This window comes from Natrix helvetica (assembly GCF_964273705.1).
Source record: "Natrix helvetica genome assembly, chromosome: 4".
In the NCBI taxonomy this organism is placed as follows: domain Eukaryota; kingdom Metazoa; phylum Chordata; class Lepidosauria; order Squamata; family Natricidae; genus Natrix; species Natrix helvetica.
Window position 1 is genome coordinate 26,419,059 of NC_138550.1, and position 72,089 is coordinate 26,491,147.

Genomic DNA, 72,089 nt, shown 5'->3' on the forward strand with positions numbered 1-72,089 from the left:
GAATGGGATTTTCCCATGTGTTTTGCCAGGAAATGTACATAAGGCAGGCTCAAAAGGCTTGACCTCTCCTAACCATTCTGAGGGGCTCTGAATCCAATGGCGATGTCCGTTTTGCTCTGAGAATTGATGGACAGCTAACCCTAACCCTAAGTGGAATTTTCCCGAATGGGATTTTCCCATATATTTTGCCAGGAAATGTACATAAGGTGGGCTCAAAAGGCGTGCCCCCTCCGAACCATTCCAAGGGGCTCTGAATCCAATGGCGATGTCCATTTTGCTCTGAGAATTGATGGACAGCTAACCCTAACCCTAAGTGGAATTTTCCCGAATGGGATTTTCCCATGTATTTTGCCAGGAAATATACATAAGGGTGGCTCAAAAGGCGTGGCCCCTCCTAACCGTTCCGAGGAGCTATGAATCCAATGGTGATGTCCATTTTGCTCTGAGAATTGATGGACAGCTAACCCTAACCCTAAGTGGAATTTTCCCGAATGGGATTTTCCCATATATTTTGCCAGGAAATGTACATAAGGCTGGCTCAAAAGGCGTGGTCCCTCCTAACCATTCTGAGGGGCTATGAATCCAATGGCGATGTCCGTTTTACTTTGACAATTCATGGAGAGGTAACACTAAACCAAAGTGGAATTTTCCCGAATGGGATTTTCCCATGTGTTTTGCCAGGAAATGTACATAAGTCAGGTTCAAAAGGCGTGACCTCTCCTAACCATTCTGAGGGGCTCTGAATCCAATGGCGATGTCCATTTTGCTCTGAGAATTGATGGACAGCTAACCCTAACCCTAAGTGGAATTTTCCCGAATGGGATTTTCCCATGTGTTTTGCCAGGAAATGTACATAAGGCAAGGTCAAAAGGTGTGGCCTCTCCTAACCATTCTGAGGGGGTCTGAATCCAATGGCGATGTCCGTTTTGCTCTGAGAATTGATGGACAGCTAACCCTAACCCTAAGTGGAATTTTCCCGAATGGGATTTTCCCATGTGTTTTGCCAGGAAATGTACATAAGGCAAGGTCAAAAGGCGTGGCCTCTCCTAACCATTCTGAGGGGGTCTGAATCCAATGGCGATGTCCGTTTTGCTCTGAGAATTGATGGACAGCTAACCCTAACCCTAAGTGGAATTTTCCCGAATGGGATTTTCCCTTATATTTTGCCAGGAAATGTACATAAGGCTGGCTCAAAAGGCATGGCCCCTCCTAACCATTCCGAGGGGCTCTGAATCCAATGGCGATGTCCGTTTTGCTCTGAGAATTGATGGACAGCTAACCCTAACCCTAAGTGGAATTTTCCCCAATGGGATTTTCCCATGTATTTTGCCAGGAAATGTACATAAGGCTGGCTAAATAGGCATGGCCCCTCCTAACCATTCCAAGGGGCTCTGAATCCAATGGCGATGTCCGTTTTGCTCTGAGAATTCATGGAGAGCTAACCCTAACCCTAAGTGGAATTTTCCCGAATGGGATTTTCCCATGTATTTTGCCAGGAAACGTACATAAGGTGGGCTCAAAAGGCGTGCCCCCTCCTAACCATTCCGAGGGGTTCTGAATCCAATGGCGATGTCCGTTTTGCTCTGAGAATTCATGGAGAGTTAACCCTAACACTAAGTGCAATTTTCCCCAATGGGATTTTCCCATGTATTTTGCCAGGAAATGTACATAAGGCTGGCTCAAAAGGCGTGGCCCCTCCTAACCGTTCCAAGGGGCTATGAATCCAATATCCATGTCCGTTTTGCTCTGAGAATTCATGGAGAGCTAACCCTAACCCTAAGTGGAATTTTCCCCAATGGGATTTTCCCATGTATTTTGCCAGGAAATGTACATAAGGCTGGCTCAATAGGCATGGCCCCTCCTAACCATTCCAAGGGGCTCTGAATCCAATGGCGATGTCCGTTTTGCTCTGAGAATTCATGGAGAGCTAACCCTAACCCTAAGTGGAATTTTCCCCAATGGGATTTTCCCATGTATTTTGCCAGGAAATGTACATAAGGCTGGCTCAATAGGCATGGCCCCTCCTAACCATTCCGAGGGGTTCTGAATCCAATGGCGATGTCCGTTTTGCTCTGAGAATTCATCGAGAGCTAACCCTAACCCTAAGTGGAATTTTCCCGAATGGGATTTTCCCATGTATTTTGCCAGGAAACGTACATAAGGTGGGCTGAAAAGGCGTGCCCCCTCCTAACCATTCTGAGGGGTTCTGAATCCAATGGCGATGTCCGTTTTGCTCTGAGAATTCATGGAGAGCTAACCCTAACACTAAGTGGAATTTTCCCCAATGGGATTTTCCCATGTATTTTGCCAGGAAATGTACATAAGGCTGGCTCAAAAGGCGTGGCCCCTCCTAACCATTCCGAGGGGCTCTGCATCCAATGGCGATGTCCATTTTGCTCAGAGAATTCATGGAGAGCTAACCCTAACCCTAAGTGGAATTTTCCCGAATGGGATTTTCCCATGTATTTTGCCAGGAAATGTACATAAGGCTGGCTCAATAGGCATGGCCCCTCCTAACCATTCGGAGGGGTTCTGAATCCAATGGCGATGTCCGTTTTGCTCTGAGAATTCATCGAGAGCTAACCCTAACCCTAAGTGGAATTTTCCCGAATGGGATTTTCCCATGTATTTTGCCAGGAAACGTACATAAGGTGGGCTCAAAAGGCGTGACCCCTCCTAACCATTCCGAGGGGTTCTGAATCCAATGGCGATGTCCGTTTTGCTCTGAGAATTCATGGAGAGCTAACCCTAACCCTAAGTGGAATTTTCCCCAATGGGATTTTCCCATGTATTTTGCCAGGAAATGTACATAAGGCTGGCTCAAAAGGCGTGGCCCCTCCTAACCGTTCCGAGGGGCTATGAATCCAATATCCATGTCCGTTTTACTCTGACAAGTCATGGAGAACTAATCCTAATCCTAAGTGGAATTTTCCGGAATGGGATTTTCCCATGTATTTTGCCAGGAAATGTACATAAGGTGGGCTCAAAAGGCGTGCCCCCTCCTAACCATTCCGAGGGGTTCTGAATCCAATGGCGATGTCCGTTTTGCTCTGAGAATTCATGGAGAATTAACCCTAACCCTAAGTGGAATTTTCCTGAATGGGATTTTCCCATATATTTTGCCAGGAAATGTACATAAGGCTGGCTCGAAGGGCGTGCCCCCTCCAAACGATTCCAAGGGGCTGTGAATCCAATGGCGATGTCCATTTTGCTCTGAGAATTCATGGAGAGCTAACCCTAACCCTAAGTGGAATTTTCCCGAATGGGATTTTCCCATGTATTTTATCAGGAAATGTACATAAGTCTGGCTCAAAAGGCGTGGCCCCTCCTAACCGTTCCGAGGGGCTGTGAATCCAATGGCGATGTCCGTTTTGCTCTCAGAATTCATGGAGACCTAACCCTAAGTGGAATTTTCCCGAATGGGATTTTCCCATGTATTTTGCCAGGAAACGTACATAAGGTGGGCTGAAAAGGCGTGCCCCCTCCTAACCATTCTGAGGGGTTCTGAATCCAATGGCGATGTCCGTTTTGCTCTGAGAATTCATGGAGAGCTAACCCTAACACTAAGTGGAATTTTCCCCAATGGGATTTTCCCATGTATTTTGCCAGGAAATGTACATAAGGCTGGCTCAAAAGGCGTGGCCCCTCCTAACCATTCCGAGGGGCTCTGCATCCAATGGCGATGTCCATTTTGCTCAGAGAATTCATGGAGAGCTAACCCTAACCCTAAGTGGAATTTTCCCGAATGGGATTTTCCCATGTATTTTGCCAGGAAATGTACATAAGGCTGGCTCAATAGGCATGGCCCCTCCTAACCATTCGGAGGGGTTCTGAATCCAATGGCGATGTCCGTTTTGCTCTGAGAATTCATCGAGAGCTAACCCTAACCCTAAGTGGAATTTTCCCGAATGGGATTTTCCCATGTATTTTGCCAGGAAACGTACATAAGGTGGGCTCAAAAGGCGTGACCCCTCCTAACCATTCCGAGGGGTTCTGAATCCAATGGCGATGTCCGTTTTGCTCTGAGAATTCATGGAGAGCTAACCCTAACCCTAAGTGGAATTTTCCCCAATGGGATTTTCCCATGTATTTTGCCAGGAAATGTACATAAGGCTGGCTCAAAAGGCGTGGCCCCTCCTAACCGTTCCGAGGGGCTATGAATCCAATATCCATGTCCGTTTTACTCTGACAAGTCATGGAGAACTAATCCTAATCCTAAGTGGAATTTTCCGGAATGGGATTTTCCCATGTATTTTGCCAGGAAATGTACATAAGGTGGGCTCAAAAGGCGTGCCCCCTCCTAACCATTCCGAGGGGTTCTGAATCCAATGGCGATGTCCGTTTTGCTCTGAGAATTCATGGAGAATTAACCCTAACCCTAAGTGGAATTTTCCTGAATGGGATTTTCCCATATATTTTGCCAGGAAATGTACATAAGGCTGGCTCGAACGGCGTGCCCCCTCCAAACGATTCCAAGGGGCTGTGAATCCAATGGCGATGTCCATTTTGCTCTGAGAATTCATGGAGAGCTAACCCTAACCCTAAGTGGAATTTTCCCGAATGGGATTTTCCCATGTATTTTATCAGGAAATGTACATAAGTCTGGCTCAAAAGGCGTGGCCTCTCCTAACCATTCCGAGGGGCTCTGAATCCAATGGCGATGTCCGTTTTGCTCTGAGAATTCATGGAGAGCTAACCCTAACACTAAGTGGAATTTTCCCGAATGGGATTTTCCCATGTATTTTGCCAGGAAATGTACATAAGGCTGGCTCAAAAGGCGTGGCCCCTCCTAACCATTCCGAGGGGCTCTGAATCCAATGGCGATGTCCGTTTTGCTCAGAGAATTCATGGAGAGCTAACCCTAACCCTAAGTGGAATTTTCCCGAATGGGATTTTCCCATGTATTTTGCCAGGAAATGTACATAAGGTGGGCTCAAAAGGCGTGCCCCCTCCTAACCATTCCGAGGGGTTCTGAATCCAATGGCGATGTCCGTTTTGCTCTGAGAGTTGATCGACAGCTAACCCTAACCCTAAGTGGAATTTTCCCCAATGGGATTTTCCCATGTATTTTGCCAGGAAATGTACCTAAGGCTGGCTCAAAAGGTGTGGCCCCTCCTAACCATTCCGAGGAGTTATGAATCCAATGGCGATGTCCATTTTGCTCTGAGAAGTGATGGACAGCTAACCCTAACCCTAAGTGGAATTTTCCCGAATGGGATTTTCCCATGTGTTTTGCCAGGAAATGTACATAAGGCAAGGTCAAAAGGCGTGGCCTCTCCTAACCATTCCGAGGGGCTCTGAATCCAATGGCGATGTCCGTTTTGCTCTGAGAATTGATGGACAGCTAACCCTAACCCTAAGTGGAATTTTCCCGAATGGGATTTTCCCATATATTTTGCCAGGAAATGTACATAAGGCTGGCTCAAAAGGCGTGGCCCCTCCTAACCATTCCGAGGGGCTCTGAATCCAATGGCGATGTCCGTTTTGCTCAGAGAATTCATGGAGAGCTAACCCTAACCCTAAGTGGAATTTTCCCGAATGGGATTTTCCCATGTATTTTGCCAGGAAATGTACATAAGGTAGGCTCAAAAGGCGTGCCCCCTCCTAACCATTCCGAGGGGCTCTGAATCCAATGGCGATGTCCGTTTTGCTCTGATAATGCATGGAGAGCTAACCCTAACCCTAAGTGGAATTTTCCCCAATGGGATTTTCCCATGTATTTTGCCAGGAAATGTACATAAGGCTGGCTAAATAGGCATGGCCCCTCCTAACCATTCCAAGGGGCTCTGAATCCAATGGCGATGTCCGTTTTGCTCTGAGAATTCATGGAGAGCTAACCCTAACCCTAAGTGGAATTTTCCCGAATGGGATTTTCCCATGTATTTTGCCAGGAAACGTACATAAGGTGGGCTCAAAAGGCGTGCCCCCTCCTAACCATTCCGAGGGGTTCTGAATCCAATGGCGATGTCCGTTTTGCTCTGAGAATTCATGGAGAGTTAACCCTAACACTAAGTGCAATTTTCCCCAATGGGATTTTCCCATGTATTTTGCCAGGAAATGTACATAAGGCTGGCTCAAAAGGCGTGGCCCCTCCTAACCGTTCCAAGGGGCTATGAATCCAATATCCATGTCCGTTTTGCTCTGAGAATTCATGGAGAGCTAACCCTAACCCTAAGTGGAATTTTCCCCAATGGGATTTTCCCATGTATTTTGCCAGGAAATGTACATAAGGCTGGCTCAATAGGCATGGCCCCTCCTAACCATTCCAAGGGGCTCTGAATCCAATGGCGATGTCCGTTTTGCTCTGAGAATTCATGGAGAGCTAACCCTAACCCTAAGTGGAATTTTCCCCAATGGGATTTTCCCATGTATTTTGCCAGGAAATGTACATAAGGCTGGCTCAATAGGCATGGCCCCTCCTAACCATTCCGAGGGGTTCTGAATCCAATGGCGATGTCCGTTTTGCTCTGAGAATTCATCGAGAGCTAACCCTAACCCTAAGTGGAATTTTCCCGAATGGGATTTTCCCATGTATTTTGCCAGGAAACGTACATAAGGTGGGCTGAAAAGGCGTGCCCCCTCCTAACCATTCTGAGGGGTTCTGAATCCAATGGCGATGTCCGTTTTGCTCTGAGAATTCATGGAGAGCTAACCCTAACACTAAGTGGAATTTTCCCCAATGGGATTTTCCCATGTATTTTGCCAGGAAATGTACATAAGGCTGGCTCAAAAGGCGTGGCCCCTCCTAACCATTCCGAGGGGCTCTGCATCCAATGGCGATGTCCATTTTGCTCAGAGAATTCATGGAGAGCTAACCCTAACCCTAAGTGGAATTTTCCCGAATGGGATTTTCCCATGTATTTTGCCAGGAAATGTACATAAGGCTGGCTCAATAGGCATGGCCCCTCCTAACCATTCGGAGGGGTTCTGAATCCAATGGCGATGTCCGTTTTGCTCTGAGAATTCATCGAGAGCTAACCCTAACCCTAAGTGGAATTTTCCCGAATGGGATTTTCCCATGTATTTTGCCAGGAAACGTACATAAGGTGGGCTCAAAAGGCGTGACCCCTCCTAACCATTCCGAGGGGTTCTGAATCCAATGGCGATGTCCGTTTTGCTCTGAGAATTCATGGAGAGCTAACCCTAACCCTAAGTGGAATTTTCCCCAATGGGATTTTCCCATGTATTTTGCCAGGAAATGTACATAAGGCTGGCTCAAAAGGCGTGGCCCCTCCTAACCGTTCCGAGGGGCTATGAATCCAATATCCATGTCCGTTTTACTCTGACAAGTCATGGAGAACTAATCCTAATCCTAAGTGGAATTTTCCGGAATGGGATTTTCCCATGTATTTTGCCAGGAAATGTACATAAGGTGGGCTCAAAAGGCGTGCCCCCTCCTAACCATTCCGAGGGGTTCTGAATCCAATGGCGATGTCCGTTTTGCTCTGAGAATTCATGGAGAATTAACCCTAACCCTAAGTGGAATTTTCCTGAATGGGATTTTCCCATATATTTTGCCAGGAAATGTACATAAGGCTGGCTCGAAGGGCGTGCCCCCTCCAAACGATTCCAAGGGGCTGTGAATCCAATGGCGATGTCCATTTTGCTCTGAGAATTCATGGAGAGCTAACCCTAACCCTAAGTGGAATTTTCCCGAATGGGATTTTCCCATGTATTTTATCAGGAAATGTACATAAGTCTGGCTCAAAAGGCGTGGCCCCTCCTAACCGTTCCGAGGGGCTGTGAATCCAATGGCGATGTCCGTTTTGCTCTCAGAATTCATGGAGACCTAACCCTAAGTGGAATTTTCCCGAATGGGATTTTCCCATGTATTTTGCCAGGAAACGTACATAAGGTGGGCTGAAAAGGCGTGCCCCCTCCTAACCATTCTGAGGGGTTCTGAATCCAATGGCGATGTCCGTTTTGCTCTGAGAATTCATGGAGAGCTAACCCTAACACTAAGTGGAATTTTCCCCAATGGGATTTTCCCATGTATTTTGCCAGGAAATGTACATAAGGCTGGCTCAAAAGGCGTGGCCCCTCCTAACCATTCCGAGGGGCTCTGCATCCAATGGCGATGTCCATTTTGCTCAGAGAATTCATGGAGAGCTAACCCTAACCCTAAGTGGAATTTTCCCGAATGGGATTTTCCCATGTATTTTGCCAGGAAATGTACATAAGGCTGGCTCAATAGGCATGGCCCCTCCTAACCATTCGGAGGGGTTCTGAATCCAATGGCGATGTCCGTTTTGCTCTGAGAATTCATCGAGAGCTAACCCTAACCCTAAGTGGAATTTTCCCGAATGGGATTTTCCCATGTATTTTGCCAGGAAACGTACATAAGGTGGGCTCAAAAGGCGTGACCCCTCCTAACCATTCCGAGGGGTTCTGAATCCAATGGCGATGTCCGTTTTGCTCTGAGAATTCATGGAGAGCTAACCCTAACCCTAAGTGGAATTTTCCCCAATGGGATTTTCCCATGTATTTTGCCAGGAAATGTACATAAGGCTGGCTCAAAAGGCGTGGCCCCTCCTAACCGTTCCGAGGGGCTATGAATCCAATATCCATGTCCGTTTTACTCTGACAAGTCATGGAGAACTAATCCTAATCCTAAGTGGAATTTTCCGGAATGGGATTTTCCCATGTATTTTGCCAGGAAATGTACATAAGGTGGGCTCAAAAGGCGTGCCCCCTCCTAACCATTCCGAGGGGTTCTGAATCCAATGGCGATGTCCGTTTTGCTCTGAGAATTCATGGAGAATTAACCCTAACCCTAAGTGGAATTTTCCTGAATGGGATTTTCCCATATATTTTGCCAGGAAATGTACATAAGGCTGGCTCGAACGGCGTGCCCCCTCCAAACGATTCCAAGGGGCTGTGAATCCAATGGTGATGTCCGTTTTGCTCTGAGAATTCATGGAGAGCTAACCCTAACACTAAGTGGAATTTTCCCCAATGGGATTTTCCCATGTATTTTGCCAGGAAATGTACATAAGGCTGGCTCAAAAGGCGTGGCCCCTCCTAACCATTCCGAGGGGCTCTGAATCCAATGGCGATGTCCGTTTTGCTCAGAGAATTCATGGAGAGCTAACCCTAACCCTAAGTGGAATTTTCCCGAATGGGATTTTCCCATGTATTTTGCCAGGAAATGTACATAAGGCTGGCTCAATAGGCATGGCCCCTCCTAACCATTCGGAGGGGTTCTGAATCCAATGGCGATGTCCGTTTTGCTCTGAGAATTCATCGAGAGCTAACCCTAACCCTAAGTGGAATTTTCCCGAATGGGATTTTCCCATCTATTTTGCCAGGAAACGTACATAAGGTGGGCTCAAAAGGCGTGACCCCTCCTAACCATTCCGAGGGGTTCTGAATCTAATGGCGATGTCCGTTTTGCTCTGAGAATTCATGGAGAGCTAACCCTAACCCTAAGTGGAATTTTCCCCAATGGGATTTTCCCATGTATTTTGCCAGGAAATGTACATAAGGCTGGCTCAATAGGCATGGCCCCTCCTAACCATTCCAAGGGGCTCTGAATCCAATGGCGATGTCCGTTTTGCTCTGAGAATTCATGGAGAGCTAACCCTAACCCTAAGTGGAATTTTCCCCAATGGGATTTTCCCATGTATTTTGCCAGGAAATGTACATAAGGCTGGCTCAATAGGCATGGCCCCTCCTAACCATTCCGAGGGGTTCTGAATCCAATGGCGATGTCCGTTTTGCTCTGAGAATTCATCGAGAGCTAACCCTAACCCTAAGTGGAATTTTCCCGAATGGGATTTTCCCATGTATTTTGCCAGGAAACGTACATAAGGTGGGCTGAAAAGGCGTGCCCCCTCCTAACCATTCTGAGGGGTTCTGAATCCAATGGCGATGTCCGTTTTGCTCTGAGAATTCATCGAGAGCTAACCCTAACCTTAAGTGGAATTTTCCCGAATGGGATTTTCCCATGTATTTTGCCAGGAAACGTACATAAGGTGGGCTCAAAAGGCGTGACCCCTCCTAACCATTCCGAGGGGTTCTGAATCCAATGGCGATGTCCGTTTTGCTCTGAGAATTCATGGAGAGCTAACCCTAACCCTAAGTGGAATTTTCCCCAATGGGATTTTCCCATGTATTTTGCCAGGAAATGTACATAAGGCTGGCTCAAAAGGCGTGGCCCCTCCTAACCGTTCCGAGGGGCTATGAATCCAATATCCATGTCCGTTTTACTCTGACAAGTCATGGAGAACTAATCCTAATCCTAAGTGGAATTTTCCGGAATGGGATTTTCCCATGTATTTTGCCAGGAAATGTACATAAGGTGGGCTCAAAAGGCGTGCCCCCTCCTAACCATTCCGAGGGGTTCTGAATCCAATGGCGATGTCCGTTTTGCTCTGAGAATTCATGGAGAATTAACCCTAACCCTAAGTGGAATTTTCCTGAATGGGATTTTCCCATATATTTTGCCAGGAAATGTACATAAGGCTGGCTCGAAGGGCGTGCCCCCTCCAAACGATTCCAAGGGGCTGTGAATCCAATGGCGATGTCCATTTTGCTCTGAGAATTCATGGAGAGCTAACCCTAACCCTAAGTGCAATTTTCCCCAATGGGATTTTCCCATGTATTTTGCCAGGAAATGTACATAAGGCTGGCTCAAAAGGCGTGGCCCCTCCTAACCGTTCCAAGGGGCTATGAATCCAATATCCATGTCCGTTTTGCTCTGAGAATTCATGGAGAGCTAACCCTAACCCTAAGTGGAATTTTCCCCAATGGGATTTTCCCTTGTATTTTGCCAGGAAATGTACATAAGGCTGGCTCAATAGGCATGGCCCCTCCTAACCATTCCAAGGGGCTCTGAATCCAATGGCGATGTCCGTTTTGCTCTGAGAATTCATGGAGAGCTAACCCTAACCCTAAGTGGAATTTTCCCCAATGGGATTTTCCCATGTATTTTGCCAGGAAATGTACATAAGGCTGGCTCAATAGGCATGGCCCCTCCTAACCATTCCGAGGGGTTCTGAATCCAATGGCGATGTCCGTTTTGCTCTGAGAATTCATCGAGAGCTAACCCTAACCCTAAGTGGAATTTTCCCGAATGGGATTTTCCCATGTATTTTGCCAGGAAACGTACATAAGGTGGGCTGAAAAGGCGTGCCCCCTCCTAACCATTCTGAGGGGTTCTGAATCCAATGGTGATGTCCGTTTTGCTCTGAGAATTCATGGAGAGCTAACCCTAACACTAAGTGGAATTTTCCCCAATGGGATTTTCCCATGTATTTTGCCAGGAAATGTACATAAGGCTGGCTCAAAAGGCGTGGCCCCTCCTAACCATTCCGAGGGGCTCTGAATCCAATGGCGATGTCCGTTTTGCTCAGAGAATTCATGGAGAGCTAACCCTAACCCTAAGTGGAATTTTCCCGAATGGGATTTTCCCATGTATTTTGCCAGGAAATGTACATAAGGCTGGCTCAATAGGCATGGCCCCTCCTAACCATTCGGAGGGGTTCTGAATCCAATGGCGATGTCCGTTTTGCTCTGAGAATTCATCGAGAGCTAACCCTAACCCTAAGTGGAATTTTCCCGAATGGGATTTTCCCATCTATTTTGCCAGGAAACGTACATAAGGTGGGCTCAAAAGGCGTGACCCCTCCTAACCATTCCGAGGGGTTCTGAATCTAATGGCGATGTCCGTTTTGCTCTGAGAATTCATGGAGAGCTAACCCTAACCCTAAGTGGAATTTTCCCCAATGGGATTTTCCCATGTATTTTGCCAGGAAATGTACATAAGGCTGGCTCAATAGGCATGGCCCCTCCTAACCATTCCAAGGGGCTCTGAATCCAATGGCGATGTCCGTTTTGCTCTGAGAATTCATGGAGAGCTAACCCTAACCCTAAGTGGAATTTTCCCCAATGGGATTTTCCCATGTATTTTGCCAGGAAATGTACATAAGGCTGGCTCAATAGGCATGGCCCCTCCTAACCATTCCGAGGGGTTCTGAATCCAATGGCGATGTCCGTTTTGCTCTGAGAATTCATCGAGAGCTAACCCTAACCCTAAGTGGAATTTTCCCGAATGGGATTTTCCCATGTATTTTGCCAGGAAACGTACATAAGGTGGGCTGAAAAGGCGTGCCCCCTCCTAACCATTCTGAGGGGTTCTGAATCCAATGGCGATGTCCGTTTTGCTCTGAGAATTCATGGAGAGCTAACCCTAACACTAAGTGGAATTTTCCCCAATGGGATTTTCCCATGTATTTTGCCAGGAAATGTACATAAGGCTGGCTCAAAAGGCGTGGCCCCTCCTAACCATTCCGAGGGGCTCTGCATCCAATGGCGATGTCCATTTTGCTCAGAGAATTCATGGAGAGCTAACCCTAACCCTAAGTGGAATTTTCCCGAATGGGATTTTCCCATGTATTTTGCCAGGAAATGTACATAAGGCTGGCTCAATAGGCATGGCCCCTCCTAACCATTCGGAGGGGTTCTGAATCCAATGGCGATGTCCGTTTTGCTCTGAGAATTCATCGAGAGCTAACCCTAACCCTAAGTGGAATTTTCCCGAATGGGATTTTCCCATGTATTTTGCCAGGAAACGTACATAAGGTGGGCTCAAAAGGCGTGACCCCTCCTAACCATTCCGAGGGGTTCTGAATCCAATGGCGATGTCCGTTTTGCTCTGAGAATTCATGGAGAATTAACCCTAACCCTAAGTGGAATTTTCCTGAATGGGATTTTCCCATATATTTTGCCAGGAAATGTACATAAGGCTGGCTCGAAGGACGTGCCCCCTCCAAACGATTCCAAGGGGCTGTGAATCCAATGGCGATGTCCATTTTGCTCTGAGAATTCATGGAGAGCTAACCCTAACCCTAAGTGGAATTTTCCCGAATGGGATTTTCCCATGTATTTTGCCAGGAAATGTACATAAGGCTGGCTCAAAAGGCGTGGCCCCTCCTAACCATTCCGAGGGGCTCTGAATCCAATGGCGATGTCCGTTTTGCTCAGTGAATTCATGGAGAGCTAACCCTAACCGTAAGTGGAATTTTCCCGAATGGGATTTTCCCATGTATTTTGCCAGGAAATGTACATAAGGTGGGCTCAAAAGGCGTGCCCCCTCCTAACCATTCCGATGGGCTCTGAATCCAATGGTGATGTCCGTTTTGCTCTGAGAGTTCATCGACAGCTAACCCTAACCCTAAGTGGAATTTTCCCCAATGGGATTTTCCCATGTATTTTGCCAGGAAATGTACATAAGGCTGGCTAAAAAAGCGTGGCCCCTCCGAACCGATCCGAGGGGCTATGAATCCAATATCCATGTCCGTTTTACTCTGACAAGTCATGGAGAACTAATCCTAATCCTAAGTGGAATTTTCCGGAATGGGATTTTCCCATGTATTTTGCCAGGAAATGTACATAAGGTGGGCTCAAAAGGCGTGCCCCCTCCTAACCATTCCGAGGGGTTCTGAATCCAATGGCGATGTCCGTTTTGCTCTGAGAATTCATGGAGAATTAACCCTAACCCTAAGTGGAATTTTCCTGAATGGGATTTTCCCATATATTTTGCCAGGAAATGTACATAAGGCTGGCTCGAAGGGCGTGCCCCCTCCAAACGATTCCAAGGGGCTGTGAATCCAATGGCGATGTCCATTTTGCTCTGAGAATTCATGGAGAGCTAACCCTAACCCTAAGTGCAATTTTCCCCAATGGGATTTTCCCATGTATTTTGCCAGGAAATGTACATAAGGCTGGCTCAAAAGGCGTGGCCCCTCCTAACCGTTCCAAGGGGCTATGAATCCAATATCCATGTCCGTTTTGCTCTGAGAATTCATGGAGAGCTAACCCTAACCCTAAGTGGAATTTTCCCCAATGGGATTTTCCCTTGTATTTTGCCAGGAAATGTACATAAGGCTGGCTCAATAGGCATGGCCCCTCCTAACCATTCCAAGGGGCTCTGAATCCAATGGCGATGTCCGTTTTGCTCTGAGAATTCATGGAGAGCTAACCCTAACCCTAAGTGGAATTTTCCCCAATGGGATTTTCCCATGTATTTTGCCAGGAAATGTACATAAGGCTGGCTCAATAGGCATGGCCCCTCCTAACCATTCCGAGGGGTTCTGAATCCAATGGCGATGTCCGTTTTGCTCTGAGAATTCATCGAGAGCTAACCCTAACCCTAAGTGGAATTTTCCCGAATGGGATTTTCCCATGTATTTTGCCAGGAAACGTACATAAGGTGGGCTGAAAAGGCGTGCCCCCTCCTAACCATTCTGAGGGGTTCTGAATCCAATGGTGATGTCCGTTTTGCTCTGAGAATTCATGGAGAGCTAACCCTAACACTAAGTGGAATTTTCCCCAATGGGATTTTCCCATGTATTTTGCCAGGAAATGTACATAAGGCTGGCTCAAAAGGCGTGGCCCCTCCTAACCATTCCGAGGGGCTCTGAATCCAATGGCGATGTCCGTTTTGCTCAGAGAATTCATGGAGAGCTAACCCTAACCCTAAGTGGAATTTTCCCGAATGGGATTTTCCCATGTATTTTGCCAGGAAATGTACATAAGGCTGGCTCAATAGGCATGGCCCCTCCTAACCATTCGGAGGGGTTCTGAATCCAATGGCGATGTCCGTTTTGCTCTGAGAATTCATCGAGAGCTAACCCTAACCCTAAGTGGAATTTTCCCGAATGGGATTTTCCCATCTATTTTGCCAGGAAACGTACATAAGGTGGGCTCAAAAGGCGTGACCCCTCCTAACCATTCCGAGGGGTTCTGAATCTAATGGCGATGTCCGTTTTGCTCTGAGAATTCATGGAGAGCTAACCCTAACCCTAAGTGGAATTTTCCCCAATGGGATTTTCCCTTGTATTTTGCCAGGAAATGTACATAAGGCTGGCTCAATAGGCATGGCCCCTCCTAACCATTCCAAGGGGCTCTGAATCCAATGGCGATGTCCGTTTTGCTCTGAGAATTCATGGAGAGCTAACCCTAACCCTAAGTGGAATTTTCCCCAATGGGATTTTCCCATGTATTTTGCCAGGAAATGTACATAAGGCTGGCTCAATAGGCATGGCCCCTCCTAACCATTCCGAGGGGTTCTGAATCCAATGGCGATGTCCGTTTTGCTCTGAGAATTCATCGAGAGCTAACCCTAACCCTAAGTGGAATTTTCCCGAATGGGATTTTCCCATGTATTTTGCCAGGAAACGTACATAAGGTGGGCTGAAAAGGCGTGCCCCCTCCTAACCATTCTGAGGGGTTCTGAATCCAATGGCGATGTCCGTTTTGCTCTGAGAATTCATGGAGAGCTAACCCTAACACTAAGTGGAATTTTCCCCAATGGGATTTTCCCATGTATTTTGCCAGGAAATGTACATAAGGCTGGCTCAAAAGGCGTGGCCCCTCCTAACCATTCCGAGGGGCTCTGCATCCAATGGCGATGTCCATTTTGCTCAGAGAATTCATGGAGAGCTAACCCTAACCCTAAGTGGAATTTTCCCGAATGGGATTTTCCCATGTATTTTGCCAGGAAATGTACATAAGGCTGGCTCAATAGGCATGGCCCCTCCTAACCATTCGGAGGGGTTCTGAATCCAATGGCGATGTCCGTTTTGCTCTGAGAATTCATCGAGAGCTAACCCTAACCCTAAGTGGAATTTTCCCGAATGGGATTTTCCCATGTATTTTGCCAGGAAACGTACATAAGGTGGGCTCAAAAGGCGTGACCCCTCCTAACCATTCCGAGGGGTTCTGAATCCAATGGCGATGTCCGTTTTGCTCTGAGAATTCATGGAGAGCTAACCCTAACCCTAAGTGGAATTTTCCCCAATGGGATTTTCCCATGTATTTTGCCAGGAAATGTACATAAGGCTGGCTCAAAAGGCGTGGCCCCTCCTAACCGTTCCGAGGGGCTATGAATCCAATATCCATGTCCGTTTTACTCTGACAAGTCATGGAGAACTAATCCTAATCCTAAGTGGAATTTTCCGGAATGGGATTTTCCCATGTATTTTGCCAGGAAATGTACATAAGGTGGGCTCAAAAGGCGTGCCCCCTCCTAACCATTCCGAGGGGTTCTGAATCCAATGGCGATGTCCGTTTTGCTCTGAGAATTCATGGAGAATTAACCCTAACCCTAAGTGGAATTTTCCTGAATGGGATTTTCCCATATATTTTGCCAGGAAATGTACATAAGGCTGGCTCGAAGGACGTGCCCCCTCCAAACGATTCCAAGGGGCTGTGAATCCAATGGCGATGTCCATTTTGCTCTGAGAATTCATGGAGAGCTAACCCTAACCCTAAGTGGAATTTTCCCGAATGGGATTTTCCCATGTATTTTGCCAGGAAATGTACATAAGGCTGGCTCAAAAGGCGTGGCCCCTCCTAACCATTCCGAGGGGCTCTGAATCCAATGGCGATGTCCGTTTTGCTCAGTGAATTCATGGAGAGCTAACCCTAACCGTAAGTGGAATTTTCCCGAATGGGATTTTCCCATGTATTTTGCCAGGAAATGTACATAAGGTGGGCTCAAAAGGCGTGCCCCCTCCTAACCATTCCGATGGGCTCTGAATCCAATGGTGATGTCCGTTTTGCTCTGAGAGTTCATCGACAGCTAACCCTAACCCTAAGTGGAATTTTCCCCAATGGGATTTTCCCATGTATTTTGCCAGGAAATGTACATAAGGCTGGCTCAAAAGGCGTGGCCCCTCCTAACCGTTCCGAGGGGCTATGAATCCAATATCCATGTCCGTTTTACTCTGACAAGTCATGGAGAACTAATCCTAATCCTAAGTGGAATTTTCCGGAATGGGATTTTCCCATGTATTTTATCAGGCTCAAAAGTCTGGCTCAAAAGGCTTGGCCTCTCCTAACCATTCCGAGGGGCTCTGAATCCAATGGCGATGTCCGTTTTGCTCTGAGTATTCATGGAGAGCTAACCCTAACACTAAGTGGAATTTTCCCCAATGGGATTTTCCCATGTATTTTGCCAGGAAATGTACATAAGGCTGGCTAAATAGGCATGGCCCCTCCTAACCATTCCAAGGGGCTATGAATCCAATATCCATGTCCGTTTTGCTCTGAGAATTCATGGAGAGCTAACCGTAACCCTAAGTGGAATTTTCCCGAATGGGATTTTCCCATGTATTTTGCCAGGAAACGTACATAAGGTGGGCTCAAAAGGCTGCCCCCTCCTAACCATTCCGAGGGGTTCTGAGTCCAATGGCGATGTCCGTTTTGCTCTGAGTATTCATGGAGAATTAAACCTAACCCTAAGTGGAATTTTCCCGAATGGGATTTTCCCATATATTTTGCCAGGAAATGTACATAAGGTGGGCTCAAAAGGCTTGCCCCCTCCAAAAGATTCCAAGGGGCTGTGAATCCAATGGCGATGTCCATTTTGCTCTGAGAATTCATGGAGAGCTAACCCTAACCCTAAGTGGAATTTTCCCGAATGGGATTTTCCCATGTATTTTATCAGGAAATGTACATAAGGCTGGCTCAAAAGGCGTGGCCCCTCCTAACCATTCCGAGGGGCTGTGAATCCAATGGCGATGTCCATTTTTCTCTGAGAATTCATGGAGAGCTAACCCTAACCCTAAGTGGAATTTTCCCGAATGGGATTTTCCCATGTATTTTGCCAGGAAACGTACATAAGGTGGGCTCAAAAGGCGTGACCCCTCCTAACCATTCCGAGGGGTTCTGAATCCAATGGCGATGTCCGTTTTGCTCTGAGAATTCATGGAGAGCTAACCCTAACACTAAGTGGAATTTTCCCGAATGGGATTTTCCCATGTATTTTGCCAGGAAATGTACATAAGGCTGGCTAAATAGGCATGGCCCCTCCTAACCATTCCAAGGGGCTATGAATCCAATATCCATGTCCGTTTTGCTCTGAGAATTCATGGAGAGCTAACCGTAACCCTAAGTGGAATTTTCCCGAATGGGATTTTCCCATGTATTTTGCCAGGAAACGTACATAAGGTGGGCTCAAAAGGCTGCCCCCTCCTAACCATTCCGAGGGGTTCTGAATCCAATGGCGATGTCCGTTTTGCTCTGAGTATTCATAGAGAATTAAACCTAACCCTAAGTGGAATTTTCCCGAATGGGATTTTCCCATATATTTTGCCAGGAAATGTACATAAGGTGGGCTCAAAAGGCTTGCCCCCTCCAAAATATTCCAAGGGGCTGTGAATCCAATGGCGATGTCCATTTTGCTCTGAGAATTCATGGAGAGCTAACCCTAACCCTAAGTGGAATTTTCCCGAATGGGATTTTCCCATGTATTTTATCAGGAAATGTACATAAGGCTGGCTCAAAAGGCGTGGCCCCTCCTAACCATTCCGAGGGGCTGTGAATCCAATGGCGATGTCCATTTTGCTCTGAGAATTCATGGAGAGCTAACCCTAACCCTAAGTGGAATTTTCCCGAATGGGATTTTCCCATGTATTTTGCCAGGAAACGTACATAAGGTGGGCTCAAAAGGCGTGACCCCTCCTAACCATTCCGAGGGGTTCTGAATCCAATGGCGATGTCCGTTTTGCTCTGAGAATTCATGGAGAGCTAACCCTAACACTAAGTGGAATTTTCCCGAATGGGATTTTCCCATGTATTTTGCCAGGAAATGTACATAAGGCTGGCTCAAAAGGTGTGGCCCCTCCTAACCATTCCGAGGAGTTATGAATCCAATGGCGATGTCCGTTTTACTTTGACAATTCATGGAGAGGTAACCCTAACCCTAAGTGGAATTTTCCCGAATGGGATTTTCCCATGTATTTTGCCAGGAAATGTACATAAGGCTGGCTCAAAAGTCGTGGCCCCTCCTATCCATTCCGAGGGGCTCTGAATCCAATGGTGATGTCCATTTTGCTCTGAGAATTGATGGACAGCTAACCCTAACCCTAAGTGGAATTTTCCCGAATGGGATTTTCCCATGTGTTTTGCAAGGAAATGTACATAAGGCAAGGTCAAAAGGCGTGGCCTCTCCTAACCATTCTGAGGGGGTCTGAATCCAATGGCGATGTCCGTTTTGCTCTGAGAATTGATGGACAGCTAACCCTAACCCTAAGTGGAATTTTCCCGAATGGGATTTTCCCATATATTTTGCCAGGAAATGTACATAAGGCTGGCTCAAAACGCGTGGCCCCTCCTAACCATTCCGAGGGGCTCTGAATCCAATGGCGATGTCCGTTTTGCTCAGAGAATTCATGGAGAGCTAACCCTAACCCTAAGTGGAATTTTCCCGAATGGGGTTTTCCCATGTATTTTGCCAGGAAATGTACATAAGGTGGGCTCAAAAGGCGTGCCCCCTCCTAACCATTCCGATGGGCTCTGAATCCAATGGTGATGTCCGTTTTGCTCTGAGAGTTCATCGACAGCTAACCCTAACCCTAAGTGGAATTTTCCCCAATGGGATTTTCCCATGTATTTTGCCAGGAAATGTACATAAGGCTGGCTAAAAAAGCGTGGCCCCTCCGAACCGATCCGAGGGGCTATGAATCCAATATCCATGTCCGTTTTACTCTGACAAGTCATGGAGAACTAATCCTAATCCTAAGTGGAATTTTCCGGAATGGGATTTTCCCATGTATTTTGCCAGGAAATGTACATAAGGTGGGCTCAAAAGGCGTGCCCCCTCCTAACCATTCCGAGGGGTTCTGAATCCAATGGCGATGTCCGTTTTGCTCTGAGAATTCATGGAGAATTAACCCTAACCCTAAGTGGAATTTTCCTGAATGGGATTTTCCCATATATTTTGCCAGGAAATGTACATAAGGCTGGCTCGAAGGGCGTGCCCCCTCCAAACGATTCCAAGGGGCTGTGAATCCAATGGCGATGTCCATTTTGCTCTGAGAATTCATGGAGAGCTAACCCTAACCCTAAGTGCAATTTTCCCCAATGGGATTTTCCCATGTATTTTGCCAGGAAATGTACATAAGGCTGGCTCAAAAGGCGTGGCCCCTCCTAACCGTTCCAAGGGGCTATGAATCCAATATCCATGTCCGTTTTGCTCTGAGAATTCATGGAGAGCTAACCCTAACCCTAAGTGGAATTTTCCCCAATGGGATTTTCCCTTGTATTTTGCCAGGAAATGTACATAAGGCTGGCTCAATAGGCATGGCCCCTCCTAACCATTCCAAGGGGCTCTGAATCCAATGGCGATGTCCGTTTTGCTCTGAGAATTCATGGAGAGCTAACCCTAACCCTAAGTGGAATTTTCCCCAATGGGATTTTCCCATGTATTTTGCCAGGAAATGTACATAAGGCTGGCTCAATAGGCATGGCCCCTCCTAACCATTCCGAGGGGTTCTGAATCCAATGGCGATGTCCGTTTTGCTCTGAGAATTCATCGAGAGCTAACCCTAACCCTAAGTGGAATTTTCCCGAATGGGATTTTCCCATGTATTTTGCCAGGAAACGTACATAAGGTGGGCTGAAAAGGCGTGCCCCCTCCTAACCATTCTGAGGGGTTCTGAATCCAATGGTGATGTCCGTTTTGCTCTGAGAATTCATGGAGAGCTAACCCTAACACTAAGTGGAATTTTCCCCAATGGGATTTTCCCATGTATTTTGCCAGGAAATGTACATAAGGCTGGCTCAAAAGGCGTGGCCCCTCCTAACCATTCCGAGGGGCTCTGAATCCAATGGCGATGTCCGTTTTGCTCAGAGAATTCATGGAGAGCTAACCCTAACCCTAAGTGGAATTTTCCCGAATGGGATTTTCCCATGTATTTTGCCAGGAAATGTACATAAGGCTGGCTCAATAGGCATGGCCCCTCCTAACCATTCGGAGGGGTTCTGAATCCAATGGCGATGTCCGTTTTGCTCTGAGAATTCATCGAGAGCTAACCCTAACCCTAAGTGGAATTTTCCCGAATGGGATTTTCCCATCTATTTTGCCAGGAAACGTACATAAGGTGGGCTCAAAAGGCGTGACCCCTCCTAACCATTCCGAGGGGTTCTGAATCTAATGGCGATGTCCGTTTTGCTCTGAGAATTCATGGAGAGCTAACCCTAACCCTAAGTGGAATTTTCCCCAATGGGATTTTCCCATGTATTTTGCCAGGAAATGTACATAAGGCTGGCTCAATAGGCATGGCCCCTCCTAACCATTCCAAGGGGCTCTGAATCCAATGGCGATGTCCGTTTTGCTCTGAGAATTCATGGAGAGCTAACCCTAACCCTAAGTGGAATTTTCCCCAATGGGATTTTCCCATGTATTTTGCCAGGAAATGTACATAAGGCTGGCTCAATAGGCATGGCCCCTCCTAACCATTCCGAGGGGTTCTGAATCCAATGGCGATGTCCGTTTTGCTCTGAGAATTCATCGAGAGCTAACCCTAACCCTAAGTGGAATTTTCCCGAATGGGATTTTCCCATGTATTTTGCCAGGAAACGTACATAAGGTGGGCTGAAAAGGCGTGCCCCCTCCTAACCATTCTGAGGGGTTCTGAATCCAATGGCGATGTCCGTTTTGCTCTGAGAATTCATGGAGAGCTAACCCTAACACTAAGTGGAATTTTCCCCAATGGGATTTTCCCATGTATTTTGCCAGGAAATGTACATAAGGCTGGCTCAAAAGGCGTGGCCCCTCCTAACCATTCCGAGGGGCTCTGCATCCAATGGCGATGTCCATTTTGCTCAGAGAATTCATGGAGAGCTAACCCTAACCCTAAGTGGAATTTTCCCGAATGGGATTTTCCCATGTATTTTGCCAGGAAATGTACATAAGGCTGGCTCAATAGGCATGGCCCCTCCTAACCATTCGGAGGGGTTCTGAATCCAATGGCGATGTCCGTTTTGCTCTGAGAATTCATCGAGAGCTAACCCTAACCCTAAGTGGAATTTTCCCGAATGGGATTTTCCCATGTATTTTGCCAGGAAACGTACATAAGGTGGGCTCAAAAGGCGTGACCCCTCCTAACCATTCCGAGGGGTTCTGAATCCAATGGCGATGTCCGTTTTGCTCTGAGAATTCATGGAGAGCTAACCCTAACCCTAAGTGGAATTTTCCCCAATGGGATTTTCCCATGTATTTTGCCAGGAAATGTACATAAGGCTGGCTCAAAAGGCGTGGCCCCTCCTAACCGTTCCGAGGGGCTATGAATCCAATATCCATGTCCATTTTACTCTGACAAGTCATGGAGAACTAATCCTAATCCTAAGTGGAATTTTCCGGAATGGGATTTTCCCATGTATTTTGCCAGGAAATGTACATAAGGTGGGCTCAAAAGGCGTGCCCCCTCCTAACCATTCCGAGGGGTTCTGAATCCAATGGCGATGTCCGTTTTGCTCTGAGAATTCATGGAGAATTAACCCTAACCCTAAGTGGAATTTTCCTGAATGGGATTTTCCCATATATTTTGCCAGGAAATGTACATAAGGCTGGCTCGAAGGACGTGCCCCCTCCAAACGATTCCAAGGGGCTGTGAATCCAATGGCGATGTCCATTTTGCTCTGAGAATTCATGGAGAGCTAACCCTAACCCTAAGTGGAATTTTCCCGAATGGGATTTTCCCATGTATTTTGCCAGGAAATGTACATAAGGCTGGCTCAAAAGGCGTGGCCCCTCCTAACCATTCCGAGGGGCTCTGAATCCAATGGCGATGTCCGTTTTGCTCAGTGAATTCATGGAGAGCTAACCCTAACCGTAAGTGGAATTTTCCCGAATGGGATTTTCCCATGTATTTTGCCAGGAAACGTACATAAGGTGGGCTGAAAAGGCGTGCCCCCTCCTAACCATTCTGAGGGGTTCTGAATCCAATGGTGATGTCCGTTTTGCTCTGAGAATTCATGGAGAGCTAACCCTAACACTAAGTGGAATTTTCCCCAATGGGATTTTCCCATGTATTTTGCCAGGAAATGTACATAAGGCTGGCTCAAAAGGCGTGGCCCCTCCTAACCATTCCGAGGGGCTCTGAATCCAATGGCGATGTCCGTTTTGCTCAGAGAATTCATGGAGAGCTAACCCTAACCCTAAGTGGAATTTTCCCGAATGGGATTTTCCCATGTATTTTGCCAGGAAATGTACATAAGGCTGGCTCAATAGGCATGGCCCCTCCTAACCATTCGGAGGGGTTCTGAATCCAATGGCGATGTCCGTTTTGCTCTGAGAATTCATCGAGAGCTAACCCTAACCCTAAGTGGAATTTTCCCGAATGGGATTTTCCCATCTATTTTGCCAGGAAACGTACATAAGGTGGGCTCAAAAGGCGTGACCCCTCCTAACCATTCCGAGGGGTTCTGAATCTAATGGCGATGTCCGTTTTGCTCTGAGAATTCATGGAGAGCTAACCCTAACCCTAAGTGGAATTTTCCCCAATGGGATTTTCCCATGTATTTTGCCAGGAAATGTACATAAGGCTGGCTCAATAGGCATGGCCCCTCCTAACCATTCCAAGGGGCTCTGAATCCAATGGCGATGTCCGTTTTGCTCTGAGAATTCATGGAGAGCTAACCCTAACCCTAAGTGGAATTTTCCCCAATGGGATTTTCCCATGTATTTTGCCAGGAAATGTACATAAGGCTGGCTCAATAGGCATGGCCCCTCCTAACCATTCCGAGGGGTTCTGAATCCAATGGCGATGTCCGTTTTGCTCTGAGAATTCATCGAGAGCTAACCCTAACCCTAAGTGGAATTTTCCCGAATGGGATTTTCCCATGTATTTTGCCAGGAAACGTACATAAGGTGGGCTGAAAAGGCGTGCCCCCTCCTAACCATTCTGAGGGGTTCTGAATCCAATGGCGATGTCCGTTTTGCTCTGAGAATTCATGGAGAGCTAACCCTAACACTAAGTGGAATTTTCCCCAATGGGATTTTCCCATGTATTTTGCCAGGAAATGTACATAAGGCTGGCTCAAAAGGCGTGGCCCCTCCTAACCATTCCGAGGGGCTCTGCATCCAATGGCGATGTCCATTTTGCTCAGAGAATTCATGGAGAGCTAACCCTAACCCTAAGTGGAATTTTCCCGAATGGGATTTTCCCATGTATTTTGCCAGGAAATGTACATAAGGCTGGCTCAATAGGCATGGCCCCTCCTAACCATTCGGAGGGGTTCTGAATCCAATGGCGATGTCCGTTTTGCTCTGAGAATTCATCGAGAGCTAACCCTAACCCTAAGTGGAATTTTCCCGAATGGGATTTTCCCATGTATTTTGCCAGGAAACGTACATAAGGTGGGCTCAAAAGGCGTGACCCCTCCTAACCATTCCGAGGGGTTCTGAATCCAATGGCGATGTCCGTTTTGCTCTGAGAATTCATGGAGAGCTAACCCTAACCCTAAGTGGAATTTTCCCCAATGGGATTTTCCCATGTATTTTGCCAGGAAATGTACATAAGGCTGGCTCAAAAGGCGTGGCCCCTCCTAACCGTTCCGAGGGGCTATGAATCCAATATCCATGTCCGTTTTACTCTGACAAGTCATGGAGAACTAATCCTAATCCTAAGTGGAATTTTCCGGAATGGGATTTTCCCATGTATTTTGCCAGGAAATGTACATAAGGTGGGCTCAAAAGGCGTGCCCCCTCCTAACCATTCCGAGGGGTTCTGAATCCAATGGCGATGTCCGTTTTGCTCTGAGAATTCATGGAGAATTAACCCTAACCCTAAGTGGAATTTTCCTGAATGGGATTTTCCCATATATTTTGCCAGGAAATGTACATAAGGCTGGCTCGAAGGACGTGCCCCCTCCAAACGATTCCAAGGGGCTGTGAATCCAATGGCGATGTCCATTTTGCTCTGAGAATTCATGGAGAGCTAACCCTAACCCTAAGTGGAATTTTCCCGAATGGGATTTTCCCATGTATTTTGCCAGGAAATGTACATAAGGCTGGCTCAAAAGGCGTGGCCCCTCCTAACCATTCCGAGGGGCTCTGAATCCAATGGCGATGTCCGTTTTGCTCAGTGAATTCATGGAGAGCTAACCCTAACCGTAAGTGGAATTTTCCCGAATGGGATTTTCCCATGTATTTTGCCAGGAAATGTACATAAGGTGGGCTCAAAAGGCGTGCCCCCTCCTAACCATTCCGATGGGCTCTGAATCCAATGGTGATGTCCGTTTTGCTCTGAGAGTTCATCGACAGCTAACCCTAACCCTAAGTGGAATTTTCCCCAATGGGATTTTCCCATGTATTTTGCCAGGAAATGTACATAAGGCTGGCTCAAAAGGCGTGGCCCCTCCTAACCGTTCCGAGGGGCTATGAATCCAATATCCATGTCCGTTTTACTCTGACAAGTCATGGAGAACTAATCCTAATCCTAAGTGGAATTTTCCGGAATGGGATTTTCCCATGTATTTTATCAGGCTCAAAAGTCTGGCTCAAAAGGCTTGGCCTCTCCTAACCATTCCGAGGGGCTCTGAATCCAATGGCGATGTCCGTTTTGCTCTGAGTATTCATGGAGAGCTAACCCTAACACTAAGTGGAATTTTCCCCAATGGGATTTTCCCATGTATTTTGCCAGGAAATGTACATAAGGCTGGCTAAATAGGCATGGCCCCTCCTAACCATTCCAAGGGGCTATGAATCCAATATCCATGTCCGTTTTGCTCTGAGAATTCATGGAGAGCTAACCGTAACCCTAAGTGGAATTTTCCCGAATGGGATTTTCCCATGTATTTTGCCAGGAAACGTACATAAGGTGGGCTCAAAAGGCTGCCCCCTCCTAACCATTCCGAGGGGTTCTGAGTCCAATGGCGATGTCCGTTTTGCTCTGAGTATTCAGGGAGAATTAAACCTAACCCTAAGTGGAATTTTCCCGAATGGGATTTTCCCATATATTTTGCCAGGAAATGTACATAAGGTGGGCTCAAAAGGCTTGCCCCCTCCAAAAGATTCCAAGGGGCTGTGAATCCAATGGCGATGTCCATTTTGCTCTGAGAATTCATGGAGAGCTAACCCTAACCCTAAGTGGAATTTTCCCGAATGGGATTTTCCCATGTATTTTATCAGGAAATGTACATAAGGCTGGCTCAAAAGGCGTGGCCCCTCCTAACCATTCCGAGGGGCTGTGAATCCAATGGCGATGTCCATTTTTCTCTGAGAATTCATGGAGAGCTAACCCTAACCCTAAGTGGAATTTTCCCGAATGGGATTTTCCCATGTATTTTGCCAGGAAACGTACATAAGGTGGGCTCAAAAGGCGTGACCCCTCCTAACCATTCCGAGGGGTTCTGAATCCAATGGCGATGTCCGTTTTGCTCTGAGAATTCATGGAGAGCTAACCCTAACACTAAGTGGAATTTTCCCGAATGGGATTTTCCCATGTATTTTGCCAGGAAATGTACATAAGGCTGGCTAAATAGGCATGGCCCCTCCTAACCATTCCAAGGGGCTATGAATCCAATATCCATGTCCGTTTTGCTCTGAGAATTCATGGAGAGCTAACCGTAACCCTAAGTGGAATTTTCCCGAATGGGATTTTCCCATGTATTTTGCCAGGAAACGTACATAAGGTGGGCTCAAAAGGCTGCCCCCTCCTAACCATTCCGAGGGGTTCTGAATCCAATGGCGATGTCCGTTTTGCTCTGAGTATTCATGGAGAATTAAACCTAACCCTAAGTGGAATTTTCCCGAATGGGATTTTCCCATGTATTTTGCCAGGAAATGTACATAAGGCTGGCTCAATAGGCATGGCCCCTCCTAACCATTCGGAGGGGTTCTGAATCCAATGGCGATGTCCGTTTTGCTCTGAGAATTCATCGAGAGCTAACCCTAACCCTAAGTGGAATTTTCCCGAATGGGATTTTCCCATGTATTTTGCCAGGAAACGTACATAAGGTGGGCTCAAAAGGCGTGACCCCTCCTAACCATTCCGAGGGGTTCTGAATCCAATGGCGATGTCCGTTTTGCTCTGAGAATTCATGGAGAGCTAACCCTAACCCTAAGTGGAATTTTCCCCAATGGGATTTTCCCATGTATTTTGCCAGGAAATGTACATAAGGCTGGCTCAAAAGGCGTGGCCCCTCCTAACCGTTCCGAGGGGCTATGAATCCAATATCCATGTCCGTTTTACTCTGACAAGTCATGGAGAACTAATCCTAATCCTAAGTGGAATTTTCCGGAATGGGATTTTCCCATGTATTTTGCCAGGAAATGTACATAAGGTGGGCTCAAAAGGCGTGCCCCCTCCTAACCATTCCGAGGGGTTCTGAATCCAATGGCGATGTCCGTTTTGCTCTGAGAATTCATGGAGAATTAACCCTAACCCTAAGTGGAATTTTCCTGAATGGGATTTTCCCATATATTTTGCCAGGAAATGTACATAAGGCTGGCTCGAAGGACGTGCCCCCTCCAAACGATTCCAAGGGGCTGTGAATCCAATGGCGATGTCCATTTTGCTCTGAGAATTCATGGAGAGCTAACCCTAACCCTAAGTGGAATTTTCCCGAATGGGATTTTCCCATGTATTTTGCCAGGAAATGTACATAAGGCTGGCTCAAAAGGCGTGGCCCCTCCTAACCATTCCGAGGGGCTCTGAATCCAATGGCGATGTCCGTTTTGCTCAGTGAATTCATGGAGAGCTAACCCTAACCGTAAGTGGAATTTTCCCGAATGGGATTTTCCCATGTATTTTGCCAGGAAATGTACATAAGGTGGGCTCAAAAGGCGTGCCCCCTCCTAACCATTCCGATGGGCTCTGAATCCAATGGTGATGTCCGTTTTGCTCTGAGAGTTCATCGACAGCTAACCCTAACCCTAAGTGGAATTTTCCCCAATGGGATTTTCCCATGTATTTTGCCAGGAAATGTACATAAGGCTGGCTCAAAAGGCGTGGCCCCTCCTAACCGTTCCGAGGGGCTATGAATCCAATATCCATGTCCGTTTTACTCTGACAAGTCATGGAGAACTAATCCTAATCCTAAGTGGAATTTTCCGGAATGGGATTTTCCCATGTATTTTATCAGGCTCAAAAGTCTGGCTCAAAAGGCTTGGCCTCTCCTAACCATTCCGAGGGGCTCTGAATCCAATGGCGATGTCCGTTTTGCTCTGAGTATTCATGGAGAGCTAACCCTAACACTAAGTGGAATTTTCCCGAATGGGATTTTCCCATGTATTTTGCCAGGAAATGTACATAAGGCTGGCTAAATAGGCATGGCCCCTCCTAACCATTCCAAGGGGCTATGAATCCAATATCCATGTCCGTTTTGCTCTGAGAATTCATGGAGAGCTAACCGTAACCCTAAGTGGAATTTTCCCGAATGGGATTTTCCCATGTATTTTGCCAGGAAACGTACATAAGGTGGGCTCAAAAGGCTGCCCCCTCCTAACCATTCCGAGGGGTTCTGAGTCCAATGGCGATGTCCGTTTTGCTCTGAGTATTCATGGAGAATTAAACCTAACCCTAAGTGGAATTTTCCCGAATGGGATTTTCCCATATATTTTGCCAGGAAATGTAAATAAGGTGGGCTCAAAAGGCTTGCCCCCTCCAAAAGATTCCAAGGGGCTGTGAATCCAATGGCGATGTCCATTTTGCTCTGAGAATTCATGGAGAGCTAACCCTAACCCTAAGTGGAATTTTCCCGAATGGGATTTTCCCATGTATTTTATCAGGAAATGTACATAAGGCTGGCTCAAAAGGCGTGGCCCCTCCTAACCATTCCGAGGGGCTGTGAATCCAATGGCGATGTCCATTTTTCTCTGAGAATTCATGGAGAGCTAACCCTAACCCTAAGTGGAATTTTCCCGAATGGGATTTTCCCATGTATTTTGCCAGGAAACGTACATAAGGTGGGCTCAAAAGGCGTGACCCCTCCTAACCATTCCGAGGGGTTCTGAATCCAATGGCGATGTCCGTTTTGCTCTGAGAATTCATGGAGAGCTAACCCTAACACTAAGTGGAATTTTCCCGAATGGGATTTTCCCATGTATTTTGCCAGGAAATGTACATAAGGCTGGCTAAATAGGCATGGCCCCTCCTAACCATTCCAAGGGGCTATGAATCCAATATCCATGTCCGTTTTGCTCTGAGAATTCATGGAGAGCTAACCGTAACCCTAAGTGGAATTTTCCCGAATGGGATTTTCCCATGTATTTTGCCAGGAAACGTACATAAGGTGGGCTCAAAAGGCTGCCCCCTCCTAACCATTCCGAGGGGTTCTGAATCCAATGGCGATGTCCGTTTTGCTCTGAGTATTCATGGAGAATTAAACCTAACCCTAAGTGGAATTTTCCCGAATGGGATTTTCCCATATATTTTGCCAGGAAATGTACATAAGGTGGGCTCAAAAGGCTTGCCCCCTCCAAAATATTCCAAGGGGCTGTGAATCCAATGGCGATGTCCATTTTGCTCTGAGAATTCATGGAGAGCTAACCCTAACCCTAAGTGGAATTTTCCCGAATGGGATTTTCCCATGTATTTTATCAGGAAATGTACATAAGGCTGGCTCAAAAGGCGTGGCCCCTCCTAACCATTCCGAGGGGCTGTGAATCCAATGGCGATGTCCATTTTGCTCTGAGAATTCATGGAGAGCTAACCCTAACCCTAAGTGGAATTTTCCCGAATGGGATTTTCCCATGTATTTTGCCAGGAAACGTACATAAGGTGGGCTCAAAAGGCGTGACCCCTCCTAACCATTCCGAGGGGTTCTGAATCCAATGGCGATGTCCGTTTTGCTCTGAGAATTCATGGAGAGCTAACCCTAACACTAAGTGGAATTTTCCCGAATGGGATTTTCCCATGTATTTTGCCAGGAAATGTACATAAGGCTGGCTCAAAAGGTGTGGCCCCTCCTAACCATTCCGAGGAGTTATGAATCCAATGGCGATGTCCGTTTTACTTTGACAATTCATGGAGAGGTAACCCTAACCCTAAGTGGAATTTTCCCGAATGGGATTTTCCCATGTATTTTGCCAGGAAATGTACATAAGGCTGGCTCAAAAGTCGTGGCCCCTCCTATCCATTCCGAGGGGCTCTGAATCCAATGGTGATGTCCATTTTGCTCTGAGAATTGATGGACAGCTAACCCTAACCCTAAGTGGAATTTTCCCGAATGGGATTTTCCCATGTGTTTTGCAAGGAAATGTACATAAGGCAAGGTCAAAAGGCGTGGCCTCTCCTAACCATTCTGAGGGGGTCTGAATCCAATGGCGATGTCCGTTTTGCTCTGAGAATTGATGGACAGCTAACCCTAACCCTAAGTGGAATTTTCCCGAATGGGATTTTCCCATATATTTTGCCAGGAAATGTACATAAGGCTGGCTCAAAAGGCGTGGCCCCTCCTAACCATTCCGAGGGGCTCTGAATCCAATGGCGATGTCCGTTTTGCTCAGAGAATTCATGGAGAGCTAACCCTAACCCTAAGTGGAATTTTCCCGAATGGGGTTTTCCCATGTATTTTGCCAGGAAATGTACATAAGGTAGGCTCAAAAGGCGTGCCCCCTCCTAACCATTCCGAGGGGCTCTGAATCCAATGGCGATGTCCGTTTTGCTCTGAGAATTCATGGAGAGCTAAACCTAACCCTAAGTGGAATTTTCCCCAATGGGATTTTCCCATGTATTTTGCCAGGAAATGTACATAAGGCTGGCTAAATAGGCATGGCCCCTCCTAACCATTCCAAGGGGCTATGAATCCAATATCCATGTCCGTTTTGCTCTGAGAATTCATGGAGAGCTAACCGTAACCCTAAGTGGAATTTTCCCGAATGGGATTTTCCCATGTATTTTGCCAGGAAACGTACATAAGGTGGGCTCAAAAGACTGCCCCCTCCTAACCATTCCGAGGGGTTCTGAATCCAATGGCGATGTCCGTTTTGCTCTGAGTATTCATGGAGAATTAAACCTAACCCTAAGTGGAATTTTCCCGAATGGGATTTTCCCATATATTTTGCCAGGAAACGTACATAAGGTGGGCTCAAAAGGCTTGCCCCCTCCAAAAGATTCCAAGGGGCTGTGAATCCAATGGCGATGTCCATTTTGCTCTGAGAATTCATGGAGAGCTAACCCTAACCCTAAGTGGAATTTTCCCGAATGGGATTTTCCCATGTATTTTATCAGGAAATGTACATAAGGCGGGCTCAAAAGGCGTGGCCCCTCCTAACCATTCCGAGGGGCTCTGAATCCAATGGTGATGTCCATTTTGCTCTGAGAATTGATGGACAGCTAACCCTAACCCTAAGTGGAATTTTCCCGAATGGGATTTTCCCATGTGTTTTGCCAGGAAATGTACATAAGGCAAGGTCAAAACGCGTGGCCTCTCCTAACCATTCTGAGGGGGTCTGAATCCAATGGCGATGTCCGTTTTGCTCTGAGAATTGATGGACAGCTAACCCTAACCCTAAGTGGAATTTTCCCGAATGGGATTTTCCCATATATTTTGCCAGGAAATGTACATAAGGCTGGCTCAAAAGGCGTGGCCCCTCCTAACCATTCCGAGGGGCTCTGAATCCAATGGCGATGTCCGTTTTGCTCAGAGAATTCATGGAGAGCTAACCCTAACCCTAAGTGGAATTTTCCCGAATGGGATTTTCCCATGTATTTTGCCAGGAAATGTACATAAGGTAGGCTCAAAAGGCGTTCCCCCTCCTAACCATTCCGAGGGGCTCTGAATCCAATGGCGATGTCCGTTTTGCTCTGAGAATTCATGGAGAGCTAACCCTAACCCTAAGTGGAATTTTCCCCAATGGGATTTTCCCATGTATTTTGCCAGGAAATGTACATAAGGCTGGCTAAATAGGCATGGCCCCTCCTAACCATTCCAAGGGGCTATGAATCCAATATCCATGTCCGTTTTGCTCTGAGAATTCATGGAGAGCTAACCGTAACCCTAAGTGGAATTTTCCCGAATGGGATTTTCCCATGTATTTTGCCAGGAAACCTACATAAGGTGGGCTCAAAAGGCTGCCCCCTCCTAACCATTCCGAGGGGTTCTGAATCCAATGGCGATGTCCGTTTTGCTCTGAGTATTCATGGAGAATTAAACCTAACCCTAAGTGGAATTTTCCCGAATGGGATTTTCCCATATATTTTGCCAGGAAACGTACATAAGGTGGGCTCAAAAGGCTTGCCCCCTCCAAAAGATTCCAAGGGGCTGTGAATCCAATGGCGATGTCCATTTTGCTCTGAGAATTCATGGAGAGCTAACCCTAACCCTAAGTGGAATTTTCCCGAATGGGATTTTCCCATGTATTTTGCCAGGAAACGTACATAAGGTGGGCTCAAAAGGCGAGACCCCTCCTAACCATTCCGAGGGGTTCTGAATCCAATGGCGATGTCCATTTTGCTCTGAGAATTCATGGAGAGCTAACCCTAACACTAAGTGGAATTTTCCCGAATGGGATTTTCCCATGTATTTTGCCAGGAAATGTACATAAGGCTGGCTAAATAGGCATGGCCCCTCCTAACCATTCCAAGGGGCTATGAATCCAATATCCATGTCCGTTTTGCTCTGAGAATTCATGGAGAGCTAACCGTAACCCTAAGTGGAATTTTCCCGAATGGAATTTTCCCATGTATTTTGCCAGGAAACGTACATAAGGTGGGCTCAAAAGGCTGCCCCCTCCTAACCATTCCGAGGGGTTCTGAATCCAATGGTGATGTCCGTTTTGCTCTGAGTATTCATGGAGAATTAAACCTAACCCTAAGTGGAATTTTCCCGAATGGGATTTTCCCATGTATTTTATCAGGAAATGTACATAAGGCTGGCTCAAAAGGCGTGGCCCCTCCTAACCATTCCGAGGGGCTGTGAATCCAATGGCGATGTCCATTTTGCTCTGAGAATTCATGGAGAGCTAACCCTAACCCTAAGTGGAATTTTCCCGAATGGGATTTTCCCATGTATTTTGCCAGGAAATGTACATAAGGCGGGCACAAAAGGCGTGACCCCTCGTAACCATTCCGAGGGGTTCTGAATCCAATGGCGATGTCCGTTTTGCTCTGAGAATTCATGGAGAGCTAACCCTAACACTAAGTGGAATTTTCCCGAATGGGATTTTCCCATGTATTTTGCCAGGAAATGTACATAAGGCTGGCTCAATAGGCATGGCCCCTCCTAACCATTCGGAGTGGTTCTGAATCCAATGGCGATGTCCGTTTTGCTCTGAGAATTCATCGAGAGCTAACCCTAACCCTAAGTGGAATTTTCCCGAATGGGATTTTCCCATGTATTTTGCCAGGAAATGAACATAAGGCTGGCTCAAAAGGCGTGACCCCTCCTAACCATTCCGAGGGGTTCTGAATCCAATGGCGATGTCCGTTTTGCTCTGAGAATTCATGGAGAGCTAACCCTAACCCTAAGTGGAATTTTCCCGAATGGGATTTTCCCATGTATTTTGCCAGGAAATGTACATAAGGCTGGCTCAATAGGCATGGCCCCTCCTAACCATTCGGAGTGGTTCTGAATCCAATGGCGATGTCCGTTTTGCTCTGAGTATTCATGGAGAATTAAACCTAACCCTAAGTGGAATTTTCCCGAATGGGATTTTCCCATATATTTTGCCAGGAAATGTACATAAGGTGGGCTCAAAAGGCTTGCCCCCTCCAAAAGATTCCAAGGGGCTGTGAATCCAATGGCGATGTCCATTTTGCTCTGAGAATTCATGGAGAGCTAACCCTAACCCTAAGTGGAATTTTCCCGAATGGGATTTTCCCATGTATTTTATCAGGAAATGTACATAAGGCTGGCTCAAAAGGCGTGGCCCCTCCTAACCATTCCGAGGGGCTGTGAATCCAATGGCGATGTCCATTTTGCTCTGAGAATTCATGGAGAGCTAACCCTAACCCTAAGTGGAATTTTCCCGAATGGGATTTTCCCATGTATTTTGCCAGGAAACGTACATAAGGTGGGCTCAAAAGGCGTGACCCCTCCTAACCATTCCGAGGGGTTCTGAATCCAATGGCGATGTCCGTTTTGCTCTGAGAATTCATGGAGAGCTAATCCTAACACTAAGTGGAATTTTCCCGAATGGGATTTTCCCATGTATTTTGCCAGGAAATGTACATAAGGCTGGCTCAATAGGCATGGCCCCTCCTAACCATTCGGAGGGGTTCTGAATCCAATGGCGATGTCCGTTTTGCTCTGAGAATTCATCGAGAGCTAACCCTAACCCTAAGTGGAATTTTCCCGAATGGGATTTTCCCATGTATTTTGCCAGGAAACGTACATAAGGTGGGCTCAAAAGGCGTGACCCCTCCTAACCATTCCGAGGGGTTCTGAATCCAATGGCGATGTCCGTTTTGCTCTGAGAATTCATGGAGAGCTAACCCTAACACTAAGTGGAATTTTCCCCAATGGGATTTTCCCATGTATTTTGCCAGGAAATGTACATAAGGCTGGCTCAAAAGGCGTGGCCCCTCCTAACCGTTCCGAGGGGCTATGAATCCAATATCCATGTCCGTTTTACTCTGACAAGTCATGGAGAACTAATCCTAATCCTAAGTGGAATTTTCCGGAATGGGATTTTCCCATGTATTTTGCCAGGAAATGTACATAAGGTGGGCTCAAAAGGCGTGCCCCCTCCTAACCATTCCGAGGGGTTCTGAATCCAATGGCGATGTCCGTTTTGCTCTGAGAATTCATGGAGAATTAACCCTAACCCTAAGTGGAATTTTCCTGAATGGGATTTTCCCATATATTTTGCCAGGAAATGTACATAAGGCTGGCTCGAAGGGCGTGCCCCCTCCAAACGATTCCAAGGGGCTGTGAATCCAATGGCGATGTCCATTTTGCTCTGAGAATTCATGGAGAGCTAACCCTAACCCTAAGTGGAATTTTCCCGAATGGGATTTTCCCATGTATTTTATCAGGAAATGTACATAAGTCTGGCTCAAAAGGCGTGGCCTCTCCTAACCATTCCGAGGGGCTCTGAATCCAATGGCGATGTCCGTTTTGCTCTGAGAATTCATGGAGAGCTAACCCTAACACTAAGTGGAATTTTCCCCAATGGGATTTTCCCATGTATTTTGCCAGGAAATGTACATAAGGCTGGCTCAAAAGGCGTGGCCTCTCCTAAACATTCCGAGGGGCTCTGAATCCAATGGCGATGTCCGTTGTGCTCAGAGAATTCATGGAGAGCTAACCCTAACCCTAAGTGGAATTTTCCCGAATGGGATTTTCCCATGTATTTTGCCAGGAAATGTACATAAGGTGGGCTCAAAAGGCGTGCCCCCTCCTAACCATTCCGAGGGGCTCTGAATCCAATGGCGATGTCCGTTTTGCTCTGAGAATTCATGGAGAGCTAACCCTAACCCTAAGTGGAATTTTCCCGAATGGGATTTTCCCATGTATTTTGCCAGGAAATGTACATAAGGCTGGCTCAAAAGGCGTGGCCCCTCCTAACCATTCCGAGGGGCTCTGAATCCAATGGCGATGTCCGTTTTGCTCAGAGAATTCATGGAGAGCTAATCCTAACCCTAAGTGGAATTTTACCGAATGGGATTTTCCCATGTATTTTGCCAGGAAATGTACATAAGGTGGGCTCAAAAGGCGTGCCCCCTCCTAACCATTCCGAGGGGCTCTGAATCCAATGGCGATGTCCGTTTTGCTCTGAGAATTCATGGAGAGCTAACCCTAACCCTAAGTGGAATTTTCCCCAATGGGATTTTCCCATGTATTTTGCCAGGAAATGTACATAAGGGTGGCTCAAAAGGCGTGGCCCCTCCTAACCGTTCCGAGGGGCTATGAATCCAATATCCATGTCCGTTCTACTCTGACAAGTCATGGAGAACTAATCCTAATCCTAAGTGGAATTTTCCGGAATGGGATTTTCCCATATATTTTGCCAGGAAATGTACATAAGGCTGGCTCAAAAGGCGTGCCCCCTCCAAACGATTCCAAGGGGCTGTGAATCCAATTGCGATGTCCATTTTGCTCTGAGAATTCATGGAGAGCTAACCCTAACCCTAAGTGGAATTTTCCCGAATGGGATTTTCCCATGTATTTTATCAGGAAATGTACATAAGTCTGGCTCAAAAGGCGTGGCCTCTCCTAACCATTCCGAGGGGCTCTGAATCCAATGGCGATGTCCGTTTTGCTCTGAGAATTCATGGAGAGCTAACCCTAACACTAAGTGGAATTTTCCCCAATGGGATTTTCCCATGTATTTTGCCAGGAAATGTACATAAGGCTGGCTCAAAAGGCGTGCCCCCTCCTAAACATTCCGAGGGGCTCTGAATCCAATGGCGATGTCCATTTTGCTCTGAGAATTCATGGAGAGCTAACCCTAACCCTAAGTGGAATTTTCCCGAATGGGATTTTCCCATGTATTTTATCAGGAAATGTACATAAGTCTGGCTCAAAAGGCGTGGCCTCTCCTAACCATTCCGAGGGGCTCTGAATCCAATGGCGATGTCCGTTTTGCTCTGAGAATTCATGGAGAGCTAACCCTAACACTAAGTGGAATTTTCCCCAATGGGATTTTCCCATGTATTTTGCCAGGAAATGTACATAAGGCTGAATCAAAAGGCGTGGCCCCTCCTAACCATTCCGAGGGGCTCTGAATCCAAAGGCGATGTCCGTTTTGCTCAGAGAATTCATGGAGAGCTAACCCTAACCCTAAGTGGAATTTTCCCGAATGGGATTTTCCCATGTATTTTGCCAGGAAATGTACATAAGGTGGGCTCAAAAGGCGTGCCCCCTCCTAACCATTCCGAGGGGCTCTGAATCCAATGGCGATGTCCGTTTTGCTCTGAGAGTTCATCGACAGCTAACCCTAACCCTAAGTGGAATTTTCCCGAATGGGATTTTCCCATGTATTTTGCCAGGAAATGTACATAAGGGTGGCTTAAAAGGCGTGGCCCCTCCTAACCGTTCCGAGGGGCTATGAATCCAATATCCATGTCCGTTTTACTCTGACAAGTCATGGAGAACTAATCCTAATCCTAAGTGGAATTTTCCGGAATGGGATTTTCCCATGTATTTTGCCAGGAAATGTACATAAGGTGGGCTCAAAAGGCGTGCCCCCTCCTAACCATTCCGAGGGGTTCTGAATCCAATGGAGATGTCCGTTTTGCTCTGAGAATTCATGGAGAGCTAACCCTAACACTAAGTGGAATTTTCCCCAATGGGATTTTCCCATGTATTTTGCCAGGAAATGTACTTAAGGCTGAATCAAAAGGCGTGGCCCCTCCTAACCATTCCGAGGGGCTCTGAATCCAATGGCGATGTCCGTTTTGCTCAGAGAATTCATGGAGAGCTAACCCTAACCCTAAGTGGAATTTTCCCGAATGGGATTTTCCCATGTATTTTGCCAGGAAATGTACATAAGGTGGGCTCAAAAGGCGTGCCTCCTCCTAACCATTCCGAGGGGCTCTGAATCCAATGGCGATGTCCGTTTTGCTCTGAGAATTCATGGAGAGCTAACCCTAACCCTAAGTGGAATTTTCCCCAATGGGATTTTCCCATGTATTTTGCCAGGAAATGTACATAAGGGTGGTTTAAAAGGCGTGGCCCCTCCTAACCGTTCCGAGGGGCTATGAATCCAATATCCATGTCCGTTTTACTCTGACAAGTCATGGAGAACTAATCCTAATCCTAAGTGGAATTTTCCGGAATGGGATTTTCCCATGTATTTTGCCAGGAAATGTACATAAGGTGGGCTCAAAAGGCGTGCCCCCTCCTAACCATTCCGAGGGGCTCTGAATCCAATGGCGATGTCCGTTTTGCTCTGAGAGTTCATCGACAGCTAACCCTAACCCTAAGTGGAATTTTCCCGAATGGGATTTTCCCATGTATTTTGCCAGGAAATGTACATAAGGCTGGCTCAAAAGGCGTGGCCCCTCCTAACCATTCCGAGGGGCTCTGAATCCAATGGCGATGTCCGTTTTGCTCAGAGAATTCATGGAGAGCTAACCCTAACCCTAAGTGGAATTTTCCCGAATGGGATTTTCCCATGTATTTTGCCAGGAAATGTACATAAGGTGGGCTCAAAAGGCGTGCCTCCTCCTAACCATTCCGAGGGGCTCTGAATCCAATGGCGATGTCCGTTTTGCTCTGAGAATTCATGGAGAGCTAACCCTAACCCTAAGTGGAATTTTCCCCAATGGGATTTTCCCATGTATTTTGCCAGGAAATGTACATAAGGGTGGCTTAAAAGGCGTGGCCCCTCCTAACCGTTCCGAGGGGCTATGAATCCAATATCCATGTCCGTTTTACTCTGACAAGTCATGGAGAACTAATCCTAATCCTAAGTGGAATTTTCCGGAATGGGATTTTCCCATGTATTTTGCCAGGAAATGTACATAAGGTGGGCTCAAAAGGCGTGCCCCCTCCTAACCATTCCGAGGGGTTCTGAATCCAATGGCGATGTCCGTTTTGCTCTGAGAATTCATGGAGAATTAACCCTAACCCTAAGTGGAATTTTCCCGAATGGGATTTTCCCATATATTTTGCCAGGAAATGTACATAAGGCTGAATCAAAAGGCGTGGCCCCTCCTAACCATTCCGAGGGGCTCTGAATCCAATGGCGATGTCCGTTTTGCTCAGAGAATTCATGGAGAGCTAACCCTAACCCTAAGTGGAATTTTCCCGAATGGGATTTTCCCATGTATTTTGCCAGGAAATGTACATAAGGTGGGCTCAAAAGGCGTGCCCCCTCCTAACCATTCCGAGGGGCTCTGAATCCAATGGCGATGTCCGTTTTGCTCTGAGAGTTCATCGACAGCTAACCCTAAGTGGAATTTTCCCGAATGGGATTTTCCCATGTATTTTGCCAGGAAATGTACATAAGGCTGGCTCAAAAGGCGTGGCCCCTCCTAACCATTCCGAGGGGCTCTGAATCCAATGGCGATGTCCGTTTTGCTCAGAGAATTCATGGAGAGCTAACCCTAACCCTAAGTGGAATTTTCCCGAATGGGATTTTCCCATGTATTTTGCCAGGAAATGTACATAAGGTGGGCTCAAAAGGCGTGCCTCCTCCTAACCATTCCGAGGGGCTCTGAATCCAATGGCGATGTCCGTTTTGCTCTGAGAATTCATGGAGAGCTAACCCTAACCCTAAGTGGAATTTTCCCCAATGGGATTTTCCCATGTATTTTGCCAGGAAATGTACATAAGGGTGGCTTAAAAGGCGTGGCCCCTCCTAACCGTTCCGAGGGGCTATGAATCCAATATCCATGTCCGTTTTACTCTGACAAGTCATGGAGAACTAATCCTAATCCTAAGTGGAATTTTCCGGAATGGGATTTTCCCATGTATTTTGCCAGGAAATGTACATAAGGTGGGCTCAAAAGGCGTGCCCCCTCCTAACCATTCCGAGGGGTTCTGAATCCAATGGCGATGTTCGTTTTGCTCTGAGAATTCATGGAGAATTAACCCTAACCCTAAGTGGAATTTTCCCGAATGGGATTTTCCCATATATTTTGCCAGGAAATGTACATAAGGCTGGCTCAAAAGGCGTGCCCCCTCCAAACGATTCCAAGGGGCTGTGAATCCAATGGCGATGTCCATTTTGCTCTGAGAATTCATGGAGAGCTAACCCTAACCCTAAGTGGAATTTTCCCGAATGGGATTTTCCCATATATTTTGCCAGGAAATGTACATAAGGCTGGCTAAATAGGCATGGCCCCTCCTAACCATTCCAAGGGGCTCTGAATCCAATGGCGATGTCCGTTTTGCTCAGAGAATTCATGGAGAGCTAACCCTAACCCTAAGTGGAATTTTCCCCAATGGGATTTTCCCATGTATTTTGCCAGGAAATGTACATAAGGCTGGCTCAATAGGCATGGCCCCTCCTAACCATTCCGAGGGGTTCTGAATCCAATGGCGATGTCCGTTTTGCTCTGAGAATTCATCGAGAGCTAACCCTAACCCTAAGTGGAATTTTCCCCAATGGGATTTTCCCATGTATTTTGCCAGGAAACGTACATAAGGCTGGGTCAATAGGCATGGCCCCTCCTAACCATTCCGAGGGGTTCTGAATCCAATGGCGATGTCCGTTTTGCTCTGAGAATTCATGGAGAGCTAACCCTAACACTAAGTGGAATTTTCCCCAATGGGATTATCCCATGTATTTTGCCAGGAAATGTACATAAGGCTGGCTCAAAAGGCGTGGCCCCTCCTAACCGTTCCGAGGGGCTCTGAATCCAATATCCATGTCCGTTTTACTCTGACAAGTCATGGAGAACTAATCCTAATCCTAAGTGGAATTTTCCGGAATGGGATTTTCCCATATATTTTGCCAGGAAACGTACATAAGGTGGGCTCAAAAGGCGTGCCCCCTCCAAACGATTCCAAGGGGCTGTGAATCCAATGGCGATTTCCGTTTTGCTCTGAGAATTCATCGAGAGCTAACCCTAACCCTAAGTGGAATTTTCCCGAAAGGGATTTTCCCATGTATTTTGCCAGGAAATGTACCTAAGGTGGGCTCAAAAGGCGTGCCCCCTCCTAACCATTCTGAGGGGTTCTGAATCCAATGGCGATGTCCGTTTTGCTCTGAGAATTCATGGAGAGCTAACCCTAACACTAAGTGGAATTTTCCCCAATGGGATTTTCCCATGTATTTTGCCAGGAAATGTACATAAGGCTGGCTCAAAAGGCGTGGCCCCTCCTAACCATTCCGAGGGGCTCTGAATCCAATGGCGATGTCCGTTTTGCTCAGAGAATTCATGGAGAGCTAACCCTAACCCTAAGTGGAATTTTCCCGAATGGGATTTTCCCATTTATTTTGCCAGGAAATGTACATAAGGTGGGCTCAAAAGGCGTGCCTCCTCCTAACCATTCCGAGGGGCTCTGAATCCAATGGCGATGTCCGTTTTACTCTGAGAATTCATGGAGAGCTAACCCTAACCCTAAGTGGAATTTTCCCCAATGGGATTTTCCCATGTATTTTGCCAGGAAATGTACATAAGGGTGGCTTAAAAGGCGTGGCCCCTCCTAACCGTTCCGAGGGGCTATGAATCCAATATCCATGTCCGTTTTACTCTGACAAGTCATGGAGAACTAATCCTAATCCTAAGTGGAATTTTCCGGAATGGGATTTTCCCATGTATTTTGCCAGGAAATGTACATAAGGTGGGCTCAAAAGGCGTGCCCCCTCCTAACCATTCCGAGGGGTTCTGAATCCAATGGCGATGTTCGTTTTGCTCTGAGAATTCATGGAGAATTAACCCTAACCCTAAGTGGAATTTTCCCGAATGGGATTTTCCCATATATTTTGCCAGGAAATGTACATAAGGCTGGCTCAAAAGGCGTGCCCCCTCCAAACGATTCCAAGGGGCTGTGAATCCAATGGCGATGTCCATTTTGCTCTGAGAATTCATGGAGAGCTAACCCTAACCCTAAGTGGAATTTTCCCGAATGGGATTTTCCCATGTATTTTGCCAGGAAATGTACATAAGGCTGGCTAAATAGGCATGGCCCCTCCTAACCATTCCAAGGGGCTCTGAATCCAATGGCGATGTCCGTTTTGCTCAGAGAATTCATGGAGAGCTAACCCTAACCCTAAGTGGAATTTTCCCCAATGGGATTTTCCCATGTATTTTGCCAGGAAATGTACATAAGGCTGGCTCAATAGGCATGGCCCCTCCTAACCATTCCGAGGGGTTCTGAATCCAATGGCGATGTCCGTTTTGCTCTGAGAATTCATCGAGAGCTAACCCTAACCCTAAGTGGAATTTTCCCGAATGGGATTTTCCCATGTATTTTGCCAGGAAACGTACATAAGACTGGGTCAATAGGCATGGCCCCTCCTAACCATTCCGAGGGGTTCTGAATCCAATGGCGATGTCCGTTTTGCTCTGAGAATTCATGGAGAGCTAACCCTAACACTAAGTGGAATTTTCCCCAATGGGATTATCCCATGTATTTTGCCAGGAAATGTACATAAGGCTGGCTCAAAAGGCGTGGCCCCTCCTAACCGTTCCGAGGGGCTCTGAATCCAATATCCATGTCCGTTTTACTCTGACAAGTCATGGAGAACTAATCCTAATCCTAAGTGGAATTTTCCGGAATGGGATTTTCCCATGTATTTTGCCAGGAAATGTACATAAGGTGGGCTCAAAAGGCGTGCCCCCTCCTAACCATTTCGAGGGGTTCTGAATCCAATGGCGATGTCCGTTTTGCTCTGAGAATTCATGGAGAATTAACCCTAACCCTAAGTGGAATTTTCCCGAATGGGATTTTCCCATATATTTTGCCAGGAAACGTACATAAGGTGGGCTCAAAAGGCGTGCCCCCTCCAAACGATTCCAAGGGGCTGTGAATCCAATGGCGATGTCCGTTTTGCTCTGAGAGTTCATGGACAGCTAACCCTAACCCTAAGTGGAATTTTGCCGAAAGGGATTTTCCAATGTATTTTGCCAGGAAATGTACATAAGGCGAGCTCAAAAGGTGTGCCCCTTCCTCACAATATCGAGGGCGTTTGAATCCAATGGCCATGGCCGTTTTGCTCTGAGAATTCATGAAGAGCTAACCCTAACCCTAAGTGGAATTTTCCCGAATGGGGTTTTCCCATGTATTTTGCCAGGAAACGTACATAAGGCTGGCTCAAAAGTCATAGCCCCTCCTAACCATTCCAAGGGGCTCTGAATCCAATGGCGATGTCCGTTTTGCTCTGAGAATTCATGGAGAGCTAACCCTAACACTAATTGGAATTTTCCCCAATGGGATTTTCCCATGTATTTTGCCAGGAAACGTACATAAGGTGGGCTCAAAAGGCGTGCCCCCTCCTAACCATTCCGAGGGGTTCTGAATCCAATGGCGATGTCCATTTTGCTCTGAGAATTCATGGAGAGCTAACCCTAACCCTAAGTGGAATTTTCCCGAATGGGATTTTCCCATGTATTTTATCAGGAAATGTACATAAGGCTGGCTCAAAAGGCGTGGCCCCTCCTAACCATTCCGAGGGGCTCTGAATCCAATGGCGATGTCCGTTTTGCTCAGAGAATTCATGGAGAGCTAACCCTAACCCTAAGTGGAATTTTCCCCAATGGGATTTTCCCATGTATTTTGCCAGGAAATGTACATAAGGCTGGCTCAATAGGCATGGCCCCTCCTAACCATTCCGAGGGGTTCTGAATCCAATGGCGATGTCCGTTTTGCTCTGAGAATTCATCGAGAGCTAACCCTAACCCTAAGTGGAATTTTCCCGAATGGGATTTTCCCATTTTTTTGCCAGGAAATGTACCTAAGGTGGGCTCAAAAGGCGTTCCCCCTCCTAACCATTCTGAGGGGTTCTGAATCCAATGGCGATGTCCGTTTTGCTCTGAGAATTCATGGAGAGCTAACCCTAACACTAAGTGGAATTTTCCCCAATGGGATTTTCCCATGTATTTTGCCAGGAAATGTACATAAGGCTGGCTCAAAAGGCGTGGCCCCTCCTAACCATTCCGAGGGGCTCTGAATCCAATGGCGATGTCCGTTTTGCTCAGAGAATTCATGGAGAGCTAACCCTAACCCTAAGTGGAATTTTCCCGAATGGGATTTTCCCATGTATTTTGCCAGGAAATGTACATAAGGCTGGCTCAATAGGCATGGCCCCTCCTAACCATTCCGAGGGGTTCTGAATCCAATGGCGATGTCCGTTTTGCTCTGAGAATTCATCGAGAGCTAACCCTAATCCTAAGTGGAATTTTCCGGAATGGGATTTTCCCATGTATTTTGCCAGGAAATGTACATAAGGTGGGCTCAAAAGGCGTGCCCCCTCCTAACCATTCCGAGGGGTTCTGAATCCAATGGCGATGTCCGTTTTGCTCTGAGAATTCATGGAGAATTAACCCTAACCCTAAGTGGAATTTTCCCGAATGGGATTTTCCCATATATTTTGCCAGGAAACGTACATAAGGTGGGCTCAAAAGGCGTGCCCCCTCCAAACGATTCCAAGGGGCTGTGAATCCAATGGCGATGTCCGTTTTGCTCTGAGAGTTCATGGATAGCTAACCCTAACCCTAAGTGGAATTTTGCCGAAAGGGATTTTCCCATGTATTTTGCCAGGAAATGTACATAAGGCGAGCTCAAAAGGTGTGCCCCTTCCTCACAATATCGAGGGCGTTTGAATCCAATGGCCATGGCCGTTTTGCTCTGAGAATTCATGGAGAGCTAACCCTAACCCTAAGTGGAATTTTCCCGAATGGGATTTTCCCATGTATTTTATCAGGAAATGTACATAAGGCTGGCTCAAAAGGCGTGGCCCCTCCTATCCATTCCGAGGGGCTCTGAATCCAATGGCGATGTCCGTTTTGCTCAGAGAATTCATGGAGAGCTAACCCTAACCCTAAGTGGAATTTTCCCCAATGGGATTTTCCCATGTATTTTGCCAGGAAATGTACATAAGTTGGGCTCAAAAGGCGTGGCCCCTCCTAACCATTCCGAGGGGATCTGAATCCAATGGCGATGTCCGTTTTGCTCTGAGAATTCATGGAGAGCTAACCCTAACACTAAGTGGAATTTTCCCCAATGGGATTTTCCCATGTATTTTGCCAGGAAACGTACATAAGGTTGGCTCAAAAGGCGTGCCCCCTCCTAACCATTCCGAGGGGTTCTGAATCCAATGGCGATGTCCATTTTGCTCTGAGAATTCATGGAGAGCTAACCCTAACCCTAAGTGGAATTTTCCCGAATGGGATTTTCCCATGTATTTTATCAGGAAATGTACATAAGGCTGGCTCAAAAGGCGTGGCCCCTCCTAACCATTCCGATGGGCTCTGAATCCAACGGCGATGTCCGTTTTGCTCAGAGAATTCATGGAGAGCTAACCCTAACCCTAAGTGGAATTTTCCCCAATGGGATTTTCCCATGTATTTTGCCAGGAAATGTACATAAGGCTGGCTCAATAGGCATGGCCCCTCCTAACCATTCCGAGGGGTTCTGAATCCAATGGCGATGTCCGTTTTGCTCTGAGAATTCATCGAGAGCTAACCCTAACCCTAAGTGGAATTTTCCCGAATGGGATTTTCCCATGTATTTTGCCAGGAAACGTACATAAGGCTGGGTCAATAGGCATGGCCCCTCCTAACCATTCCGAGAGGTTCTGAATCCAATGGCGATGTCCATTTTGCTCTGAGAATTCATGGAGAGCTAACCCTAACACTAAGTGGAATTTTCCCCAATGGGATTATCCCATGTATTTTGCCAGGAAATGTACATAAGCCTGGCTCAAAAGGCGTGGCCCCTCCTAACCGTTCCGAGGGGCTATGAATCCAATATCCATGTCCGTTTTACTCTGACAAGTCATGGAGAACTAATCCTAATCCTAAGTGGAATTTTCCGGAATGGGATTTTCCCATTTATTTTGCCAGGAAATGTACATAAGGTGGGCTCAAAAGGCGTGCCCTCTCCTAACCATTCCGAGGGGTTCTGAATCCAATGGCGATGTCCATTTTGCTCTGAGAATTCATGGAGAGCTAACCCTACCCCTAAGTGGAATTTTCCCGAATAGGATTTTCCCAAGTATTTTGTCAGCAAATGTAGATAAGGCTGGCTCAAAAGGCGTGGCCCCTCCTAACCATTCCGAGGGGCTCTGAATCCAATGGCGATGTCCGTTTTGCTCTGAGAATTCATGGAGAGCTAACCCTAACCCTAAGTGGAATTTTCCCCAATGGGATTTTCCCATGTATTTTGCCAGGAAATGTACATAAGGCTGGCTCAATAGGCATGGCCCCTCCTAACCATTCCGAGGGGTTCTGAATCCAATGGCGATTTCCGTTTTGCTCTGAGAATTCATCGAGAGCTAACCCTAACCCTAAGTGGAATTTTCCCGAATGGGATTTTCCCATGTATTTTGCCAGGAAACGTACATAAGGTGGGCTCAAAAGGCGTGCCCCCTCCTAACCATTCTGAGGGGTTCTGAATCCAATGGCGATGTCCATTTTGCTCTGAGAATTCATGGAGAGCTAACCCTAACACTAAGTGGAATTTTCCCCAATGGGATTTTCCCTTGTATTTTGCCAGGAAATGTACATAAGGCTGGCTCAAAAGGCGTGGCCCCTCCTAACCATTCCGAGGGGTTCTGAATCCAATGGCGATGTCCATTTTGCTCTGAGAATTCATGGAGAGCTAACCCTAACCCTAAGTGGAATTTTCCCGAATGGGATTTTCCCATGTATTTTATCAGGAAATGTACATAAGGCGAGCTCAAAAGGCGTGGCCCCTCCTAACCATTCCGAGGGGCTCTGAATCCAATGGCGATGTCCGTTTTGCTCTGAGAATTCATGGAGAGCTAACACTAACACTAAGTGGAATTTTCCCCAATGGGATTTTCCCATGTATTTTGCCAGGAAACGTACATAAGGTGGGCTCAAAAGGCGTGGCCCCTCCTAACCATTCCGAGGGGCTCTGAATCCAATGGCGATGTCCGTTTTGCTCAGAGAATTCATGGAGAGCTAACCCTAACCCTAAGTGGAATTTTCCCAATGGGATTTTCCCATGTATTTTGCCAGGAAATGTACATAAGGCTGGCTCAATAGGCATGGCCCCTCCTAACCATGCCGACGGGTTCTGAATCCAATGGCGATGTCCGTTTTGCTCTGAGAATTCATCGAGAGCTAACCCTAACCCTAAGTGGAATTTTCCCGAATGGGATTTTCCCATGTATTTTGCCAGGAAACGTACATAAGGCTGGCTCAATAGGCATGGCCCCTCCTAACCATTCCGAGGGGTTCTGAATCCAATGGCGATTTCCGTTTTGCTCTGAGAATTCATCGAGAGCTAACCCTAACCCTAAGTGGAATTTTCCCGAATGGGATTTTCCCATGTATTTTGCCAGGAAATGTACCTAAGGTGGGCTCAAAAGGCGTGCCCCCTCCTAACCATTCTGAGGGGTTCTGAATCCAATGGCGATGTCCGTTTTGCTCTGAGAATTCATGGAGAGCTAACCCTAACACTAAGTGGAATTTTCCCCAATGGGATTTTCCCATGTATTTTGCCAGGAAATGTACATAAGGCTGGCTCAAAAGGCGTGGCCCCTCCAAACCATTCCGAGGGGTTCTGAATCCAATGGCGATGTCCATTTTGCTCTGAGAATTCATGGAGAGCTAACCCTAACCCTAAGTGGAATTTTCCCGAATGGGATTTTCCCATGTATTTTATCAGGAAATGTACATAAGGCGAGCTCAAAAGGCGTGGCCCCTCCTAACCATTCCGAGGGGCTCTGAATCCAATGGTGATGTCCGTTTTGCTCTGAGAATTCATGGAGAGCTAACCCTAACACTAAGTGGAATTTTCCCCAATGGGATTTTCCCATGTATTTTGCCAGGAAATGTACATAAGGCTGGCTCAATAGGCATGGCCCCTCCTAACCATGCCGACGGGTTCTGAATCCAATGGCGATGTCCGTTTTGCTCTGAGAATTCATCGAGAGCTAACCCTAACCCTAAGTGGAATTTTCCCGAATGGGATTTTCCCATGTATTTTGCCAGGAAACGTACATAAGGCTGGCTCAATAGGCATGGCCCCTCCTAACCATTCCGAGGGGTTCTGAATCCAATGGCGATTTCCGTTTTGCTCTGAGAATTCATGGAGAGCTAACCCTAACACTAAGTGGAATTTTCCCCAATGGGATTTTCCCATGTATTTTGCCAGGAAACGTACATAAGGTTGGCTCAAAAGGCGTGCCCCCTCCTAACCATTCCGAGGGGTTCTGAATCCAATGGCGATGTCCATTTTGCTCTGAGAATTCATGGAGAGCTAACCCTAACCCTAAGTGGAATTTTCCCGAATGGGATTTTCCCATGTATTTTATCAGGAAATGTACATAAGGCTGGCTCAAAAGGCGTGGCCCCTCCTAACCATTCCGATGGGCTCTGAATCCAACGGCGATGTCCGTTTTGCTCAGAGAATTCATGGAGAGCTAACCCTAACCCTAAGTGGAATTTTCCCCAATGGGATTTTCCCATGTATTTTGCCAGGAAATGTACATAAGGCTGGCTCAATAGGCATGGCCCCTCCTAACCATTCCGAGGGGTTCTGAATCCAATGGCAATGTCCGTTTTGCTCTGAGAATTCATCGAGAGCTAACCCTAACCCTAAGTGGAATTTTCCCGAATGGGATTTTCCCATGTATTTTGCCAGGAAACGTACATAAGGCTGGGTCAATAGGCATGGCCCCTCCTAACCATTCCGAGAGGTTCTGAATCCAATGGCGATGTCCATTTTGCTCTGAGAATTCATGGAGAGCTAACCCTAACACTAAGTGGAATTTTCCCCAATGGGATTATCCCATGTATTTTGCCAGGAAATGTACATAAGGCTGGCTCAAAAGGCGTGGCCCCTCCTAACCGTTCCGAGGGGCTATGAATCCAATATCCATGTCCGTTTTACTCTGACAAGTCATGGAGAACTAATCCTAATCCTAAGTGGAATTTTCCGGAATGGGATTTTCCCATTTATTTTGCCAGGAAATGTACATAAGGTGGGCTCAAAAGGCGTGCCCTCTCCTAACCATTCCGAGGGGTTCTGAATCCAATGGCGATGTCCATTTTGCTCTGAGAATTCATGGAGAGCTAACCCTACCCCTAAGTGGAATTTTCCCGAATAGGATTTTCCCAAGTATTTTGTCAGCAAATGTAGATAAGGCTGGCTCAAAAGGCGTGGCCCCTCCTAACCATTCCGAGGGGCTCTGAATCCAATGGCGATTTCCGTTTTGCTCTGAGAATTCATCGAGAGCTAACCCTAACCCTAAGTGGAATTTTCCCGAATGGGATTTTCCCATGTATTTTGCCAGGAAACGTACATAAGGTGGGCTCAAAAGGCGTGCCCCCTCCTAACCATTCTGAGGGGTTCTGAATCCAATGGCGATGTCCATTTTGCTCTGAGAATTCATGGAGAGCTAACCCTAACACTAAGTGGAATTTTCCCCAATGGGATTTTCCCTTGTATTTTGCCAGGAAATGTACATAAGGCTGGCTCAAAAGGCGTGGCCCCTCCTAACCATTCCGAGGGGTTCTGAATCCAATGGCGATGTCCATTTTGCTCTGAGAATTCATGGAGAGCTAACCCTAACCCTAAGTGGAATTTTCCCGAATGGGATTTTCCCATGTATTTTATCAGGAAATGTACATAAGGCGAGCTCAAAAGGCGTGGCCCCTCCTAACCATTCCGAGGGGCTCTGAATCCAATGGCGATGTCCGTTTTGCTCTGAGAATTCATGGAGAGCTAACACTAACACTAAGTGGAATTTTCCCCAATGGGATTTTCCCATGTATTTTGCCAGGAAACGTACATAAGGTGGGCTCAAAAGGCGTGGCCCCTCCTAACCATTCCGAGGGGCTCTGAATCCAATGGCGATGTCCGTTTTGCTCAGAGAATTCACGGAGAGCTAACCCTAACCCTAAGTGGAATTTTCCCAATGGGATTTTCCCATGTATTTTGCCAGGAAATGTACATAAGGCTGGCTCAATAGGCATGGCCCCTCCTAACCATGCCGACGGGTTCTGAATCCAATGGCGATGTCCGTTTTGCTCTGAGAATTCATCGAGAGCTAACCCTAACCCTAAGTGGAATTTTCCCGAATGGGATTTTCCCATGTATTTTGCCAGGAAACGTACATAAGGCTGGCTCAATAGGCATGGCCCCTCCTAACCATTCCGAGGGGTTCTGAATCCAATGGCGATTTCCGTTTTGCTCTGAGAATTCATCGAGAGCTAACCCTAACCCTAAGTGGAATTTTCCCGAATGGGATTTTCCCATGTATTTTGCCAGGAAATGTACCTAAGGTGGGCTCAAAAGGCGTGCCCCCTCCTAACCATTCTGAGGGGTTCTGAATCCAATGGCGATGTCCGTTTTGCTCTGAGAATTCATGGAGAGCTAACCCTAACACTAAGTGGAATTTTCCCCAATGGGATTTTCCCATGTATTTTGCCAGGAAATGTACATAAGGCTGGCTCAAAAGGCGTGGCCCCTCCAAACCATTCCGAGGGGTTCTGAATCCAATGGCGATGTCCATTTTGCTCTGAGAATTCATGGAGAGCTAACCCTAACCCTAAGTGGAATTTTCCCGAATGGGATTTTCCCATGTATTTTATCAGGAAATGTACATAAGGCGAGCTCAAAAGGCGTGGCCCCTCCTAACCATTCCGAGGGGCTCTGAATCCAATGGCGATGTCCGTTTTGCTCTGAGAATTCATGGAGAGCTAACCCTAACACTAAGTGGAATTTTCCCCAATGGGATTTTCCCATGTATTTTGCCAGGAAATGTACATAAGGCTGGCTCAATAGGCATGGCCCCTCCTAACCATGCCGACGGGTTCTGAATCCAATGGCGATGTCCGTTTTGCTCTGAGAATTCATCGAGAGCTAACCCTAACCCTAAGTGGAATTTTCCCGAATGGGATTTTCCCATGTATTTTGCCAGGAAACGTACATAAGGCTGGCTCAATAGGCATGGCCCCTCCTAACCATTCCGAGGGGTTCTGAATCCAATGGCGATTTCCGTTTTGCTCTGAGAATTCATCGAGAGCTAACCCTAACCCTAAGTGGAATTTTCCCGAATGGGATTTTCCCATGTATTTTGCCAGGAAATGTACCTAAGGTGGGCTCAAAAGGCGTGCCCCCTCCTAACCATTCTGAGGGGTTCTGAATCCAATGGCGATGTCCGTTTTGCTCTGAGAATTCATCGAGAGCTAACCCTAACCCTAAGTGGAATTTTCCCGAATGGGATTTTCCCATGTATTTTGCCAGGAAACGTACATAAGGTGGGCTCAAAAGGCGTGCCCCCTCCTAACCATTCTGAGGGGTTCTGAATCCAATGGCGATGTCCATTTTGCTCTGAGAATTCATGGAGAGCTAACCCTAACACTAAGTGGAATTTTCCCCAATGGGATTTTCCCTTGTATTTTGCCAGGAAATGTACATAAGGCTGGCTCAAAAGGCGTGGCCCCTCCTAACCATTCCGAGGGGTTCTGAATCCAATGGCGATGTCCATTTTGCTCTGAGAATTCATGGAGAGCTAACCCTAACCCTAAGTGGAATTTTCCCGAATGGGATTTTCCCATGTATTTTATCAGGAAATGTACATAAGGCGAGCTCAAAAGGCGTGGCCCCTCCTAACCATTCCGAGGGGCTCTGAATCCAATGGCGATGTCCGTTTTGCTCTGAGAATTCATGGAGAGCTAACACTAACACTAAGTGGAATTTTCCCCAATGGGATTTTCCCATGTATTTTGCCAGGAAACGTACATAAGGTGGGCTCAAAAGGCGTGGCCCCTCCTAACCATTCCGAGGGGCTCTGAATCCAATGGCGATGTCCGTTTTGCTCAGAGAATTCATGGAGAGCTAACCCTAACCCTAAGTGGAATTTTCCCAATGGGATTTTCCCATGTATTTTGCCAGGAAATGTACATAAGGCTGGCTCAATAGGCATGGCCCCTCCTAACCATGCCGACGGGTTCTGAATCCAATGGCGATGTCCGTTTTGCTCTGAGAATTCATCGAGAGCTAACCCTAACCCTAAGTGGAATTTTCCCGAATGGGATTTTCCCATGTATTTTGCCAGGAAACGTACATAAGGCTGGCTCAATAGGCATGGCCCCTCCTAACCATTCCGAGGGGTTCTGAATCCAATGGCGATTTCCGTTTTGCTCTGAGAATTCATCGAGAGCTAACCCTAACCCTAAGTGGAATTTTCCCGAATGGGATTTTCCCATGTATTTTGCCAGGAAATGTACCTAAGGTGGGCTCAAAAGGCGTGCCCCCTCCTAACCATTCTGAGGGGTTCTGAATCCAATGGCGATGTCCGTTTTGCTCTGAGAATTCATGGAGAGCTAACCCTAACACTAAGTGGAATTTTCCCCAATGGGATTTTCCCATGTATTTTGCCAGGAAATGTACATAAGGCTGGCTCAAAAGGCGTGGCCCCTCCAAACCATTCCGAGGGGTTCTGAATCCAATGGCGATGTCCATTTTGCTCTGAGAATTCATGGAGAGCTAACCCTAACCCTAAGTGGAATTTTCCCGAATGGGATTTTCCCATGTATTTTATCAGGAAATGTACATAAGGCGAGCTCAAAAGGCGTGGCCCCTCCTAACCATTCCGAGGGGCTCTGAATCCAATGGCGATGTCCGTTTTGCTCTGAGAATTCATGGAGAGCTAACCCTAACACTAAGTGGAATTTTCCCCAATGGGATTTTCCCATGTATTTTGCCAGGAAATGTACATAAGGCTGGCTCAATAGGCATGGCCCCTCCTAACCATGCCGACGGGTTCTGAATCCAATGGCGATGTCCGTTTTGCTCTGAGAATTCATCGAGAGCTAACCCTAACCCTAAGTGGAATTTTCCCGAATGGGATTTTCCCATGTATTTTGCCAGGAAACGTACATAAGGCTGGCTCAATAGGCATGGCCCCTCCTAACCATTCCGAGGGGTTCTGAATCCAATGGCGATTTCCGTTTTGCTCTGAGAATTCATCGAGAGCTAACCCTAACCCTAAGTGGAATTTTCCCGAATGGGATTTTCCCATGTATTTTGCCAGGAAATGTACCTAAGGTGGGCTCAAAAGGCGTGCCCCCTCCTAACCATTCTGAGGGGTTCTGAATCCAATGGCGATGTCCGTTTTGCTCTGAGAATTCATGGAGAGCTAACCCTAACACTAAGTGGAATTTTCCCCAATGGGATTTTCCCATGTATTTTGCCAGGAAATGTACATAAGGCTGGCTCAAAAGGCGTGGCCCCTCCAAACCATTCCGAGGGGTTCTGAATCCAATGGCGATGTCCATTTTGCTCTGAGAATTCATGGAGAGCTAACCCTAACCCTAAGTGGAATTTTCCCGAATGGGATTTTCCCATGTATTTTATCAGGAAATGTACATAAGGCGAGCTCAAAAGGCGTGGCCCCTCCTAACCATTCCGAGGGGCTCTGAATCCAATGGCGATGTCCGTTTTGCTCTGAGAATTCATGGAGAGCTAACCCTAACACTAAGTGGAATTTTCCCCAATGGGATTTTCCCATGTATTTTGCCAGGAAACGTACATAAGGTGGGCTCAAAAGGCGTGCCCCCTCCTAACCATTCCGAGGGGTTCTGAATCCAATGGCGATGTCCATTTTGCTCTGAGAATTCATGGAGAGCTAACCCTAACCCTAAGTGGAATTTTCCCGAATGGGATTTTCCCATGTATTTTATCAGGAAATGTACATAAGGCTGGCTCAAAAGGCGTGGCCCCTCCTAACCATTCCGAGGGGCTCTGAATCCAATGGCGATGTCCGTTTTGCTCAGAGAATTCATGGAGAGCTAACCGTAACCCTAAGTGGAATTTTCCCCAATGGGATTTTCCCATGTATTTTGCCAGGAAATGTACATAAGGCTGGCTCAATAGGCATGGCCCCTCCTAACCATTCCGAGGGGTTCTGAATCCAATGGCGATGTCCGTTTTGCTCTGAGAATTCATCGAGAGCTAACCCTAACCCTAAGTGGAATTTTCCCGAATGGGATTTTCCCATGTATTTTGCCAGGAAACGTACATAAGGCTGGCTCAATAGGCATGGCCCCTCCTAACCATTCCGAGGGGTTCTGAATCCAATGGCGATTTCCGTTTTGCTCTGAGAATTCATCGAGAGCTAACCCTAACCCTAAGTGGAATTTTCCCGAATGGGATTTTCCCATGTATTTTGCCAGGAAATGTACCTAAGGTGGGCTCAAAAGGCGTGCCCCCTCCTAACCATTCTGAGGGGTTCTGAATCCAATGGCGATGTCCGTTTTGCTCTGAGAATTCATGGAGAGCTAACCCTAACACTAAGTGGAATTTTCCCCAATGGGATTTTCCCATGTATTTTGCCAGGAAATGTACATAAGGCTGGCTCAAAAGGCGTGGCCCCTCCTAACCATTCCGAGGGGCTCTGAATCCAATGGCGATGTCCGTTTTGCTCAGAGAATTCATGGAGAGCTAACCCTAACCCTAAGTGGAATTTTCCCGAATGGGATTTTCCCATGTATTTTGCCAGGAAATGTACATAAGGCTGGCTCAATAGGCATGGCCCCTCCTAACCATTCCGAGGGGTTCTGAATCCAATGGCGATGTCCGTTTTGCTCTGAGAATTCATCGAGAGCTAACCCTAACCCTAAGTGGAATTTTCCCGAATGGGATTTTCCCATGTATTTTATCAGGAAATGTACATAAGGCGAGCTCAAAAGGCGTGGCCCCTCCTAACCATTCCGAGGGGCTCTGAATCCAATGGCGATGTCCGTTTTGCTCTGAGAATTCATGGAGAGCTAACACTAACACTAAGTGGAATTTTCCCCAATGGGATTTTCCCATGTATTTTGCCAGGAAACGTACATAAGGTGGGCTCAAAAGGCGTGGCCCCTCCTAACCATTCCGAGGGGCTCTGAATCCAATGGCGATGTCCGTTTTGCTCAGAGAATTCATGGAGAGCTAACCCTAACCCTAAGTGGAATTTTCCCAATGGGATTTTCCCATGTATTTTGCCAGGAAATGTACATAAGGCTGGCTCAATAGGCATGGCCCCTCCTAACCATGCCGACGGGTTCTGAATCCAATGGCGATGTCCGTTTTGCTCTGAGAATTCATCGAGAGCTAACCCTAACCCTAAGTGGAATTTTCCCGAATGGGATTTTCCCATGTATTTTGCCAGGAAACGTACATAAGGCTGGCTCAATAGGCATGGCCCCTCCTAACCATTCCGAGGGGTTCTGAATCCAATGGCGATTTCCGTTTTGCTCTGAGAATTCATCGAGAGCTAACCCTAACCCTAAGTGGAATTTTCCCGAATGGGATTTTCCCATGTATTTTGCCAGGAAATGTACCTAAGGTGGGCTCAAAAGGCGTGCCCCCTCCTAACCATTCTGAGGGGTTCTGAATCCAATGGCGATGTCCGTTTTGCTCTGAGAATTCATGGAGAGCTAACCCTAACACTAAGTGGAATTTTCCCCAATGGGATTTTCCCATGTATTTTGCCAGGAAATGTACATAAGGCTGGCTCAAAAGGCGTGGCCCCTCCAAACCATTCCGAGGGGTTCTGAATCCAATGGCGATGTCCATTTTGCTCTGAGAATTCATGGAGAGCTAACCCTAACCCTAAGTGGAATTTTCCCGAATGGGATTTTCCCATGTATTTTATCAGGAAATGTACATAAGGCGAGCTCAAAAGGCGTGGCCCCTCCTAACCATTCCGAGGGGCTCTGAATCCAATGGCGATGTCCGTTTTGCTCTGAGAATTCATGGAGAGCTAACCCTAACACTAAGTGGAATTTTCCCCAATGGGATTTTCCCATGTATTTTGCCAGGAAATGTACATAAGGCTGGCTCAATAGGCATGGCCCCTCCTAACCATGCCGACGGGTTCTGAATCCAATGGCGATGTCCGTTTTGCTCTGAGAATTCATCGAGAGCTAACCCTAACCCTAAGTGGAATTTTCCCGAATGGGATTTTCCCATGTATTTTGCCAGGAAACGTACATAAGGCTGGCTCAATAGGCATGGCCCCTCCTAACCATTCCGAGGGGTTCTGAATCCAATGGCGATTTCCGTTTTGCTCTGAGAATTCATCGAGAGCTAACCCTAACCCTAAGTGGAATTTTCCCGAATGGGATTTTCCCATGTATTTTGCCAGGAAATGTACCTAAGGTGGGCTCAAAAGGCGTGCCCCCTCCTAACCATTCTGAGGGGTTCTGAATCCAATGGCGATGTCCGTTTTGCTCTGAGAATTCATGGAGAGCTAACCCTAACACTAAGTGGAATTTTCCCCAATGGGATTTTCCCATGTATTTTGCCAGGAAATGTACATAAGGCTGGCTCAAAAGGCGTGGCCCCTCCAAACCATTCCGAGGGGTTCTGAATCCAATGGCGATGTCCATTTTGCTCTGAGAATTCATGGAGAGCTAACCCTAACCCTAAGTGGAATTTTCCCGAATGGGATTTTCCCATGTATTTTATCAGGAAATGTACATAAGGCGAGCTCAAAAGGCGTGGCCCCTCCTAACCATTCCGAGGGGCTCTGAATCCAATGGCGATGTCCGTTTTGCTCTGAGAATTCATGGAGAGCTAACCCTAACACTAAGTGGAATTTTCCCCAATGGGATTTTCCCATGTATTTTGCCAGGAAACGTACATAAGGTGGGCTCAAAAGGCGTGCCCCCTCCTAACCATTCCGAGGGGTTCTGAATCCAATGGCGATGTCCATTTTGCTCTGAGAATTCATGGAGAGCTAACCCTAACCCTAAGTGGAATTTTCCCGAATGGGATTTTCCCATGTATTTTATCAGGAAATGTACATAAGGCTGGCTCAAAAGGCGTGGCCCCTCCTAACCATTCCGAGGGGCTCTGAATCCAATGGCGATGTCCGTTTTGCTCAGAGAATTCATGGAGAGCTAACCGTAACCCTAAGTGGAATTTTCCCCAATGGGATTTTCCCATGTATTTTGCCAGGAAATGTACATAAGGCTGGCTCAATAGGCATGGCCCCTCCTAACCATTCCGAGGGGTTCTGAATCCAATGGCGATGTCCGTTTTGCTCTGAGAATTCATCGAGAGCTAACCCTAACCCTAAGTGGAATTTTCCCGAATGGGATTTTCCCATGTATTTTGCCAGGAAACGTACATAAGGCTGGCTCAATAGGCATGGCCCCTCCTAACCATTCCGAGGGGTTCTGAATCCAATGGCGATTTCCGTTTTGCTCTGAGAATTCATCGAGAGCTAACCCTAACCCTAAGTGGAATTTTCCCGAATGGGATTTTCCCATGTATTTTGCCAGGAAATGTACCTAAGGTGGGCTCAAAAGGCGTGCCCCCTCCTAACCATTCTGAGGGGTTCTGAATCCAATGGCGATGTCCGTTTTGCTCTGAGAATTCATGGAGAGCTAACCCTAACACTAAGTGGAATTTTCCCCAATGGGATTTTCCCATGTATTTTGCCAGGAAATGTACATAAGGCTGGCTCAAAAGGCGTGGCCCCTCCTAACCATTCCGAGGGGCTCTGAATCCAATGGCGATGTCCGTTTTGCTCAGAGAATTCATGGAGAGCTAACCCTAACCCTAAGTGGAATTTTCCCGAATGGGATTTTCCCATGTATTTTGCCAGGAAATGTACATAAGGCTGGCTCAATAGGCATGGCCCCTCCTAACCATTCCGAGGGGTTCTGAATCCAATGGCGATGTCCGTTTTGCTCTGAGAATTCATCGAGAGCTAACCCTAACCCTAAGTGGAATTTTCCCGAATGGGATTTTCCCATGTATTTTGCCAGGAAATGTACCTAAGGTGGGCTCAAAAGGCGTGCCCCCTCCTAACCATTCTGAGGGGTTCTGAATCCAATGGCGATGTCCGTTTTGCTCTGAGAATTCATGGAGAGCTAACCCTAACACTAAGTGGAATTTTCCCCAATGGGATTTTCCCATGTATTTTGCCAGGAAATGTACATAAGGCTGGCTCAAAAGGCGTGGCCCCTCCTAACCATTCCGAGGGGCTCTGAATCCAATGGCGATGTCCGTTTTGCTCAGAGAATTCATGGAGAGCTAACCCTAACCCTATGTGGAATTTTCCCGAATGGGATTTTCCCATGTATTTTGCCAGGAAATGTACATAAGGCTGGCTCAATAGGCATGGCCCCTCCTAACCATTCCGAGGGGTTCTGAATCCAATGGCGATGTCCGTTTTGCTCTGAGAATTCATCGAGAGCTAACCCTAATCCTAAGTGGAATTTTCCGGAATGGGATTTTCCCATGTATTTTGCCAGGAAATGTACATAAGGTGGGCTCAAAAGGCGTGCCCCCTCCTAACCATTCCGAGGGGTTCTGAATCCAATGGCGATGTCCGTTTTGCTCTGAGAATTCATGGAGAAATAACCCTAACCCTAAGTGGAATTTTCCCGAATGGGATTTTCCCATATATTTTGCCAGGAAACGTACATAAGGTGGGCTCAAAAGGCGTGCCCCCTCCAAACGATTCCAAGGGGCTGTGAATCCAATGGCGATGTCCGTTTTGCTCTGAGAGTTCATGGATAGCTAACCCTAACCCTAAGTGGAATTTTGCCGAAAGGGATTTTCCCATGTATTTTGCCAGGAAATGTACATAAGGCGAGCTCAAAAGGTGTGCCCCTTCCTCACAATATCGAGGGCGTTTGAATCCAATGGCCATGGCCGTTTTGCTCTGAGAATTCATGAAGAGCTAACCCTAACCCTAAGTGGAATTTTCCCGAATGGGGTTTTCCCATGTATTTTGCCAGGAAATGTACACAAGGCTGGCTCAAAAGTCATAGCCCCTCCTAACCATTCCAAGGGGCTCTGAATCCAATGGCGATGTCCATTTTGCTCTGAGAATTCATGGACAGCTAACCCTAACCCTAAGTGGAATTTTCCCGAATGGGATTTTCCCATGTATTTTGCCAGGAAACGTACATAAGGTGGGCTCAAAAGGCGTGCCCCCTCCTAACCATTCCGAGGGGTTCTGAATCCAATGGCGATTTCCGTTTTGCTCTGAGAATTCATCGAGAGCTAACCCTAACCCTAAGTGGAATTTTCCCGAATGGGATTTTCCCATGTATTTTGCCAGGAAATGTACCTAAGGTGGGCTCAAAAGGCGTGCCCCCTCCTAACCATTCTGAGGGGTTCTGAATCCAATGGCGATGTCCGTTTTGCTCTGAGAATTCATGGAGAGCTAACCCTAACACTAAGTGGAATTTTCCCCAATGGGATTTTCCCATGTATTTTGCCAGGAAATGTACATAAGGCTGGCTCAAAAGGCGTGGCCCCTCCTAACCATTCCGAGGGGCTCTGAATCCAATGGCGATGTCCGTTTTGCTCAGAGAATTCATGGAGAGCTAACCCTAACCCTAAGAGGAATTTTCCCGAATGGGATTTTCCCATGTATTTTGCCAGGAAATGTACATAAGGCTGGCTCAATAGGCATGGCCCCTCCTAACCATTCCGAGGGGTTCTGAATCCAATGGCGATGTCCGTTTTGCTCTGAGAATTCATCGAGAGCTAACCCTAACCCTAAGTGGAATTTTCCCGAATGGGATTTTCCCATGTATTTTGCCAGGAAATGTACCTAAGGTGGGCTCAAAAGGCGTGCCCCCTCCTAACCATTCTGAGGGGTTCTGAATCCAATGGCGATGTCCGTTTTGCTCTGAGAATTCATGGAGAGCTAACCCTAACACTAAGTGGAATTTTCCCCAATGGGATTTTCCCATGTATTTTGCCAGGAAATGTACATAAGGCTGGCTCAAAAGGCGTGGCCCCTCCTAACCATTCCGAAGGGCTCTGAATCCAATGGCGATGTCCGTTTTGCTCAGAGAATTCATGGAGAGCTAACCCTAACCCTATGTGGAATTTTCCCGAATGGGATTTTCCCATGTATTTTGCCAGGAAATGTACATAAGGCTGGCTCAATAGGCATGGCCCCTCCTAACCATTCCGAGGGGTTCTGAATCCAATGGCGATGTCCGTTTTGCTCAGAGAATTCATGGAGAGCTAACCCTAACCCTAAGAGGAATTTTCCCGAATGGGATTTTCCCATGTATTTTGCCAGGAAATGTACATAAGGCTGGCTCAATAGGCATGGCCCCTCCTAACCATTCCGAGGGGTTCTGAATCCAATGGCGATGTCCGTTTTGCTCTGAGAATTCATCGAGAGCTAACCCTAACCCTAAGTGGAATTTTCCCGAATGGGATTTTCCCATGTATTTTGCCAGGAAATGTACCTAAGGTGGGCTCAAAAGGCGTGCCCCCTCCTAACCATTCTGAGGGGTTCTGAATCCAATGGCGATGTCCGTTTTGCTCTGAGAATTCATGGAGAGCTAACCCTAACACTAAGTGGAATTTTCCCCAATGGGATTTTCCCATGTATTTTGCCAGGAAATGTACATAAGGCTGGCTCAAAAGGCGTGGCCCCTCCTAACCATTCCGAAGGGCTCTGAATCCAATGGCGATGTCCGTTTTGCTCAGAGAATTCATGGAGAGCTAACCCTAACCCTATGTGGAATTTTCCCGAATGGGATTTTCCCATGTATTTTGCCAGGAAATGTACATAAGGCTGGCTCAATAGGCATGGCCCCTCCTAACCATTCCGAGGGGTTCTGAATCCAATGGCGATGTCCGTTTTGCTCTGAGAATTCATCGAGAGCTAACCCTAATCCTAAGTGGAATTTTCCGGAATGGGATTTTCCCATGTATTTTGCCAGGAAATGTACATAAGGTGGGCTCAAAAGGCGTGCCCCCTCCTAACCATTCCGAGGGGTTCTGAATCCAATGGCGATGTCCGTTTTGCTCTGAGAATTCATGGAGAATTAACCCTAACCCTAAGTGGAATTTTCCCGAATGGGATTTTCCCATATATTTTGCCAGGAAACGTACATAAGGTGGGCTCAAAAGGCGTGCCCCCTCCAAACGATTCCAAGGGGCTGTGAATCCAATGGCGATGTCCGTTTTGCTCTGAGAGTTCATGGATAGCTAACCCTAACCCTAAGTGGAATTTTGCCGAAAGGGATTTTCCCATGTATTTTGCCAGGAAATGTACATAAGGCGAGCTCAAAAGGTGTGCCCCTTCCTCACAATATCGAGGGCGTTTGAATCCAATGGCCATGGCCGTTTTGCTCTGAGAATTCATGGAGAGGTAACCCTAACACTAAGTGGAATTTTCCCCAATGGGATTTTCCCATGTATTTTGCCAGGAAATGTACATAAGGCTGGCTCAAAAGGCGTGCCCCCTCCTAACCATTCCGAGGGGCTCTGAATCCAATGGCGATGTCCATTTTGCTCTGAGAATTCATGGACAGCTAACCCTAACCCTAAGTGGAATTTTCCCGAATGGGATTTTCCCATGTATTTTGCCAGGAAACGTACATAAGGTGGGCTCAAAAGGCGTGCCCCCTCCTAACCATTCCGAGGGGTTCTGAATCCAATGGCGATGTCCATTTTGCTCTGAGAATTCATGGAGAGGTAACCCTAACCCTAAGTGGAATTTTCCCGAATGGGATTTTCCCATGTATTTTATCAGGAAATGTACATAAGGCTGGCTCAAAAGGCGTGGCCCCTCCTAACCATTCCGAGGGGCTCTGAATCCAATGGCGATGTCCGTTTTGCTCAGAGAATTCATGGAGATCTAACCCTAACCCTAAGTGGAATTTTCCCCAATGGGATTTTCCCATGTATTTTGCCAGGAAATGTACATAAGGCTGGCTCAATAGGCATGGCCCCTCCTAACCATTCCGAGGGGTTCTGAATCCAATGGCGATGTCCGTTTTGCTCTGAGAATTCATCGAGAGCTAACCCTAACCCTAAGTGGAATTTTCCCGAATGGGATTTTCCCATGTATTTTGCCAGGAAACGTACATAAGGCTGGCTCAAAAGGCGTGGCCCCTCCTAACCATTCCGAGGGGCTATGAATCCAATATCCATGTCCGTTTTACTCTGACAAGTCATGGAGAACTAATCCTAATCCTAAGTGGAATTTTCCGGAATGGGATTTTCCCATGTATTTTGCCAGGAAATGTACATAAGGTGGGCTCAAAAGGTGTGCCCCCTCCTAACCATTCCGAGGGGTTCTGAATCCAATGGCGATGTCCATTTTGCTCTGAGAATTCATGGAGAATTAACCCTAACCCTAAGTGGAATTTTCCTGAATGGGATTTTCCCATATATTTTGCCAGGAAATGTACATAAGGCTGGCTCGAAGGGCGTGCCCCCTCCAAACGATTCCAAGGGGCTGTGAATCCAATGGCGATGTCCATTTTGCTCTGAGAATTCATGGAGAGCTAACCCTAACCCTAAGTGGAATTTTCCCGAATGGGATTTTCCCATGTATTTTATCAGGAAATGTACATAAGTCTGGCTCAAAAGGCGTGGCGTCTCCTAACCATTCCGAGGGGCTCTGAATCCAATGGCGATGTCCGTATTGCTCTGAGAATTCATGGAGAGCTAACCCTAACCCTAAGTGGAATTTTCCCCAATGGGATTTTCCCATGTATTTTGCCAGGAAATGTACATAAGGCTGGCTCAATAGGCATGGCCCCTCCAAACGATTCCAAGGGGCTGTGAATCCAATGGCGATGTCCATTTTGCTCTGAGAATTCATGGAGAGCTAACCCTAACCCTAAGTGGAATTTTCCCGAATGGGATATTCCCATGTATTTTATCAGGAAATGTACATAAGGCTGCCTCAAAAGGCGTGGCCCCTCCTAACCATTCCGAGGGGCTCTGAATCCAATGGCGATGTCCGTTTTGCTCAGAGAATTCATGGAGAGCTAACCCTAACCCTAAGTGGAATTTTCCCCAATGGGATTTTCCCATGTATTTTGCCAGGAAATGTACATAAGGCTGGCTCAATAGGCATGGCCCCTCCTAACCATTCCGAGGGGTTCTGAATCCAATGGCGATGTCCGTTTTGCTCTGAGAATTCATCGAGAGCTAATCCTAACCCTAAGTGGAATTTTCCCGAATGGGATTTTCCCATGTATTTTGCCAGGAAACATACATAAGGCTGGGTCAATAGTCATTGCCCCTCCTAACAATTCCGAGGGGTTCTGAATCCAATGGCGATGTCCATTTTGCTCTGAGAATTCATGGAGAGCTAACCCTAACACTAAGTGGAATTTTCCCCAATGGGATTATCCCATGTATTTTGCCAGGAAATGTACATAAGGCTCGCTCAAAAGGCGTGGCCCCTCCTAACCGTTCCGAGGGGCTATGAATCCAATATCCATGTCCGTTTTACTCTGACAAGTCATGGAGACCTAATCTTAATCCTAAGTGGAATTTTCCGGAATGGGATTTTCCCATGTATTTTGCCAGGAAATGTACATAAGGTGGGCTCAAAAGGCGTGCCCCCTCCTAACCATTCCGAGGGGTTCTGAATCCAATGGCGATGTCCGTTTTGCTCTGAGAATTCATGGAGAATTAACCCTAACCCTAAGTGGAATTTTCCCAAATGGGATTTTCCCATATATTTTGCCAGGAAACGTACATAAGGTGGGCTCAAAAGGCGTGCCCCCTCCAAACGATTCCAAGGGGCTGTGAATCCAATGGCGATGTCCGTTTTGCTCTGAGAGTTCATGGACAGCTAACCCTAACCCTAAGTGGAATTTTGCCGAAAGGGATTTTCCCATGTATTTTGCCAGGAAATGTACATAAGGCGAGCTCAAAAGGTGTGCCCCTTCCTCACAATATCGAGGGCGTTTGAATCCAATGGCCATGGCCGTTTTGCTCTGAGAATTCATGAAGAGCTAACCCTAACCCTAAGTGGAATTTTCCCGAATGGGGTTTTCCCATGTATTTTGCCAGGAAATGAACATAAGGCTGGCTCAAAAGTCATAGCCCCTCCTAACCATTCCAAGGGGCTCTGAATCCAATGGCGATGTCCATTTTGCTCTGAGAATTCATGGACAGCTAACCCTAACCGTAAGTGGAATTTTCCCGAATGGGATTTTCCCATGTATTTTTCCAGGAAATGTACATAAGTTGGGCTCAAAAGGCGTGGCCCCTCCTAACCATTCCGAGGGGCTCTGAATCCAATGGCGATGTCCGTTTTGCTCTGAGAATTCATGGAGAGCTAACCCTAACCCTAAGTGGAATTTTCCCCAATGGGATTTTCCCATGTATTTTGCCAGGAAATGTACATAAGGCTGGCTCAATAGGCATGGCCCCTCCTAACCATTCCGAGGGGTTCTGAATCCAATGGCGATTTCCGTTTTGCTCTGAGAATTCATCGAGAGCTAACCCTAACCCTAAGTGGAATTTTCCCGAATGGGATTTTCCCATGTATTTTGCCAGGAAACGTACATAAGGTGGGCTCAAAAGGCGTGCCCCCTCCTAACCATTCTGAGGGGTTCTGAATCCAATGGCGATGTCCATTTTGCTCTGAGAATTCATGGAGAGCTAACCCTAACACTAAGTGGAATTTTCCCCAATGGGATTTTCCCATGTATTTTGCCAGGAAATGTACATAAGGCTGGCTCAAAAGGCGTGCCCCCTCCTAACCATTCCGAGGGGCTCTGAATCCAATGGCGATGTCCGTTTTGCTCAGAGAATTCATGGAGAGCTAACCCTAACCCTAAGTGGAATTTTCCCCAATGGGATTTTCCCATGTATTTTGCCAGGAAACGTACATAAGGTGGGCTCAAAAGGCGTGCCCCCTCCAAACGATTCCAAGGGGCTGTGAATCCAATGGCGATGTCCGTTTTGCTCTGAGAGTTCATGGACAGCTAACCCTAACCCTAAGTGGAATTTTGCCGAAAGGGATTTTCCCATGTATTTTGCCAGGAAATGTACATAAGGCGAGCTCAAAAGGTGTGCCCCTTCCTCACAATATCGAGGGCGTTTGAATCCAATGGCCATGGCCGTTTTGCTCTGAGAATTCATGAAGAGCTAACCCTAACCCTAAGTGGAATTTTCCCGAATGGGGTTTTCCCATGTATTTTGCCAGGAAATGTACATAAGGCTGGCTCAAAAGTCATAGCTCCTCCTAACCATTCCAAGGGGCTCTGAATCCAATGGCGATGTCCATTTTGCTCTGAGAATTCATGGACAGCTAACCCTAACCGTAAGTGGAATTTTCCCGAATGGGATTTTCCCATGTATTTTTCCAGGAAATGTACATAAGTTGGGCTCAAAAGGCGTGGCCCCTCCTAACCATTCCGAGGGGCTCTGAAACCAATGGCGATGTTTGTTTTGCTCTGAGAATTCATGGAGAGCTAACCCTAACCCTAAGTGGAATTTTCCCCAATGGGATTTTCCCATGTATTTTGCCAGGAAATGTACATAAGGCTGGCTCAATAGGCATGGCCCCTCCTAACCATTCCGAGGGGCTCTGAAACCAATGGCGATGTTTGTTTTGCTCTGAGAATTCATCGAGAGCTAACCCTAACCCTAAGTGGAATTTTCCCGAATGGGATTTTCCCATGTATTTTGCCAGGAAACGTACATAAGGTGGGCTCAAAAGGCGTGCCCCCTCCTAACCATTCTGAGAGGTTCTGAATCCAATGGCGATGTCCATTTTGCTCTGAGAATTCATGGAGAGCTAACCCTAACACTAAGTGGAATTTTCCCCAATGGGATTTTCCCATGTATTTTGCCAGGAAATGTACATAAGGCTGGCTCAATAGGCATGGCCCCTCCTAACCATTCCGAGGGGTTCTGAATCCAATGGCGATGTCCGTTTTGCTCTGAGAATTCATCGAGAGCTAACCCTAACCCTAAGTGGAATTTTCCCGAATGGGATTTTCCCATGTATTTTGCCAGGAAACGTACATAAGGTGGGCTCAAAAGGCGTGACCCCTCCTAACCATTCCGAGGGGTTCTGAATCCAATGGCGATGTCCGTTTTGCTCTGAGAATTCATGGAGAGCTAACCCTAACACTAAGTGGAATTTTCCCCAATGGGATTTTCCCATGTATTTTGCCAGGAAATGTACATAAGGCTGGCTCAAAAGGCGTGGCCCCTCCTAACCGTTCCGAGGGGCTATGAATCCAATATCCATGTCCGTTTTACTCTGACAAGTCATGGAGAACTAATCCTAATCCTATGTGGAATTTTCCGGAATGGGATTTTCCCATGTATTTTGCCAGGAAATGTACATAAGGTGGGCTCAAAAGGCGTGGCCCCTCCTAACCATTCCGAGGGGCTCTGAATCCAATGGCGATGTCCGTTTTGCTCAGAGAATTCATGGAGAGCTAACCCTAACCCTAAGTGGAATTTTCCCCAATGGGATTTTCCCATGTATTTTGCCAGGAAATGTACATAAGGCTGGCTCAATAGGCATGGCCCCTCCTAACCATTCCGAGGGGTTCTGAATCCAATGGCGATGTCCGTTTTGCTCTGAGAATTCATCGAGAGCTAACCCTAACCCTAAGTGGAATTTTCCCGAATGGGATTTTCCCATGTATTTTGCCAGGAAACATACATAAGGCTGGGTCAATAGACATTGCCCCTCCTAACAATTCCGAGGGGTTCTGAATCCAATGGCGATGTCCGTTTTGCTCTGAGAATTCATGGACAGCTAACCCTAACCGTAAGTGGAATTTTCCCGAATGGGATTTTCCCATGTATTTTTCCAGGAAATGTACATAAGTTGGGCTCAAAAGGCGTGGCCCCTCCTAACCATTCCGAGGGGCTCTGAATCCAATGGCGATGTCCGTTTTGCTCTGAGAATTCATGGAGAGCTAACCCTAACCCTAAGTGGAATTTTCCCCAATGGGATTTTCCCATGTATTTTGCCAGGAAATGTACATAAGGCTGGCTCAATAGGCATGGCCCCTCCTAACCATTCCGAGGGGTTCTGAATCCAATGGCGATTTCCGTTTTGCTCTGAGAATTCATCGAGAGCTAACCCTAACCCTAAGTGGAATTTTCCCGAATGGGATTTTCCCATGTATTTTGCCAGGAAATGTACATAAGGCTGGCTCAATAGGCATGGCCCCTCCTAACCATTCCGAGGGGTTCTGAATCCAATGGCGATGTCCGTTTTGCTCTGAGAATTCATCGAGAGCTAACCCTAACCCTAAGTGGAATTTTCCCGAATGGGATTTTCCCATGTATTTTGCCAGGAAACGTACATAACGTGGGCTCAAAAGGCGTGACCCCTCCTAACCATTCCGAGGGGTTCTGAATCCAATGGCGATGTCCGTTTTGCTCTGAGAATTCATGGAGAGCTAATCCTAACACTAAGTGGAATTTTCCCCAATGGGATTTTCCCATGTATTTTGCCAGGAAATGTACATAAGGCTGGCTCAAAAGGCGTGGCCCCTCCTAACCGTTCCGAGGGGCTATAAATCCAATATCCATGTCCGTTTTACTCTGACAAGTCATGGAGAACTAATCCTAATCCTAAGTGGAATTTTCCGGAATGGGATTTTCCCATGTATTTTGCCAGGAAATGTACATAAGGTGGGCTCAAAAGGTGTGCCCCCTCCTAACCATTCCGAGGGGTTCTGAATCCAATGGCGATGTCCGTTTTGCTCTGAGAATTCATGGAGAATTAAACCTAACCCTAAGTGGAATTTTCCTGAATGGGATTTTCCCATATATTTTGCCAGGAAATGTACATAAGGCTGGTTCGAAGGGCGTGCCCCCTCCAAACGATTCCAAGGGGCTGTGAATCCAATGGCGATGTCCGTTTTGCTCTGAGAATTCATGGAGAGCTAACCCTAACCCTAAGTGGAATTTTCCCCAATGGGATTTTCCCATGTATTTTGCCAGGAAATGTACATAAGGCTGGCTCAATAGGCATGGCCCCTCCTAACCATTCCGAGGGGTTCTGAATCCAATGGCGATTTCCGTTTTGCTCTGAGAATTCATCGAGAGCTATCCCTAACCCTAAGTGGAATTTTCCCGAATGGGATTTTCCCATGTATTTTGCCAGGAAACGTACATAAGGTGGGCTCAAAAGGCGTGCCCCCTCCTAACCATTCTGAGGGGTTCTGAATCCAATGGCGATGTCCATTTTGCTCTGAGAATTTATGGAGAGCTAACCCTAACACTAAGTGGAATTTTCCCCAATGGGATTTTCCCATGTATTTTGCCAGGAAATGTACATAAGGCTGGCTCAAAAGGCGTGGCCCCTCCTAACCATTCCGAGGGGCTCTGAATCCAATGGCGATGTCCGTTTTGCTCAGAGAATTCATGGAGAGCTAACCCTAACCCTAAGTGGAATTTTCCCGAATGGGATTTTCCCATGTATTTTGCCAGGAAATGTACATAAGGCTGGCTCAATAGGCATGGCCCCTCCTAACCATTCCGAGGGGTTCTGAATCCAATGGCGATGTCCGTTTTGCTCTGAGAATTCATCGAGAGCTAACCCTAACCCTAAGTGGAATTTTCCCGAATGGGATTTTCCCATGTATTTTGCCAGGAAACGTACATAAGGTGGGCTCAAAAGGCGTGACCCCTCCTAACCATTCCGAGGGGTTCTGAATCCAATGGCGATGTCCGTTTTGCTCTGAGAATTCATGGAGAGCTAACCCTAACACTAAGTGGAATTTTCCCCAATGGGATTTTCCCATGTATTTTGCCAGGAAATGTACATAAGGCTGGCTCAAAAGGCGTGGCCCCTCCTAACCGTTCCGAGGGGCTATGAATCCAATATCCATGTCCGTTTTACTCTGACAAGTCATGGAGAACTAATCCTAATTCTAAGTGGAATTTTCCGGAATGGGATTTCCCCATGTATTTTGCCAGGAAATGTACATAAGGTGGGCTCAAAAGGTGTGCCCCCTCCTAACCATTCCGAGGGGTTCTGAATCCAATGGCGATGTCCGTTTTGCTCTGAGAATTCATGGAGAATTAAACCTAACCCTAAGTGGAATTTTCCTGAATGGGATTTTCCCATATATTTTGACAGGAAATGTACATAAGGCTGGCTCGAAGGGCGTGCCCCCTCCAAACGATTCCAAGGGGCTGTGAATCCAATGGCGATGTCCATTTTGCTCTGAGAATTCATGGAGAGCTAACCCTAACCCTAAGTGGAATTTTCCCCAATGGGATTTTCCCATGTATTTTGCCAGGAAATGTACATAAGGCTGGCTCAATAGGCATGGCCCCTCCTAACCATTCCGAGGGGTTCTGAATCCAATGGCGATGTCCGTTTTGCTCTGAGAATTCATCGAGAGCTAACCCTAACCCTAAGTGGAATTTTCCCGAATGGGATTTTCCCATTTATTTTGCCAGGAAACATACATAAGGCTGGGTCAATAGGCATTGCCCCTCCTAACAATTCCGAGGGGTTCTGAATCCAATGGCGATGTCCGTTTTGCTCTGAGAATTCATGGAGAGCTAACCCTAACACTAAGTGGAATTTTCCTCAATGGGATTTTCCCATATATTTTGCCAGGAAACGTACATAAGGTGGGCTCAAAAGGCGTGCCCCCTCCAAACGATTCCAAGGGGCTGTGAATCCAATGGCGATGTCCGTTTTGCTCTGAGAGTTCATGGACAGCTAACCCGAACCCTAAGTGGAATTTTGCCGAAAGGGATTTTCCCATGTATTTTGCCAGGAAATGTACATAAGGCGAGCTCAAAAGGTGTGCCCCTTCCTCACAATATCGAGGGCGTTTGAATCCAATGGCCATGGCCGTTTTGCTCTGAGAATTCATGAAGAGCTAACCCTAACCCTAAGTGGAATTTTCCCAAATGGGGTTTTCCCATGTATTTTGCCAGGAAATGTACATAAGGCTGGCTCAAAAGTCATAGCCCCTCCTAACCATTCCAAGGGGCTCTGAATCCAATGGCGATGTCCATTTTGCTCTGAGAATTCATGGACAGCTAACCCTAACCGTAAGTGGAATTTTCCCGAATGGGATTTTCCCATGTATTTTTCCAGGAAATGTACATAAGTTGGGCTCAAAAGGCGTGGCCCCTCCTAACCATTCCGAGGGGCTCTGAATCCAATGGCGATGTCCGTTTTGCTCTGAGAATTCATGGAGAGCTAACCCTAATCCTAAGTGGAATTTTCCCCAATGGGATTTTCCCATGTATTTTGCCAGGAAATGTACATAAGGCTGGCTCAATAGGCATGGCCCCTCCTAACCATTCCGAGGGGTTCTGAATCCAATGGCGATTTCCGTTTTGCTCTGAGAATTCATCGAGAGCTATCCCTAACCCTAAGTGGAATTTTCCCCAATGGGATTTTCCCATGTATTTTGCCAGGAAATGTACATAAGGCTGGCTCAAAAGGCGTGGCCCCTCCTAACCATTCCGAGGGGCTCTGAATCCAATGGCGATGTCCGTTTTGCTCAGAGAATTCATGGAGAGCTAACCCTAACCCTAAGTGGAATTTTCCCGAATGGGATTTTCCCATGTATTTTGCCAGGAAATGTACATAAGGCTGGCTCAATAGGCATGGCCCCTCCTAACCATTCCGAGGGGTTCTGAATCCAATGGCGATGTCCGTTTTGCTCTGAGAATTCATCGAGAGCTAACCCTAACCCTAAGTGGAATTTTCCCGAATGGGATTTTCCCATGTATTTTGCCAGGAAATGTACATAAGGTGGGCTCAAAAGGCGTGACCCCTCCTAACCATTCCGAGGGGTTCTGAATCCAATGGCGATGTCCGTTTTGCTCTGAGAATTCATGGAGAGCTAACCCTAACACTAAGTGGAATTTTCCCGAATGGGATTTTCCCATATATTTTGACAGGAAATGTACATAAGGCTGGCTCGAAGGGCGTGCCCCCTCCAAACGATTCCAAGGGGCTGTGAATCCAATGGCGATGTCCATTTTGCTCTGAGAATTCATGGAGAGCTAACCCTAACCCTAAGTGGAATTTTCCCGAATGGGATTTTCCCATGTATTTTATCAGGAAATGTACATAAGTCTGGCTCAAAAGGCGTGGCCTCTCCTAACCATTCCGAGGGGCTCTGAATCCAATGGCGATGTCCGTTTTGCTCTGAGAATTCATGGAGAGCTAACCCTAACCCTAAGTGGAATTTTCCCCAATGGGATTTTCCCATGTATTTTGCCAGGAAATGTACATAAGGCTGGCTCAATAGGCATGGCCCCTCCAAACGATTCCAAGGGGCTGTGAATCCAATGGCGATGTCCATTTTGCTCTGAGAATTCATGGAGAGCTAACCCTAACCCTAAGTGGAATTTTCCCGAATGGGATATTCCCATGTATTTTATCAGGAAATGTACATAAGGCTGCCTCAAAAGGCGTGGCCCCTCCTAACCATTCCGAGGGCCTCTGAATCCAATGGCGATGTCCGTTTTGCTCAGAGAATTCATGGAGATCTAACCCTAACCCTAAGTGGAATTTTCCCCAATGGGATTTTCCCATGTATTTTGCCAGGAAATGTACATAAGGCTGGCTCAATAGGCATGGCCCCTCCTAACCATTCCGAGGGGTTCTGAATCCAATGGCGATGTCCGTTTTGCTCTGAGAATTCATCGACAGCTAACCCTAACCCTAAGTGGAATTTTCCCGAATGGGATTTTCCCATGTATTTTGCCAGGAAACATACATAAGGCTGGGTCAATAGGCATTGCCCCTCCTAACAATTCCGAGGGGTTCTGAATCCAATGGCGATGTCCGTTTTGCTCTGAGAATTCATGGAGAGCTAACCCTAACACTAAGTGGAATTTTCCCCAATGGGATTATCCCATGTATTTTGCCAGGAAATGTACATAAGGCTGGCTCAAAAGGCGTGGCCCCTCCTAACCGTTCCGAGGGGCTATGAATCCAATATCCATGTCCGTTTTACTCTGACAAGTCATGGAGAACTAATCCTAATCCTAAGTGGAATTTTCCGGAATGGGATTTTCCCATGTATTTTGCCAGGAAATGTACATAAGGTGGGCTCAAAAGGCGTGCCCCCTCCTAACCATTCCGAGGGGTTCTGAATCCAATGGCGATGTCCGTTTTGCTCTGAGAATTCATGGAGAATTAACCCTAACCCTAAGTGGAATTTTCCCGAATGGGATTTTCCCATATATTTTGCCAGGAAACGTACATAAGGTGGGCTCAAAAGGCGTGCCCCCTCCAAACGATTCCAAGGGGCTGTGAATCCAATGGCGATGTCCGTTTTGCTCTGAGAGTTCATGGACAGCTAACCCTAACCCTAAGTGGAATTTTGCCGAAAGGGATTTTCCCATGTATTTTGCCAGGAAATGTACATAAGGCGAGCTCAAAAGGTGTGCCCCTTCCTCACAATATCGAGGGCGTTTGAATCCAATGGCCATGGCCGTTTTGCTCTGAGAATTCATGAAGAGCTAACCCTAACCCTAAGTGGAATTTTCCCGAATGGGGTTTTCCCATGTATTTTGCCAGGAAATGTACATAAGGCTGGCTCAAAAGTCATAGCCCCTCCTAACCATTCCAAGGGGCTCTGAATACAATGGCGATGTCCATTTTGCTCTGAGAATTCATGGACAGCTAACCCTAACCGTAAGTGGAATTTTCCCGAATGGGATTTTCCCATGTATTTTTCCAGGAAATGTACATAAGTTGGGCTCAAAAGGCGTGCCCCCTCCTAACCATTCCGAGGGGTTCTGAATCCAATGGCGATGTCCGTTTTGCTCTGAGAATTTATGGAGAGCTAACCCTAACACTAAGTGGAATTTTCCCCAATGGGATTTTCCCATGTATTTTGCCAGGAGGGGCTATGAATCCAATGGCGATGTCCCTTTTACTCTTACAATTCATGGAGAGCTAACCCTAAGTGGTATTTTGCCAGGAAATGTACATAAGGCTGGCTCAAAAGGCGTGGCCCCTCCTAACCGTTCTGAGGGGCTATGAATCCAATGGCGATGTCCGTTATACTCTGACAATTCATGCAGAGCTAACCCTAACCCTAAGTGGAATTTTCCCAGGAAATGTA